The sequence below is a fragment of the Pseudophryne corroboree genome, chromosome 8 (genome assembly GCF_028390025.1).
Source record: "Pseudophryne corroboree isolate aPseCor3 chromosome 8, aPseCor3.hap2, whole genome shotgun sequence".
Taxonomy (NCBI): domain Eukaryota; kingdom Metazoa; phylum Chordata; class Amphibia; order Anura; family Myobatrachidae; genus Pseudophryne; species Pseudophryne corroboree.
This window is the reverse complement of record NC_086451.1, coordinates 453776957-453849045: the sequence shown is the minus strand read 5'-3', so window position 1 is coordinate 453849045 and position 72089 is coordinate 453776957. Positions and strand designations below refer to the sequence as shown.

The 72089-nt window shown below is 49.4% G+C and overlaps 1 long non-coding RNA gene across 1 annotated transcript; it reads left to right on the top strand.

Annotated features, from left to right (window-relative positions):
- The first annotated feature begins 30177 nt into the window (after positions 1-30177).
- Positions 30178-33042, top strand: LOC134947958 (uncharacterized). Its single transcript, XR_010182882.1, has 4 exons — positions 30178-30390; positions 31919-32000; positions 32689-32787; positions 32882-33042. It is a non-coding gene; the product is annotated as an uncharacterized LOC134947958 (long non-coding RNA).
- The last annotated feature ends 39047 nt before the right edge of the window (positions 33043-72089 follow it).

The window sequence follows — 72089 nt, the reverse complement described above, 5'->3', positions numbered from 1 at the left end:
TCTCTTACGTCCTAGAGGATGCTGGGGACTCCGTAAGGACCATGGGGTTTATACCAAAGCTCCAGACCGGGCGGGAGAGTGCGGACGACTCTGCAGCACCGACTGAGCAAACGCAAGGTCCTCATCAGCCAGGGTATCAAACTTATAGAACCTTGCAAAAGTGTTTGAACCCGACCAGGTAGCTGCTTGGCAAAGCTGTAAAGCCGAGACGCCTCGGGCAGCCGCCCAAGAAGAGCCCACCTTCCTAGTGGAATGGGCTTTTACCGAATTTGGTAACGGCAAGCCTGCCGTAGAATGAGCCTGCTGAATCGTGTTACAGATCCAGCGAGCAATAGTCTGTTTAGAAGCAGGAGCGCCAACTTTGTTGGCTGCATACAGGACAAACAGTGCTTCTGTTTTCCTAACCCGAGCCGTCCTGGCTACATAGATTTTTAAGGCCCTGACTACATCCAGGGACTTGGAATCCTCCAAGACACCCGTAGCCACAGGCACCACAATAGGTTGGTTCATATGAAATGAAGAAACCACCTTAGGCAAAAATTGAGGATGAGTCCTCAACTCTGCTCTATCCGCATGGAAAATCAAATAGGGGCTCTTGTGAGAAAAGGCCGCCAATTCGGACACCCGCCTTGCAGATGCCAAGGCCAACAACATGACCACCTTCCAAATGAGAAATTTTAATTCAACCGTTTGAAGAGGTTCAAACCAGTGAGACTTCAGGAACCGTAACACCACGTTAAGGTCCCATGGTTCCACTGGGGGCACAAAAGGAGGCTGGATGTGCAGCACTCCCTTTACAAAAGTCTGGACTTCTGGGAGAGAAGCCAACTCCCTCTGAAAGAAAATAGACAGGGCCGAAATCTGTACCTTAATGGAGCCCAATTTTAGGCCCATATCCACTCCTGTCTGTAGAAACTGGAGAAAACGGCCCAGATGGAAATCTTCTGTAGGAGCATTCATGGCTTCACACCAAGATACATACTTCCTCCAGATACGGTGATAATGTTTCGCCGTCACCTCCTTCCTAGCCTTTATCAGAGTAGGGATGACTTCCTACGGAATACCTTTCCCAGCTAGGATTCGGCGTTCAACCGCCATGCCGTCAAACGTAACCGCGGTAAGTCTTGGAACACGCAGGGCCCCTGTTGCAACAGGTCCTCCCTGAGAGGAAGAGGCCACGGATCTTCTGTGAGCATCTCCTGAAAATCTGAATACCAGGCCCTTCGAGGCCAATCTGGAACAATGAGTATTGTTTTCACTCTTTTTTGTCTTATGATTCTCAATATTTTTGAGATGAGAGGAAGAGGGGGGAATACATAGACCGACTGAAACACCCATGGTGTCACCAGGGCATCCACCGCTACTGTCTGAGGGTCCCTTGACCTGGCACAATACCTCCGAAGCTTCCTGTTGAGGCGGGATGCCATCATGTCTATGTGAGGAATTCCCCAAAGACTTGTTATCTCTGTAAAAACTGGATGGAGATCGTGTCTGCTGAGGAAATCTGCTTCCCAGTTGTCCACTCCCGGAATGAAGACCGCTGACAGAGCGCTTACGTGACTTTCCGCCCAGCGAAGAATCCTAGTGGCTTCCGCCATTGCCACTCTGCTCCTTGTCCCGCTTTGGCGGTTTACATGAGCCACGGCTGTGACGTTGTCCGATTGAATCAGAACCGGTAGGTCGCGAAGAAGATTCTCCGCTTGTCGTAGACCGTTGTATATGGCCCTCAACTCCAGGACATTGATGTGTAGACAAGCCTCCTGGCTTGACCATAGCCCCTGAAAATTTCTTCCTTGTGTGACTGCTCCCCATCCTCGGAGGCTCGCGTCCGTGGTCACCAGAACCAAGTCTTGAATGCCGAACCTGCGACCCTCTAGAAGGTGAGCACTTTGCAGCCACCACAGGAGAGAGACACCCTGGCCCTGGGGGACAGGCTTATCTTCCGATGTATTTGTAGATGGGACCCGGACCACTTGTCCAGGAGGTCCCACTGAAACGTCCTTGCATGAAACCTGCCGAAGCGGATGGCCTCGTAGGCTGCCACCATTTTCCCCAGAACACGAGTGCATTGATGAACAGACACTCTTTTTGGTTTTAGCAGGTCTCTGACCATGTTCTGGAGGTCCCAGGCTTTTTCCATCGGGAGAAAAACCCTCTTCTGATCCGTGTCCAGAATCATGCCTAGGAATGATAGTCGAGTTGTTGGAATCAATTGTGACTTTGGCAGATTGAGAATCCAACCGTGGTGTTGTAGCACTCTAAGGGAGAGCGACACGCTCCTCTGCAATTGATCTCTCGATCTCACTTTTATCAGGAGATCGTCCAAGTATGGGACAATTGTGACTCCCTGCCTGCGCAGGAGCACCATCATCTCCGCCATCACCTTGGTGAAAATCCTCGGGCCGTTGAAAGCCCAAACGGCAATGTCTGAAACTGGTAATGACAGTCCTGTACAGCGAATCTCAGGTACGCCTGATGAGGAGGATATATGGGGACATGAAGGTATGCATCCTTTATGTCGAGTGACACCATAAAATCCCCCCCTTCCAGACTGGAGATCACTGCCCGGAGCCATTCCATCTTAAATTTGAACTTTTTCAAGTACAGGTTTAGGGATTTTAGATTTAAAATGGGCCTGACCGAACCATCCGGCTTCGGGACCACGAACAGGGCTGAATAGTACCCTTTCCCCTGTTGGACTAGGGGAACCCTGACAACCACTTGCTGTTGACACAGCTTTTGAATTGCAGCTAACACTACTTCCCTCTCTGGGGGAGAAGCTGGCAAGGCCGACTTGAAAAATCGTCGAGGGGGCACCTCTTCGAATTCCAGTTTGTAGCCCTGGGATACAATACCCATCGCCCAAGGATCCACATCTGACAGAACCCAGACCTGGATGAAGAGTCGAAGACGTGCCCCCCCCCCCGGCGCTGACACCCTCAGTGGAGCCCCAGCGTCATGCGGTGGATTTAGTAGAAGCCGGGGAGGACTTCTGCTCCTGGGAACTAGCCGGAGCAGGGGTTCTCTTCCCTCTACCCTTACCTCTGGTGAGGAAAGATGAGCCCCGACCTCTTCTGGACTTATGCGACCGAAAGTACTGCATCTGATATTGTGGAGTTTTCTTTTGCTGTGGGGGAACAAAAGGCAAAAAGGTAGATTTACCCGCGGTAGCTGTGGAAACCAGGTCCGCGAGACCCTCCCCAAATAAAACTTCACCTTTGTATGGCAAAACCTCCATATGCTTCTTTGAGTCGCTATCACCCGTCCATTGGCGGGTCCACAGGGCTCGCCTAGCAGAAATCGCCATGGCGTTGGCTCTCGAACCTAGCAGCCCAACGTCTCTTTGAGCGTCCCTCATATATAAGACTGCGTCTTTAATGTGACCTAAGGTCAATAAAATGGTATCCCTGTCTAGGGTATCAATGTCAGCTGACAAGGTATCTGTCCAAGCTGCAACTGCGCTACATACCCATGCAGTGGCAAACGCAGGATTTGCATGGGGGGGTTTTCAGAACTGGGCGGAGCCAATCACGGGGGTGGGGACTGAGGTGACCCAGTATATGCTGGGTCCGTAAAACTAGTGTGTCTGTGTGTGTGTGTGTGTGTGTGTGTGTGTGTGTATATATGCATATATCTACACATATATATATATATATACATACACACACATACATATACACATATACATAGCATATTAAACATACATATATATATATATATATATGTGTGTACACACACATACAGTACATATATATATATATATATATATATATATATACACACACACACACATGTATATATATATATATATATCATGTGTGTGTGTGTGTGTGTGTGTGTGTGTGTGTGTGTGTGTGTGTGTGTGTGTGTGTGTGTGTGTGTTTATATGTATGTATATACATGTGTATATATGTTTGCACATAGATATATATATGTACTATAATTAAAATAAAGTAAACTTTTATTGCACTTACAAGTGCCCCCAGGAAGACAGCAGGCTGCAGAGGACGCTAGACAGCCATTAATAATACTCCTGCAGCTAATAAAAAAAAAAAAAAAATTTTTTTTTTTTAGTGGAGGGGGGTTTCTGGGTGCTCGGAACCCCCCCCCCCCCCCTGGGTGCGCCACTGCCATGCCGATGCTATTGCCGGTCTGAGTAAAGCACCCGTATGCGCATAAATAGATTTTAAAGTAGTTTCCTGTCTGCGATCAGCAGGATCCTTGAGGGCTGCCGTGTCTGGAGACGGTAGCGCCACCTTCTTGGACAAGCGCGTTAAAGCCTTGTCCACCCTGGGCGAGGATTCCCACCATACCCTGTCCTGTGCAGGGAAAGGATACGCCATACGAATCCCCTTGGGAAACTGCAGCTTTTTGTCTGGAGTTTCCCAAGCTTTTTCAAATAACTCGTTCAGCTCATGAGATGGGGGAAAGGTTACCTCAGGTTTCCTTTCCTTATACATGCGCACAGGGGCGTCAGAACGTTTTTCAGTTGGGGGGGGCAAGATAAAATCTCAATTTGGCGCCCCTAATTTATGGCCACCTTAGACAGGTCACTAGTACCTGTACGAAACTTTATGGAGTAGCAGTGAGTGAGTGACCCCTTATATACGTTATGTCTGGTAGCTCCCTTACAATATGCCTGGTAAAGGGCCTAATTCAGATCTGATCGTAGATGTGCTAAATTTAGCACAGCTATGATCAGTTTCTCAGACATGTGGGGGGACGTCCAGCACGTCTGGCTCCCCCCACCCCCCCGCACGGGTATGAAAGCATCACATAGCGTGATGATTTTGCACCTGGCTAGCATCTCCCTTCCAATGCAGCCGCCGCGGCCCGCCCCCGCAACGGACCGTACACACCTGCGTTGTCTGGATAGCACCCAGCCAACGGTGTTCTTACGCCATTGGCGCGCCCTCTCCTGCCCCGCAACCACCTCTGCCTGTCAATCAGGCAGAGGCGATCGCAGCCCAGAGATGCTGTCAGCATGTCACTGGGCTACCGGGGTGCGTGCGCACTCCACAAAAAGGATTCAGACTGTGATCACTGCCACTGCAGCAATCCAGTCTGAATTACCCCCAAAGCCCCTTATATACATTATGTCTGGTAGAGCCTCTTACACACATTATGCCTGACAGAGCCCATTCTATACACTGTAGAGCAGGGGTGGCCAGACTTTTGGAGTCGGCGATCTACTTTGAAAGCTAAAAAGCTTTTGTGATCTACCTAGGAGGAATAATTAGCGTGCGGCGCAGGCGCGCGCGCAAAAAAAGGGGAGTGGTATAACAAAAAGTGGGTGTGGTATAACAAAAAGTGGGTGTGGTATAACAAAAAGTGGGCGTGGTATAACAAAAAAAGGGACGTAGCCTTGCTGCACAGAGTGTAATGACTGTCTCGCACGAAATAACACATTGGCCCCCACAGGTAAAAACCTCAAACAAATATGCCCCCACAGTGCCAGATACACATATGCCCCCACAGTGCCAGATACACATGCCCCCACAGTGCCATGTGCCCACAGTGCCAGATATGCCCCCACAGTGCCAGATACAGATATGACCCCACAGTGCCAGATATAACCCCACAGTGCCAGATACAGATATGCCCCCACAGTGCCATGTGCCCACACTGCTAGATATGCCCCCACAGTGCCAGATTGCAGATATGCCCCCATAGTGCCAGATATGCCCCCACAGTGCCAGATTACAGATATACCCCCACAGTGCCATGTGGCCGCAGTTCCAGATATGCCCCCAGTGCCAGATATGCCCCCACAGTACCAGATATGCCCCCACAGTGCCAGATTACAGATATGCCCCCACAGTGCCATGTGCCCGCAGTTCCAGATATGCCCCCAGTGCCAGATATGCCCCCACAGTGCCAGATATGCCCCCACAGTGCCAGATATGACCCCACAGTGCCAGATATGCCCCCACAGTGCCAGATATGCCCATGCAGTGCCAGATATGCCCACACAGTGCCAGATATGCCCACACAGTGCCACATATGCCCCACATTGCCACATATGCCGCCACTGTGCCATGTGCCCGCAGTGCCAGATATGCCCCCACAGTGCCAGATATGACCCCACAGTGCCAGATATGCCCCCACAGTGCCAGATATGACCCCACAGTGCCAGATATGCCCCCACAGTGCCAGATATGCCCCCACAGTGCCACATATGCCACCATTGTGCCATGTGCCTGCAGTGCCAGATATGCCCCCACAGTGCCAGATATGACCCCACAGTGCCACATATGCCGCCACTGTGCCATGTGCCCGCAGTGCCAGATATGCCCCCACGGTGCCAGATATGCCCCCACAGTGCTCACAGTGCTGTGTGGAGAGCGCAGCGCGCGCTTCTCCTGCCTGCCGTCCTGCCCCTCAGTCTGATCTCCGGCGGTGACGGCAGCGTGTATAGCTCAAATCAGGCGCCGGTTCGCGAGCTCTGATTGGCTAACGAACCGGCGCCTGATTTGAGCCATACACTCCGCCGTCACTGCCGGAGACCAGACAGAGGGGCAGGGCGGCAGGCAGGAGAGGTGCGGCTTCGGGTGGCTGGGCAGCGGATCGCGATCGACTGGTCGCATGTCCGCGATCGACCAGTCGATCGCGATCGACTGTTTGCCCACCCCTGCTGTAGAGTGTCCCCAGTGCCAGATATACATATGCCCCCATAGCCAGTTATACATATGCCCCCAGAGCCAGATATACATATATGACCCCAGTGCCAGATATACATATATGCCCCCAGAGCCAGATATACATATATGACCCCAGTGCCAGATATACATATATGACCCCAGTGCCAGATATACATATATGCCCCCAGTGCCAGATATACATATATGCCCCCAGTGCCAGATATACATATATGCCCCCAGTGCCAGTTATACATATATGCCCCCAGTGCCAGTTATACATATATGCCCTTAGTGCCAGTTATACATATATACCCCCAGAGCCAGATATACATATATGCCCCCAGAGCTAGCTATACATATGTCCCCAGAGCCAGATATACATATATGCGCCCAGTGCCAGTTATACATATTTCCCCAGTGCCAGATATACATATATACCCCAAAGCTAGATATACATACAGTATATGCCCCCAGAGTAGAGATGAGCGCCTGAAATTTTTCGGGTTTTGTGTTTTGGTTTTGGGTTCGGTTCCGCGGCCGTGTTTTGGGTTCGAACGCGTTTTGGCAAAACCTCACCGAATTTTTTTTGTCGGATTCGGGTGTGTTTTGGATTCGGGTGTTTTTTTCAAAAAACACTAAAAAACAGCTTAAATCATAGAATTTGGGGGTCATTTTGATCCCAAAGTATTATTAACCTCAAAAACCATAATTTACACTCATTTTCAGTCTATTCTGAATACCTCACACCTCACAATATAATTTTTAGTCCTAAAATTTGCACCGAGGTCGCTGTGTGAGTAAGATAAGCGACCCTAGTGGCCGACACAAACACCGGGCCCATCTAGGAGTGGCACTGCAGTGTCACGCAGGATGTCCCTTCCAAAAAACCCTCCCCAAACAGCACATGACGCAAAGAAAAAAAGAGGCGCAATGAGGTAGCTGTGTGAGTAAGATTAGCGACCCTAGTGGCCGACACAAACACCGGGCCCATCTAGGAGTGGCACTGCAGTGTCACGCAGGATGGCCCTTCCAAAAAACCCTCCCCAAACAGCACATGACGCAAAGAAAAAAAGAGGCGCAATGAGGTAGCTGTGTGAGTAAGATTAGCGACCCTAGTGGCCGACACAAACACCGGGCCCATCTAGGAGTGGCACTGCAGTGTCACGCAGGATGTCCCTTCCAAAAAACCCTCCCCAAACAGCACATGACGCAAAGAAAAAAAGAGGCGCAATGAGGTAGCTGTGTGAGTAAGATTAGCGACCCTAGTGGCCGACACAAACACCGGGCCCATCTAGGAGTGGCACTGCAGTGTCACGCAGGATGTCCCTTCCAAAAAACCCTCCCCAAACAGCACATGACGCAAAGAAAAAAAGAGGCGCAATGAGGTAGCTGACTGTGTGAGTAAGATTAGCGACCCTAGTGGCCGACACAAACACCGGGCCCATTTAGGAGTGGCACTGCAGTGTCACGCAGGATGTCCCTTCCAAAAAACCCTCCCCAATCAGCACATGATGCAAAGAAAAAGAAAAGAAAAAAGAGGTGCAAGATGGAATTGTCCTTGGGCCCTCCCACCCACCCTTATGTTGTATAAACAAAACAGGACATGCACACTTTAACCAACCCATCATTTCAGTGACAGGGTCTGCCACACGACTGTGACTGATATGACGGGTTGGTTTGGACCCCCCCCAAAAAAGAAGCAATTAATCTCTCCTTGCACAAACTGGCTCTACAGAGGCAAGATGTCCACCTCATCATCACCCTCCGATATATCACCGTGTACATCCCCCTCCTCACAGATTATCAATTCGTCCCCACTGGAATCCACCATCTCAGCTCCCTGTGTACTTTGTGGAGGCAATTGCTGCTGGTCAATGTCTCCGCGGAGGAATTGATTATAATTCATTTTAATGAACATCATCTTCTCCACATTTTCTGGATGTAACCTCGTACGCCGATTGCTGACAAGGTGAGCGGCGGCACTAAACACTCTTTCGGAGTACACACTTGTGGGAGGGCAACTTAGGTAGAATAAAGCCAGTTTGTGCAAGGGCCTCCAAATTGCCTCTTTTTCCTGCCAGTATAAGTACGGACTGTGTGACGTGCCTACTTGGATGCGGTCACTCATATAATCCTCCACCATTCTATCAATGTTGAGAGAATCATATGCAGTGACAGTAGACGACATGTCCGTAATCGTTGTCAGGTCCTTCAGTCCGGACCAGATGTCAGCATCAGCAGTCGCTCCAGACTGCCCTGCATCACCGCCAGCGGGTGGGCTCGGAATTCTGAGCCTTTTCCTCGCACCCCCAGTTGCGGGAGAATGTGAAGGAGGAGATGTTGACAGGTCGCGTTCCGCTTGACTTGACAATTTTGTCACCAGCAGGTCTTTCAACCCCAGCAGACTTGTGTCTGCCGGAAAGAGAGATCCAAGGTAGGCTTTAAATCTAGGATCGAGCACGGTGGCCAAAATGTAGTGCTCTGATTTCAACAGATTGACCACCCGTGAATCCTTGTTAAGCGAATTAAGGGCTCCATCCACAAGTCCCACATGCCTAGCGGAATCGCTCCGTGTTAGCTCCTCCTTCAATGTCTCCAGCTTCTTCTGCAAAAGCCTGATGAGGGGAATGACCTGACTCAGGCTGGCAGTGTCTGAACTGACTTCACGTGTGGCAAGTTCAAAGGGCATCAGAACCTTGCACAACGTTGAAATCATTCTCCACTGCGCTTGAGACAGGTGCATTCCACCTACTATATCGTGCTCAATTGTATAGGCTTGAATGGCCTTTTGCTGCTCCTCCAACCTCTGAAGCATATAGAGGGTTGAATTCCACCTCGTTACCACTTCTTGCTTCAGATGATGGCAGGGCAGGTTCAGTAGTTTTTGGTGGTGCTCCAGTCTTCTGTACGTGGTGCCTGTACGCCGAAAGTGTCCCGCAATTCTTCTGGCCACCGACAGCATCTCTTGCACGCCCCTGTCGTTTTTTAAAAAATTCTGCACCACCAAATTCAAGGTATGTGCAAAACATGGGACGTGCTGGAATTTGCCCATATTTAATGCACACACAATATTGCTGGCGTTGTCCAATGCCACAAATCCACAGGAGAGTCCAATTGGGGTAAGCCATTCCGCGATGATCTTCCTCAGTTGCCGTAAGAGGTTTTCAGCTGTGTGCGTATTCTGGAAAGCGGTGATACAAAGCGTAGCCTGCCTAGGAAAGAGTTGGCGTTTGCGAGATGCTGCTACTGGTGCCGCCGCTGCTGTTCTTGCGGCGGGAGTCCATACATCTACCCAGTGGGCTGTCACAGTCATATAGTCCTGACCCTGCCCTGCTCCACTTGTCCACATGTCCGTGGTTAAGTGGACATTGGGTACAACTGCATTTTTTAGGACACTGGTGAGTCTTTTTCTGAGGTCTGTGTACATTTTCGGTATCGCCTGCCTAGAGAAATGGAACCTAGATGGTATTTGGTACCGGGGACACAGTACCTCCAACAAGTCTCTAGTTGGCTCTGCAGTAATGATGGATACCGTAACCACGTTTCTCACCACCCAGGATGCCAAGGCCTCAGTTATCCGCTTTGCTGTAGGATGACTGCTGTGATATTTCATCTTCCTCGCAAAGGACTGTTGGACAGTCAATTGCTTGGTGGAAGTAGTAAAAGTGGTCTTACGACTTCCCCTCTGGGATGACCATCGACTCCCAGCAGCAACAACAGCAGCGCCAGCAGCAGTAGGCGTTACACGCAAGGATGCATCGGAGGAATCCCAGGCAGGAGAGGAATCGTCAGAATTGCCAGTGACATGGCCTGCAGGACTATTGGCATTCCTGGGGAAGGAGGAAATTGACACTGAGGGAGTTGGTGGGGTGGTTTGTGTGAGCTTGGTTACAAGAGGAAGGGATTTACTGGTCAGTGGACTGCTTCCGCTGTCACCCAAAGTTTTTGAACTTGTCACTGACTTATTATGAATGCGCTGCAGGTGACGTATAAGGGAGGATGTTCCGAGGTGGTTAACGTCCTTACCCCTACTTATTACAGCTTGACAAAGGGAACACACGGCTTGACACCTGTTGTCCGCATTTCTGGTGAAATACCTCCACACCGAAGAGCTGATTTTTTTGGTATTTTCACCTGGCATGTCAACGGCCATATTCCTCCCACGGACAACAGGTGTCTCCCCGGGTGCCTGACTTAAACAAACCACCTCACCATCAGAATCCTCCTGGTCAATTTCCTCCCCAGCGCCAGCAACACCCATATCCTCCTCATCCTGGTGTACTTCAACACTGACATCTTCAATCTGACTATCAGGAACTGGACTGCGGGTGCTCCTTCCAGCACTTGCAGGGGGCGTGCAAATGGTGGAAGGCGCATGCTCTTCACGTCCAGTGTTGGGAAGGTCAGGCATCGCAACCGACACAATTGGACTCTCCTTGTGGATTTGGGATTTCGAAGAATGCACAGTTCTTTGCTGTGCTGCTTTTGCCAGCTTGAGTCTTTTCATTTTTCTAGCGAGAGGCTGAGTGCTTCCATCCTCATGTGAAGCTGAACCACTAGCCATGAACATAGGCCAGGGCCTCAGCCGTTCCTTGCCACTCCGTGTCGTAAATGGCATATTGGCAAGTTTACGCTTCTCCTCCGACAATTTTATTTTAGGTTTTGGAGTCCTTTTTTTTCTGATATTTGGTGTTTTGGATTTGACATGCTCTGTACTATGACATTGGGCATCGGCCTTGGCAGACGACGTTGCTGGCATTTCATCGTCTCGGCCATGACTAGTGGCAGCAGCTTCAGCACTAGGTGGAAGTGGATCTTGATCTTTCCCTAATTTTGGAACCTCAACATTTTTGTTCTCCATATTTTAATAGGCACAACTAAAAGGCACCTCAGGTAAACAATGGAGATGGATACTAGTATACAATTATGGACTGCCTGCCGAGTGCAGACACAGAGGTAGCCACAGCCGTGAACTACCGTACTGTACTGTGTCTGCTGCTAATATAGACTGGTTGATAAAGAGATGTCTATGTAACTATGTATGTATAAAGAAGAAAGAAAAAAAAACCACGGTTAGGTGGTATACAATTATGGACGGACTGCCTGCCGAGTGCAGACACAGAGGTAGCCACAGCCGTGAACTACCGTACTGTACTGTGTCTGCTGCTAATATAGACTGGTTGATAAAGAGATGTCGTAGTAGTATGTATGTATAAAGAAGAAAAAAAAACCACGGTTAGGTGGTATACAATTATGGACGGACTGCCTGCCGAGTGCAGACACAGAGGTAGCCACAGCCGTGAACTACCGTACTGTGTCTGCTGCGACTGGATGATAAATGATATAAAAAATATATATATATCACTACTGCAGCCGGACAGGTATATATTATATATTATATAATGACGGACCTGCTGGACACTGTCTGTCAGCAGAATAAGTTTTATTTTTATAGAATAAAAAAAAAAAACAACACACAAGTGAAGTCACACGACGAGTGTTTAACTTTTTCAGGCAATCACAATATAAGTATACTACTAACTATACTGGTGGTCAGTGTGGTCAGGTCACTGGTCAGTCACACTGGCAGTGGCACTCCTGCAGCAAAAGTGTGCACTGTTTAATTTTAATATAATATTATGTACTCCTGGCTCCTGCTGTAACCTATAACTGGCACTGCAGTGCTCCCCAGTCTCCCCCACAATTATAAGCTGTGTGAGCTGAGCAGTCAGACAGATATATAATATATATATAGATGATGCAGCACACTGGGCTGAGCCTGAGCAGTGCACACAGATATGGTATGTGACTGAGTCACTGTGTGTATCGCTTTTTTCAGGCAGAGAACGGATATATTAAATAAACTGCACTGTCTGGTGGTCACTCACTATATAATATTATGTACTCCTGGCTCCTGCTATAACCTATAACTGGCACTGCAGTGCTCCCCAGTCTCCCCCACAATTATAAGCTGTGTGAGCTGAGCAGTCAGACAGATATATAATATATATAGATGATGCAGCACACTGGGCTGAGCCTGAGCAGTGCACACAGATATGGTATGTGACTGAGTCACTGTGTGTATCGCTTTTTTCAGGCAGAGAACGGATATATTAAATAAACTGCACTGTCTGGTGGTCACTCACTAGTAAACTCTCTGCACTCTCTACACTTCTACAGTACTCCTCCTAGTCCTAAGCTCCAGTAAATCTCTCTCTCTTATAATCTAAATGGAGAGGACGCCAGCCACGTCCTCTCCCTATCAATCTCAATGCACGTGTGAAAATGGCGGCGACGCGCGGCTCCTTATATAGAATCCGAGTCTCGCGATAGAATCCGAGCCTCGCGAGAATCCGACAGCGTCATGATGACGTTCGGGCGCGCTCGGGTTAACCGAGCAGGGCGGGAAGATCCGAGTCGCTCGGACCCGTGAAAAAAAACATGAAGTTCGGGCGGGTTCGGATTCAGAGAAACCGAACCCGCTCATCTCTACCCCAGAGCCAGTTATACATACATGCCCACTGCACATATCACTGATATATGCCTATATATATATACAAACAAAGAACCCAGCACTCACCAAAGTAAACTCACTTATCCTCAACAATTCAATAAATAAATGATGGGGGTTTAGTTGGTGGATTGGCCAATGCACGGAAGCCTGCATACCGATTTTCAAGGTACCCCACCTTCATGCAGGTCCTACACTATCACAGAGTCTTAAAACCTGACTACCTCACTGCTGTTACACAACTCATCTGCCTGCTAGATTTAATGTGTACCTGCCACAGACTTTATGGCTTTTAAAGGCACACTAGTCACCTATTGCACTGGCTCAAAGATGATTGCTAAGAAACAGCTGAGACAGGTTCAGGATAATAAAGTCCACACAGGGGTGCATGAGAAAGCTAGTGGCCACGGTTAATAAGAGCTAACCATAGATTGACCCCATTGTATACACACAGAGAAAAAACCACAGCACTCACCACACCAGAAGCGGGGCACAGCTATGCACTTACCACTCACAGGGTGGGGTGCATGTAACACAGCACTCTCCACCACAAAAGCGGGGTACGCAGCTGTACTTACCACTCACAGGGCGGGGTGCATGTAGCCCATGACCACATCGCTCTAATAAATACAAACAAAGAACCCAGCACTCACCAAAGTAAACTCACTTATCCTCAACAATTCAATAAATAAATGATGGGGGTTTAGTTGGTGGATTGGCCAATGCACGGAAGCCTGCATACCGATTTTCAAGGTACCCCACCTTCATGCAGGTCCTACACTATCACAGAGTCTTAAAACCTGACTACCTCACTGCTGTTACACACATCATCTGCCTGCTAGATTTAATGTGTACCTGCCACAGACTTTATGGCTTTTAAAGGCACACTAGTCACCTATTGCACTGGCTCAATACAATACAAAAATATCCTTATCTTGCGCTCGCAGAACCAGCAGCACTACAGGCGAGACCTCCGTTGCCGGATCTCAGACAAACATAAGATAGAAAACACAAATCCTGAGCGCGCTCTGTTTGATGTATAGATATAGCGGAAGTCCTTCCAAGTAGGTGTATCTTATACTATGGATAATTGGATTTCTTGGGTTCCTGCAGTGGATAACCCCTCACCAGAAAGTCACCCAAACAAATGGCCCACTTGTAGTACTGCATTTGTAGTTTATATCATAGTTTGCCCATGTGGGCTTTACTATGTGGGTCAAACTATTCGCAAATTTAGTGAGCGCATGGCGGCACATCGCTCTGCCATACGTCTCACTCTGGAGGGGAGATTTATTGATCAACCTGTTGCTAAGCATTTTAGGGAAAAGGGCCATCCCCTGTCATCTTTTTTTTTTTTTTTTAATAAATTTCTTTATTAGACAACCATATAGTCATAACATAAGTTTCCAGGAGACAGTTTACAAGATTATTCAGCAATGACAGATATTCTAATCCAATAGTGAATAGCATGCAGAAAATTGAAGGTTGTACATCTTTTCTATTTTTTAATAAGAAAGGAAAAAGAGGCAAAAGAGAAGAAGATAGTAACAGTTTACACAGGGTAATATAAGTCCAGCTGTCCAGCAGCAAGCGCAGAGGAGACGATCCACCTAGGTGTCCCACTCTCCCCGACCGCCCACCACATACACAGGGCATAAACCAAATATCACCTCTGCTAGAGAGAAGGAAGGACAAAAAAGAAATAGGATAGGGATAGAAAGTAAAGAAAGGAAAATAATACAGAAATACTATGGTTGGGTGATGTTTATTGCCGGGGGGGGGGGGGTGATCAAATATACATTCTGGATGAGGGGAGTAAATCTCGATTTTGGGGTGACCGTTTCAATGTGGAGGGCCATCCTTTTGGAGGGTCGGTATTATAAGTGGGATTTACCCATTAACCTTGCTTTTTAAAATACAGATAATCACGTAATAATTCCCGCTATCCGACCAGTCCAGTACCACGTTGTGTCTCGGAATACCCTCCAAATACCTTCGCGTCTAGCAGGGGGTAAACTCTCAATATACAGTCCCCATTTTTTATGGAAGAGTACAACTCCATTCTCAATTTGGAAAGTGGCCATTCGTCTCTCACTAAACAGCACATCTAATAAAGCGGATTCCCATTCTCCTACTGATGGGGCAGTTTTATATATCCAATGCCTCATTATCACCTGTTTTGCCACCGTGACCATCACAGTCAGAAGAGGGATCGCAGGGGCAAGGTCAAATCGCGACAGCCAGGGTGAGAAGTCAGCAAACAACAGCGGGGCCACTAGTCCAGGAAGATTTATCTTGAATAGTCGGGATAAATACTGGAGAATCTTACACCAGAAGCGTCTAATCTTCCCACATGACCAAAGGTTGTGTGTAAGGGTTGCTCCATTTACTCCACATTTAGGGCATTTGCCCGACTCACCCTGGCGGAAGTGTTGTCTTTGGGAGGGGGATATATACATCCTGTTTACAATCCTTAGATGTACTTCTTGTAATTTAGCTGATTTTAGAGCTTTTAGGACCGCATCAGTGTTCTTTGAAACCCCGCCCATCTCAGGTGTCTCTGGAAGTTCTCGCTTCCAAGAATCAGTGAGAGGGGACCAAGAGGGGGTTAACGCTTCAATCAGGTCATTGTAGAGATAACGAATTTTGAATGGATTATGTCTGCAGAACAGGAGAGTGTCAAGAATCGTTCGAGTGGAGGTCACTTTGCCCAAGGGGTCTTTAAGGGAGTTAATATAATGGCGTGCTTGGAGAAACATGAAGAAGTTGGAGTGGGGTAAAGAAAATTTGTCACGTAGTTGCAGAAAAGAGAACATCTGTCCACCAGGATCAAAGACATCTCTAATAGTGTATATCCCTTTACATTTCCATGTGTAAAAATTACTATTATCTAAAGAAGAGGGGAAATTGGGGTTACCCCATAAGGGTAAGTATGGTGATTCAAAGGGGTCAGTACGAAATAGTTTATGTATGGAGGTCCAGGCCCTATAAGTGTCCCAAAATAAAATATTAGCCTTAACCCCCTTGGGCAGTTTAGACCTCGGTGTGTGGAGCAATGCTGCTGGGGAGTACGGGGAAAACAGTGCTTCTTCCAGTTCCAAGTTCGTGAATATATCTGATCGAAGTAGCCAATCTGAGGCAAATTTAAATAGTGCCGATCTGGCAAACATCGTCACATTGGGCATACTCAAGCCGCCTTTTCGTTTACTAACATAAGTTCGGGTCTTGGGCATGCGGGGTTTTGAGTTTTTCCAGATGAATTTTGAAAACATTTGAGAGCAGAATAAGGAGTCTTGTTTAGTGATCGTGATGGGGAGCATTTGAAGCAAGTAAGCCAGTTTCGGGAAAATGACAGCCTTTATCACCACTATCCTACCCAACAGAGAAAGTTTAAGATCTTTCCAGGATTCTAATCTTGTTTTGATTTGCTGGATAGTGGGTATATAGTTGAATTGATATAATCGGGAAAGTTCTGAGGGAACATAAATACCTAAGTATTTTAGTTTGGTAGGAGTCAGCGTGAATTGGGAAGAGAAGTCGGCATAGAGAAGAGGGTTCTGCATGTTGGTCAGAGGGAGTAGTTCCGATTTATGGGTGTTTATGCGATAACCTGCAAAGGTACTAAAACATTGTATAGTGTCAAAAATGGCAGGAATTGAGATATGGGGGTTAGAGACGAATAAGATCATATCATCCGCAAATAGTCCGAGTTTAACCTCTCTCTTTCCCACCGATATCCCCGAGAAGGTCGGTAATTGTCTCAGTGCTATAGCCAGGGGTTCTAAAGCTGCCGCAAAAAGTAAAGGGGATAAGGGGCAGCCCTGCCTGGTCCCCCTATGAATCGTTAAGGGTTGAGACATATATCGGTTAGTGAAAACTTGTGTAGATGCATTATGGTATATGGTATGTAAAATGGCCACAAATCTGTCAGAAAATCCGAAGCGTCGGAGTGTCTCAAACAGGTGGTCCCACGTCACCAAATCAAACGCTTTCTCAGCATCCAATGATAATAGAAAAGTGGGACCGCCCGTCTCCACCTCCCTCAGGGATTGGAGAACCGTTAGAACTTTGCGGATATTGGTCACCGAGTGTCTGCCCGAGATAAAACCGGTTTGATCACTGTGGATTATTTCAGGCAGAATAAATTTTAGTCGGTTCGCTAACAGTTTAGTAAACAGTTTGTAGTCTACATTAAGTAGGGAGATAGGGCGGTAGGAAGACGGGAGGAGCGGGTCTTTGCCTGCTTTAGGTATAACCCGGATCAGGGCCGAGTTAAAATGGTGTGGGATAGTGAGGTTGGAGAATATAGTATTAAAGAAGGCCACTAGTGAATCTACAATCTTAGGAGAGAGTAGTTTAAAGAATTCTCCTGATAAGCCATCAGGGCCTGGGGTCTTCAGTGGTTTAAGGGTTTTAATAGCCTCCGTCACTTCAGTGGCAGTAATAGGGGTCGTAAGGGAATCTGATTGATCTTGGGAAATCTGAGGTAATTGTATAGTTTCCCAGAAGGAGGTTTTGGTATGTTGGTCAACAGTGTTGTGAGAGTAGAGATCAGTAAAAAAGGAGTGGAAGATGTCAGCTATTGCCTTCCCTTCGGATTGTACAGCTGAGGTCGAATCCCTCAAAGCTGTTACATGATGGGGTCCCTTATCAGATTTAAGTAGATTGGAAAGCATTCGACTCGGCTTATCCCCATATTGGAAGAAGTTATATTTGCCTGCAATGAGGAATCTATTATCCATCTGTGTTAGAGTATGATCAAATTGGGTTTTGGCGTCTCTATATTTCTGTTTGTTGGCTAACGTAGGTGTGGTTTTAAAATTTTGAAATGAGGAAGTGAGTACAGCTTGTGCTGCTCTATATGCGGCGTCTTGATCTCGTCTATATTTCGCCATGAATGCGATTATATCTCCTCGCAGAACAGCTTTAGCGGTCTGCCAAAATAAGGCAGGGTCAGACATATGGTCAGCATTGTTAAGAGCATAAGAGTCCCAGGAAGTCAGCAACATGGTTTTAAATTCCGGAGAAGCCGCCATCTTGGCAGGGAATCTCCAATGGGAATTGGTACCCAAAGTGAGTCTACCTTGAAGGACAAGTGATATAGGGGCATGGTCTGAAATAGTTATAGGGTTAATAGCTGCCTCAGTGATCCTGGGGGACAGATCAGTGGAAACAAGAAAGTAGTCAATACGTGAGAAAGAATTATGGGATGAAGAATAATAAGTATATTCCAACTCTACCGGGTTACGGAGTCGCCACACGTCGACCAGTCCCAATTGTGCAGACATGTATTCCAGGTTGATCTTGGGCAGTCGGGCCCCCTGCGACGAGGCACCCTTCCTGTCCAAAACCAAAGAGGACACCATATTCATATCCCCGCCAACAATGAGAGAGGTATGCGAATATGGACGGAGAATATTAGTTATTTCTAGATAGAATGCTTTTTCATAGACAGCCGGGGCATAAATATTGCACAAGGTTAATCTGGTGCCCTCCAAGGTGATATCTAACACAACATATCTGCCTAGAGGGTCGATAATCTGATGATGTATGTCAAACTTCACCCCCTTACGGATAAGGATAGCAACTCCCCTTGCCTTTGAAGAAAATGAAGAGAACACCACAACCTCTTGTCTAAGCATGGTAAGTTTAGCATGTTCAGGGGGGGTCAGGTGTGTCTCTTGGAGCATAGAGACATCAGCTTTTATCTTATTTAAGTAGGTAAGGATACGTCTCCGTTTAATAGGAGAATTAATACCCCTAACATTCCATGATATTATATTAAGTTGTGACATTTATACCAACAACGGGGGAGTAGAGAAAGGTAGCAGTCGGTCTCATGAAGAAAGACAGCGTCCCGTCATTAATCCAGAATATCATAAACATAAATAATCCCCACCACAGCCAGGCAAACATCTGTAGGTAAAAAGTAGCAGATAAGAGAATAGAAGAAGTTGGAAAGAAGAGAGAAAGGTAAAGACAAATGTTAAGACAAATATAACACATGAGTGCGTCCACATCAACATGCATCAATATGGAGTTTCAGCGTGAACCCGCTGCAATGTAGAACAATAGAAGTAACAAAATAACCAACAGGCAATATTATAATAAGCAACTCAAGAGATCGCCCTAATGATCTTAAAACAGGGAAAAGGAGACGTTTTCGAAATGGTCGTGGTAGGAGCTAAACTCAATCCACCTCGTATAAGAGGAGAGTTATTAACTATAACAACCAGTAAAAGAACATGGATAAAGTCCCGGTGTCAGGTTTCAGTCGGTAACTGCAGCTCCGTTTGGGGAGGATGGATGTGAGGCCAAGGATAATCTCGCAGATTCTCCAAGTTCCGTTACATATTCCTTGGCTGAGTCTGCTGAGGTGAAATCTTTCGGGCCTTGTGGGGTGAAGATGCGTAGCCTCGCAGGGTAGAGAAGAGCAAATCGAACACCATTTTTCACCAGCTGAGAACAGATTGGAGACATTTCCCTTCTAGCCCTAGAGACTTCCGCAGAGTAGTCCTGAAAGAGGAACAGTCGCTGACCATCCCATTGAAGTGGGCCTTTGTTTCGGGCCGCAGACCATATCAATTCTTTGTGTCTGAAATTTAAGCATTTAAAAATGACCGGTCGGGGTCTAGATTGGTTTGAGTCACGCGGGGGACCCAATCTATGAGCTCGTTCGATTTCCATCGAGGAAAGTTCTTCAGGAATACCTAGAAGGTCTGGTAAGTCGGAGATGAGGAACTTCAGCAGGTCCGGGCCTTTCAGTGATTCTTTAAGGCCCACAATCCTCAGGTTATTGCGTCTCGAACGATTTTCCAAATCATCCATCTTCATCATCATATGTTGACGCGAGGTCGTTAAAGATACGACTTGTTCTTTAAGATCCTCTATTTCTTTAAAGTTAGCTCCAATTCTATTTTCGTTCACCGAGATTCTGCGGGTCATCGACCCAAGTTCAGATTTCAAGTCTGATACTGCGGTCATAAATTTATCAGCCTGTGCTTGTAGTAAAGGTTCTACGGTTTCTTTAATCGCTTTCACTATTTCCGAATAGGAAGGTGGAGCGGGGGGAGCTTTTGGGGCCATGGTAGGTGGTGTTTCAACCGCGATGTCTAGGCAGACAGGGTGGGAGGTTAGTGGTGGAGAGGTGGTGCTTGGTTCTCCGCGTTTACTACCACTTCTATATCGTTGGGGTTTTGGTGTAGAGGAACTTAAGAACTTGTCCATAGTAAAAATTACGAGCTCATGAAGGTCGGACAGATGACATAATTTGCCGTTGGTCAGAAAGGTGGGGATAGGTCTACATCACAGTTACGGGTGATGCGGTTTCACATATCGCCGCGATATGTATCCAATTATGGGAAGCTGAGAGTGGGTGTAGTTCTCCAAGTCGTCGGAGGGATGGAATTGTGTTTACCAGGTATAAAATTGTTATCACCACTATATGGGAGAGTAGACAGTGAGACTTAGAGAGCGTGGATATAATATCTGTAATTTCAATTACAACGGCAATCCGGCCCGCGGCATCACCGTATAAACACGCCAACTGAGAGCTGATTAGTAGGTATGAAGATAGTCTCACTCACCTCCCACACACGTGGCGACGGGGAGGGGGGGTAAATAGGAGTTGTAATTCACTTTGTGGCAGCAGACTGGAGAAATAGTGACCGTTTCAGTAATCAACCATGGTGGCAATGAGGGTAGTCAGCTTCACTATGATGGGATCCAGGGAACAGCTAACCGGATGTCAAATTATAAGCGGTAAAGGGTATGGGGAGGGGGAGGTGGTGCCCCTATAGTTGTAATATTAGACAGAGCTTCCCCAGCATGAGTATTTCAGCTGCAGTCTTCCTCACCCTCACAGCCCCCCTCCTGTCTCTCCTGACTCTCCCTATTACAGTAGGAGCTATTTCCAGGGGGAGAGGGGTGCAGGGAAGGTACCTCAGTGTCTGTTGTTTTCCACTGCTGGCAGAGGGAGCGTTGCGCTGCCGCAGCACCGGAAGTGCGGGTCCGCGGCTTTCCTCCGTCCACGAGCGCCGGGTCTCAAGCCCGTTATACAGGGCACCGGTGTCTGCTTTGGGGGGGTCCCAGGCACTCCCCAGGTGGTTGCAGGGTCAGCTTGTGTGGTCCGGCGTCCGCGGTCAACTTCGGCGTCGCGCGCCCTTTGGAGCTTCTCGGCGGGTCAGCTGTAGAAATTTAGTCCGCGGCTCCGGCGTCTAGTGCAGGCCACAACCTGCAGAGACCGTGAAAACGATCTCCCGGCTCCGCGACTCGGCACCTAGACACCCCAAGCCACAAGGTGGGTTATGAGGGCAGTATGGGGGTAATTTATGTATAAATAGCTGGCTTATTTTATAAAATGAGCAGGAGCTCTGGATTTTTGCTGCCAGTCTCCTCTCCAGTCAGGCCACGCCCCCCATCCCCTGTCATCTTTGAAATATTTCATGATTGATCATGTTCCAGCATCTTTACGTGGGGGGAATAGATCCAAAAATCTGTTAATTAAAGAATCCCAATGGATCATGCGATTGGGCACTATCTACCCAATGGGGCTTAATGAGAAGATCAATTGGAATACCCTATAAGTTCTGAGAATGCAGTATGGCTTGATAAGTTATTTGTCTTTATCATTATTCATTATTCAATGTTCTTGCAGCAGGTTCTCTCATATATGGTGTTTTTTCTGTTTATGTGAATTAATGTGTTGTTATTAACAGTTTGGTAATTGTCACCAATAGTGCATGTCATTATTTGTAGTGCATGTCATTATTCACATTGTCTGTCATGTTTTGTCTCTCCCTGCCCCTCTTCTCGTAGATCGCGGGCGCTGGAGCATGCGCACTTAGGGCGGCTGTGAGGAACAGGAAGTCCAGTCAGGTGGAACGCAAGCCAGCGTCTGCATGGTAACGGTGCCTGTCTTCACAGGAAGTCCGTCACAGTCGTTTGCCGGCGCAAGCGTTTCTGATGAGCGGACGTGGACAGGTGAGTTACAATAAGGTATTTAAATGTGTGTTTGTGTCTGTTTTAATTGTTATTGTCTTGTGATCCTGACGAAGGGGCTGTGTCCCCGAAAACGTTTACGTTCGATCTAACTTCAATATACCTTTTGCATATATGACAGTCCCTGAGTGCCGTTTATTTTGGATATTTATGGAAGTTTTGTGAACTGGACACCGGGGCATTTATTCTCCATTATGTGAGTGCCGGCTGAGTTGGAGTTTTATATATATATATATATAGACACACACACACACACACACACACACACACACACACACACACACACACACACACACACACACACACACACACACACACACACACACACACACACACACACACACACACACACACACACACACACACACACACACACACACACACATATATATTTATTCCTATAGGCAGTTATACACAAGTTCCCGGTGCCAGATACATAAATGCCCCATGACCCAGTTATACATATGTCCCCAGTGCCAGATAAACATATATGCCCCCAGAGACAGATATACATATGTCCCCTCAGCGTCAGGAACACATAGGACGCTGGCTGGCTGGCCGGGCGGGCGCGCGGGCAAGCAGGAGCGGGCGGCCCCAGCATTTTCAGTCTCTCCCCTGCGACGTCCGCGTCCTGCCCCAGCAAAGCTTGCGCATATGTAATGAGCGGCTTGACATCATGACGCTCAGCCGCTCATTACATATGCGTGATCAGAGCATACGGGAGGAGCAGCAGCAGCACTGACTGTCACTGTCAATGACAGTGACAGTCAATCAATTGCGGTCCGCGGTTGAAGCGCCCTTTATGTGCGGCGCCTATCTCAGCCGCGTACTGTGGCAGCAGTCACCTCTCTCATGTTTGAAAGGAGCGAGCTGCCCCCTTGCCCCCCCCATTGCGACGCCTCTGCATGCGCACCCTCGTGTCAGGGACAGAGGGGTCATCTGTGATATGCAAAACATCTTTTATTGCAATAATCATATAATGAATACTTTTGGCCACCCTTGGGTGTAACCTCGCATCATCGTAGTCGACACTGGAGTCAGAATCCGTGTCGGTATCAGTGTCTGCTATTTGGGATAGGGGACGTTTTTGAGACCCAGAAGGGCCCTGTGACCCAGTCGAAGCCGTGGATTGACTCCCTGCTTTTCCCTGGACTCTGCTTTGTCCATTCTCTTATGTAATAAGGTCACATTTGTATTTAAAACATTCCACATGTCCAACCAATCATGAGTCGGCGTTGCCGACGGAGACACCACAATCATCTGCTCCACCTCCTCCTTAGATGAGCCTTCCGCATCAGACATGCCGACACACTCGTACCGACACCCCCACACACACAGGGATATAGTTATAAGGAGACAGTTCCCCAATAAGGCCCTTTGGAGAGACAGAGAGAGAGTATGCCAGCACACACCCAGCGCCACTTGGCACTGGAAACAAATTCCCAGATAATATAGCGCTTTTATATATATAATTAACTGTGTAATACACTCACTGCGCCTTACAAGTGCCCCCCCCCCCTCTTTTCAGCCCTGTTTTACCGTGTTCAGCAGGGGAGAGACCAGGGAGACAGCCTCTCTGCAGTTCTCTGTGGAGAAAATGGCGCTGGTTAGTGCTGAGGGATCAAGCTCCGCCCCCTCCAGCGGCGGGCTTTGGTCCCGCTCAAATGTATAAAACTGGCGGGGGATTTTTATAATTACTGCCTCCGCAGCTTATATACTTATAAATGCCAGACTTAGAGGTTATTGCTGCCCAGGGCGCCCCCCCCTACGCCCTGCACCCATCAGTGCCTGCTAGTGTGTGTTGAATGTGGGAGCAATGGCGCGCAGCGTTACCGCTGCGCGCTTACCTCAGGGAATATCTGAAGTCTTCTGCCGCCTAAGAAGTCTTCTTTCTTCTTATACTCACCCGGCTTCTATCTTCCGGCTCTGTGAGGAGGACGGCGGCGCGGCTCTGGGACGAACGGCGAGGGGAGACCTGCGTTCAGACTCCCTCTGGAACTAATGGTGTCCAGTAGCCTAAGAAGCAGAGCCTATCATTTAAGTAGGTCTGCTTCTCTCTCCTCAGTCCCACGATGCAGGGAGCCTGTTGCCAGCAGTGCTCCCTGAAAATAAAAAACCTAACAAAAGTCTTTTTATCAGAGAAACTCAGGAGAGCTCCCCTGTAATGCACCCAGTCTCCTCTGGGCACAGGATCTAACTGAGGTCTGGAGGAGGGGCATAGAGGGAGGAGCCAGTGCACACCCATTCTAAAGTTCTTTATAGTGCCCATGTCTCCTGCGGAGCCCGTCTATACCCCATGGTCCTTACGGAGTCCCCAGCATCCTCTAGGACGTAAGAGAAAATTATAATAGAAAATTCTGCCCAGACACCCACGTCAATAGATGATGCAGGTGGCGCTAGTGTCACTGATGAGCTGCAGCCACCTCCCCCTTCCCCTGGTCCTGACAGCTCCATGGTCCTCCATGAGGCCAGTCATTCCCTCCTCAGGTTCCAGCAGCTCCCTTTCCCGGCACTGCGTATGCCATGTCATGCTATCACTGCCGCTGAAGTGAAGAGCCACAAAGAGAAGCAGGCTCTTTGCATGGTGAAGACAAGGTGAGAGGAGGCTGGAGGGACACAGAGAGGTGGGGAAGCTGCTGGAGGGACACAGGGCATGGAGCTGCTGGAGTGCCAGAGGCATTATGTGTAAGAGGCACTACTACTGTGGGAATGGTGCATAAGGGGCGCTCCTGTGGGCATTGTGTATAATGGGCACAGTGTGTATAAGCAGTACCACTATGCAGCATAACGTGAATAAAGGGCACTACTGAGGTGACATAACTTGAATACGGGTCATTACTGTGTGTTGTAATATGAATAAGGGGCCCTAATGCAGTGTAATGGGAATAAGGTTGTGCTACTCTGTGGCGTAATTTGAATTGGGGGTACTACTGCATGACCACGTCCCTTCCTCGTGAGACCACAGTCCCTTTATAAAGTATGGGAGGTAAGGCACAAATTTATAGTTTGCAGGGGGGGGGTGAAAACCCGAGCACTGTGCCTGGCTCCACCTAAAGGGGGTGGGGTCGGGGGTAGGTGGTGAGCAAAAAATGAGTTCCTCCACCTCTCCAGGACCACTTTCAGCTCTGTGGTGTAGTATACCAGATGATAATGATGTCTGTCAGAGAGAGGAGAGGAGCAGGAGTGGCTGCGGCCTGACAGACTGCGCTGCACAATTATTACTAGATAACGTTATGTGTAATGTCCCTCAGAGTTGCAGATATCATTACCTGTATGAGTACCACAATGACACTATTTCTTTTCATAAAAGACCAGTGACAAGAAACACACATCTCCCTCAGTCACATAACCGTGGCCCAATCAGACACTGAGGTAGCCAGAATTCTGAGGGATGGACATCGGAAGCCTACAATTAGGCATCAAAAGAATTTGATGGAAAAAAACGACTCCTATGATATGCGCAAACCTGTCCATCGTGGCTAGCGCTGGCGAGTGAGTGACGGGCCGGCAGTGACACAAGTGTCTATGGGGGGTAATTCAGACCTGATCGCAGCAACAAATTTGTTAGCAGTTGGGCAAAACCATGTGCACTGCAGGGGAGGCAGATGTAACATGTGCAGAGAGAGTAGGGTAAATACTGGCTGCTTTATTATTACACTGCAATTTAGATTTCAGTTTGAACACACCCCACCCAAATCTAACTCTCTCTGCACGTTATATCTGCCCCACCTGCAGTGCACATGAGGGGTCATTCCGACTTGATAGCACACTAGGATTTTTCGCTGCGGTGCGTTCAGGTCAAAATTTGGCAAAACTGCACATGCGTATGCACCGCAATGCGCAGGCACGTAGCCCGGGTACAAAGCGGATCGTTGCTGAGCGATGGATTTAACGAAGATTCCATTCGCACAGCCGATCGCAAGGAGATTGACAGGAAGAAGGCGTTTGTGGGTGTCAACTGACCGTTTTCTGGGAGTGGTTGGGAATACGCAGGCGTGTCCAAGCGTTTGCAGGGCGGATGTCTGACGACAATTCCGGGACCGGACAGGCTGAAGTGATCGCAGCGGCTGAGTAATTTCTGGGCTACTCAGAAACTGCACAAACTGTTTTTGTCCCACTCGGCTGCAAAAGGATTCGCACACTTGCAAAGCAAAAATACACTCCCCCATAGGCGGCGACTATCTGATCGCAGCGCTGCAAAAAGTAGCTAGCGAGCGATCAACTCGGAATGACCACCATGGTTTTGCCCAACTGCTAACAAATGTGCTGCTGTGATCAACTCTGAATTAGGCCCTATATGTTCTGCTGTTAAAGCACTGACTGATCTGAACAATCCGACTGAGGCACTCATTGGTAGGGATGGCCATCGACCATCAATGATTCCAAATCATACTGGGAGTACCTGCAGTGTGTGTGTGTGTGTGTGTGTGTGTGTGTGTGTGTGTGTGTGTGTGTGTGTGTGTGTGTGTGTGTGTGTGTGTGTGTGTGTGTATATATATACTGCACCATCGCTGGGAGTACCTGCATTGTGTGTGTGTGTGTGTGTGTGTGTGTGTGTGTGTGTATACTGCTCCATCACTAGGAGTACCTGCATTGTCTGTGTATATATACTGCTCTATCACTAGGAGTACCTGCATTGCGTGTGTACATATACTGCACCATCACTAGGAGTACCTGCATTGTGTGTGTGTGTGTGTGTGTGTGTGTGTGTGTGTACTGCACCATCACTAGGAGTACCTGCATTGTGTGTGTGTGTGTGTGTGTGTGTGTGTGTGTGTGTGTGTGTGTGTACTGCTCCATCACTAGGAGTACCTGCATTGTGTGTGTATATATACTGCTCCATCACTAGGTGTACCTGCATTGTGTGTGTGTGTGTGTGTGTGTGTGTGTGTGTGTGTGTGTGTATATATACTGCACCATCACTAGGAGTATCTGCAGTGTGTGTGTGTGTGTGTGTGTGTGTGTGTGTGTGTGTGTGTGTGTGTGTGTGTATATATACTGCACCATCACTGGGAGTACCTGCATTTTGTGTGTGTGTGTGTGTGTGTGTGTGTGTACTGCTCCATCACTAGGAGTACCTGCATTGTCTGTGTATATATACTGCTCCATCACTAGGAGTACCTGCATTGTGTGTGTGTGTGTGTGTGTGTGTGTGTGTGTGTGTGTGTGTGTGTACCGCACCATCACTGGGAGTACCTGCACTGTGTGTGTGTGTATACTGCACCATCACTGGGAGTACCTGCATTGTGTGTGTGTGTGTGTGTGTGTGTGTGTGTGTGTGTGTGTATACTGCACCATCACTGGGAGTACCTGCATTGTGTGTGTGTGTGTGTGTGTGTGTGTGTGTGTGTGTACTGTGCCATCACTAGGAGTACCTGCATTGTCTGTGTATATATACTGCTACATCACTAGGAGTACCTGCATTGCGTGTGTACATATACTGCACCATAACTAGGAGTACCTGCATTGTGTGTGTGTGTGTACTGCTCCTTCACTAGGAGTACCTGCATTGCGTGTGTACATATACTGCACCATAACTAGGAGAACCTGCATTGTGTGTGTGTGTGTGTGTGTGTGTGTGTGTGTGTGTTTGTACTGCTCCTTCACTAGGAGTACCTGCATTGTGTGTGTATATATACTGCACCATCACTAGGAGTACCTGCATTGTGTGTGTGTATATATACTGCTCCATCACAGGGAGTACCTGCATTGCATGTGTATATATACTGCTCCATCACTGGGAGTACCTGCATTGTGTGTGTGTATACTGCTCCGTCACTAGGAGTACCTGCATTGCGTGTGTACATATACTGCACCATCACTAGGAGTACCTGCATTGTGTGTGTGTGTGTGTGTGTGTGTGTGTGTATACTGCTCCTTCACTAGGAGTACCTGCATTGTGTGTGTATATATACTACTCCATCACTAGGAGTACCTGCATTGTGTGTGTGTGTGTATATATATACTGCTCCATCACAAGGAGTACCTGCATTGCATGTGTATATATACTGCTCCATCACTGGGAGTACCTGCATTGTGTGTGTATATATACTACTCCATCACTAGGAGTACCTGCATTGTGTGTGTATATATATATACTGCTCCATCACAGGGAGTACCTGCATTGTAAGTGTACATATATTGCTCCATCACAAGGAGTACCTGCATTGCATGTGTATATGTGATAGCCGGGCAGCGGCAGGTCCATCAGTGATTTTAAAAGCATTGTCACGCCAGGCCATCTGTATCACATAAGCAGTTTATTCACAGTTCAGACAGAGTTATCACGACAATAACATTTAACTCCTTGTTCTTCTCTCCAGCACAATATTCATATGGGTTACATCAGGTAACATCTCCTTTTATTTGCTTCACTGGCAATAACAGGTTTACAGTGATTGGACAGCATTACAGTACAGTACATATCAGCGCAGTCTCTGGGAATCAGTAGTGCGGCATCCGCAAACTGAGATTCATTTCAGTGTGCTCTCCCCCATTCGCTAGGGGCTCTATCTAAACGGGATCTCTCATGGACACGTCACTGGGGGCCTTCCGCCAAACGTGGTTTCCTACCACTCACCCTGCTCGTCCTCTCCCGCAGACTCACACCTCCCGTCCTGCTTCTTGGGTACCCCTGAAGGTGAGGATCCCCTTTATTTCTTCCACTGATTGTTCATGCTGTAGCTGCTCTCACACTGCAAATCTGGATATCTCTTGCTCTTCCTAGCAGTACCTACATGCTGTTCCATAATGCCAGGGACTGTGGAGTACCATGCTTGTTCCACAGTCCCCAGACTGCGTTTCTCCTGGACACTAGCCTGTGCCCTGCATCTCAGTCCTCAGCTCACACTGAATTCTAGCCTGTGCTTTGTTCCTTGTCATAAAAACCCCCTACACTTCCTGTTGTAACCTCTTACATGTCACAGGGTCTGGACAAACTGGTTTTGGGGCCATAAACTCCCCCACTCACTGATAAGAATTAAATGGCTTTTGGAACTTTCCAATATCTGCTAACATTCCAGTATGCCACATATATATACTGCTCTATTACTGCTGGATTGCGGGGGTACATTTTGGGTCCCATGTTCTGGCCTTGCTCCTCCCACTGGTGAGGTCAGAGGTCCTTTAGCCAACTTGGTTTTAGTCATGGGGCATATTTACTAAGGTAGATGCTAGAATCAAGTGGGCTAAGGGACCTTTTCCGTAAGGGGGAGGAGTTACGACGCAAGGGGGAGGAGCTAGGCCAGCGGGATAGTTCCTTTACTATCCACGCCACCAACTATTACCTTTAGTAATTAGGTGGTGAGCGAAGCGGAGCGAGCCACCGTGCCCGAAGCGTGGCGAGCGGAGCGAGCCTGCGAGGGTACTTTTCGGGTACCCTGTTCGCCCGTAGCTCCTCCCCCTGGTGACGTAGCTCCTCCCCTCAATACGTCACAAGGTCCCTTCAGCCACTCCGATATAGAACCAACCCTCATACTTGCCTACTTGACCCTCTCCATGAGGGAGAAAATGCTCTGTTCCTGGACTTTCCTGGTAATGTATGATTGCCATCACCTGTGGTGAAACACCTTTCTTATCAATTACCTAGCTCACCACAGGTGATGGCAATCATACATTACCAGGTAAGTCCAGGAACAGAGCATTTTCTCCCTCATGGAGAGGGTCAGGTAGGCAAGTATGATCTAGCTGCTTCTAGAAGATTAGAATTAGAATCTGCTTGTAAAAAGTAACAACCTCACACCTTAGTAAATATACCCCCATAGAGTCCGCTGCTCTGTTGTACCCAGGGCAGGGGGGTGTACTCCTCTGCTTCCTCTCCTCTCTCCCCCCCGATTATTGAAGCGCCATACACAGCACACTATCCCACGTGATACAGCAGTGTAAGTAACCACTGTGGTCTCTGCAGCATGACACCCATCCACAGCGCCGCCATATTGGGGCTGGCAGGGCAGGCTGTCCATCCCCCCTCTCACGTCGTGACGTCAGACGCCGGCGATTGGGTATAAAAGCCGCCTCCCGCCGTCCCTTCGGTCTCTCTCTCGCTCTCTGTACCCCGGCTCGCAGCATCCAGTGTCATCCTCTCCAGGAGGCCTCTGTTTGGTGGATGTCCGCTGTGGCGGTGCTGGTGACCCTCCGGGGCGGCTCCTGCGGGAGCAGTGCCCTAGTAACAACCTCTGTGAGCCGCCCTGTAGCGCCCGGCGGATAATCCGGTCCCACGCGCGGGTGTGGAATGTGCAGGTGAGTCACGTGCGGTGTGTGTGGGTGATGTGTATAGTGCGTGTATATAGCCTACAGCCTCACTGTAGGTGCATGTGTACTGCATACCCTCTGTGCTGATGTGGGGTGTGTATGATGCCTGTATACTGTATGTGTTGTATAATGCTGCATACCCTCTGTGCTGCTGTGGGGTGTATGATGTCTGTATACTGCATGTGTTGTGTAATGCTGCATACCCTCTGTGCTGCTGTGGATGTACTCTGGGGTGTGTATAATGCGTCTGTGTACTGCTGCATACCCTCTGTGCTGGTGTGGATGTACTGTGGGGTGTGGATGGCTGTGTAGTGTAGTGTAATGCTGCATACCCTATGTGCTGTATTGGGGTTGTGGAGTGAGTGGACTGGGGGTAGGTGGGTGTATTGGGGTTGTGGAGTGAGTGGACTGGGGGTAGGTGGGTGTATTGGGGTTGTGGAGTGAGTGGACTGGGGGTAGGTGGGTGTATTGGGGTTGTGGAGTGAGTGGACTGGGGGTAGGTGGGTGTATTGGGGTTGTGGAGTGAGTGGACTGGGGGTAGGTGGGTGTATTGGGGTTGTGGAGTGAGTGGACTGGGGGTAGGTGGGTGTATTGGGGTTGTGGAGTGAGTGGACTGGGGGTAGGTGGGTGTATTGGGGTTGTGGAGTGAGTGGACTGGGGGTAGGTGGGTGTATTGGGGTTGTGGAGTGAGTGGACTGGGGGTAGGTGGGTGTATTGGGGTTGTGGAGTGAGTGGACTGGGGGTAGGTGGGTGTATTGGGGTTGTGGAGTGAGTGGACTGGGGGTAGGTGGGTGTATTGGGGCTGTGGAGTGAGTGGACTGGGGGTAGGTGGGTGTATTGGGGCTGTGGAGTGAGTGGACTGGGGGTAGGTGGGTGTATTGGGGCTGTGGACTGGGGGTAGGTGGGTGTATTGGGGCTGTGGACTGGGGGTAGGTGGGTGTATTGGGGCTGTGGACTGGGGGTAGGTGGGTGTATTGGGGCTGTGGACTGGGGGTAGGTGGGTGTATTGGGGCTGTGGAGTGAGTGGACTGGGGGTAGGTGGGTGTATTGGGGCTGTGGACTGGGGGTAGGTGGGTGTATTGGGGCTGTGGACTGGGGGTAGGTGGGTGTATTGGGGCTGGGGGTAGGGGGGTGTATTGGGGCTGTGGACTGGGGGTAGGGGGGTGTATTGGGGCTGTGGACTGGGGGTAGGTGGGTGTATTGGGGCTGTGGAGTGAGTGGACTGGGGGTAGGTCTCTGGATGCTCAACACAGTCACTAGCTGGGTGTGGGGTGTTCCGGCATTTCTTGGGAGTAGAAGTCCCCTTGACTCGGTCTTTGTCCCTATGATTAGACATCACTTCTGAGTGTCTCTCGGAGACTGTCTCAATAAGCTGACACCCCTGCAATTATGATGGGACTGAAGAACCGAGTCCTTATTTCCCCCGGGTGTAGCATGGGCTGCGCCTGTGTCCGTTGTGTCCCGCTTACATGCTCCTCAAACATCTCTTGTTCACTTGTTCCCTTTGTATTCCCAGACCGAGGCCGTGGGATCCGAAGGAGGGTTCAGAATATGGAGTCTGCATCTGTGCAGCCACAGGACCATGTGTCAGTGTTGGGGTGAGTGTCTCCTGCCTCAGATGGTGGTGGGGGTATTAAGTGGATCTCTGCAATGATGTGATATCTGATTGCCATCTGATGCTCCATGCTGAATCTCAGAGGCTGTTACTGAGCAAAGATGCACATTAGCTACAGCTGGTGGCGTTCTGGTGGGGGTGGAACATGACCCCTTACTCACTGTCCTTGTGGTTCGTAGCAAACGCCACTGTCTTGGACATTGGACAGCTGCTGCTCCTGTTAACATGCCCCCTCCCCACAGAACCACCTCTTATAGCCTGCTCTCCTGTAACGGAAAGGGGGCTCTCTGTGGGGTCACTGGTGGTGGGGGTGCTTCATAGACAACGCATTGCTTTCCTGACTACTTTGGCTTTGTATGGCATAAGCACACGTTTGGGGCTATTATCGGGGATTAACTTTCTCTGGTGTCTAACCAGTTTCTCAAACCTGGTCTCTATGGCACCCTAACAGTGCATGTTTTCCAGATTATCTAGCCGGAGCACAGGTGTTAATGATCGTGGTACAACTATTTCCTAGGATACCTTAAAAACCTGTGCCATGTTCCCCAGTTCTGAGTCTTCTGGATTCTATGTAACTGGCTGTTTATAGTCCTTTTTTTGCGTCTTTCATGTCAAAATATACTTGTGCGGATGCTTTATTTGTAATTACAACTTTAGTTGTTTTTATTTAGTGTTTGGAAGAGATGACGACATGCATTAACTGAAGCCGGAAATGATGGTACTGGAAGTGTGTTGGAGTACCCACAATGCATATGGCGGCTGATCAGCAGGTAATTGGCTGCAGGTGGCTGTGTACAGTTTGTCTATGGCTGGTGTGGGCCCCAGTGCCTCATATCCTGTATTAACTGTTTCTCCCCATTTCAGACTCCTCGGCATCCAGCTAATGTGTTCAGTCGGTGCAGTCATTCGTGTGACCCAGATGCTGCTGCTGGTCTCCAGGTGGAGTTCTTGGTTTGTCCAGCAGGTGGCAGTGTATAGATACAGCCTGCAACTTTTACCAAATAAAGCTTTATCAGAACACACAACCTGGTGCGTTATTGCAGTGCAGAGACTGTATTATGATGGGGTGTAAATCTGGTCCTGTGTCAATGCTCATCCGTGGTAACCTAGGTCACGGAATCTCTCCCATCTGTGCCCAAGCTGGATTGTTCCCTTCATGTCTGGGTACAGTACGGGGCTTAATGTATGTAAAGGGGCAGGATAAACTAGCAGCTGTCAAGGTTTATGTAATCCCAGTGTGAATTATTGTGCTGTAATGTCACCTACTGTGGGCATGTGCGCTCCTACATAACGCACAGTCTCATTGGAAAAGGCTTATCCTGGCGTTCTCGCTATAATTCTGTCTAGTAATCGCGTTATGTGGGCTAAATATAGGAAAATATTAGTGGCCCAAAGCCATTCAGTTAGGGCTCTGTCATGGTGCATGTAAAATAAAGCAAGTGTTTCACTAAGTAATACTTGAGGTAAATGTAGAGATGAGTGGGTTCGGTTTTACTCTGATTTACCCAAACCTCCTTATTGGCTCACGGACGTCACATGTTTTGGTTAGCCAATAAGAAAAATAAAGAAAAAAAAACTTGCAATAATTCTGGTGTAAAGAACTGAGTAAATCCAAACCCGCTCATCCCAAGATAAACGTGGAGTGCAAAAACATGTTTCCATGGTTATATTGTCAGTTTTCCCATCAATACAACACATCTACCTGTCCCACATCTAACACACTCCAGCGTATTGCTGCAATAATAATCCCAATCCATTTTATAGGCCAGGTATACACATGTATACTAGGAATTTGTTTTCAGTTTCCAGAGCATCAGCCAGGTATTCACATAGAAGGGGTTAAGGAGTATGACTTACAGTAATACTGTAAGCTACAATACAGGTTGAGTCTCCCTTATCCTAAATGCTTGGGACTAGGAAGTATTTTGGATATGGGATTTTTCTGTATTTTGGAATAATTGCATACCATAATGCAGGGGTGGGGAACCTTTTTTCTACCAAGGGCCATTTGAATATTTATAAAATCCTTCGGGGTCCATACAAAAATGATCAACTTAAAAATGAGCCTTTCCCCAGTAGTTATGCCCCCAGTAGATATAGCCCCAGTCAGTTGTTATGACACGCATACACGCGCGCACACACATATGCGCGCGCACACATATGCGCGCGCACACATATGCGCGCACACACATATGCGCGCACACACATATGCGCGCACACACATATGCGCGCACACACATATGCGCGCACACACATATGCGCGCACACACATATGCGCGCACACACATATGCGCGCACACACATATGCGCGCACACACATATGCGCGCACACACATATGCGCGCACACACATATGCGCGCACACACATGCGCGCACACACATATACACACACATATACACACACATATACACACACATATACACACACACATATATACACACACACATATATACACACACACATATACACACACACACATATACAGACACACACATATACACACACACACACACATATACAGACACACACATATACACATATATATACACACACATATACACATATATATACACACACATATATACACACACATATATATATACATACATACATACATACACACACACACACACATACATACATACATACATACATACATACATACATACACACACACACATATATATTAAAAGAAGAAAAAAAACACCACTATACTCACCAGCCCCGTTCCTGCTTCTGGACCGTTGCCCTGCACCTGGCCACTCGCTCCTCAGAACTATGGGTGAGAAGTCATGACATCTCTCCCATAACACCGCTCAGCAGCACACGCACACTGGCAGAGCCGGAACTCAGGAGTGAGCTCCTACCTCCGGCTGCTACTGGGGGTAAGAAGCCAGGCGCCCACTAGTAACAAAATGTCAGCGGGCGCCCGGCTAGGTGAGCCTGGCTGGGCCGGATCAAGTGGCTTTGCGGGCTGTATACGGCCCTTGGGCCTGAGGTTCCCCACCCCTGCCATAACACATCTGTCCCTGACACGAGAGTACACATGTTTAAGGGGAAGAATGCTGAGGTAAATTTCCCTCCTCTCATGAGGAAAAAGAGCGGGAATCTCCAGACAAGAGACGGCAGCTTCCCACAAGAGAATTGTCAGGCTGTATCCTTTCCCCACTAGGGCCAGGATGTGTTGAGACTCTTCCCCTTGGGTATCCTGCTTGCACTAGCTGTTCTCAGGGATCCTGCAGATAGTGTGCACATTCTAGTATACTACCCAGACCGGCTATTGTGTCGGCATGGGTTTATAGCGCTGTGGCAGCGTGGACAGGTATCTTATCAGCAGAGATTGAGACCCTAGTAAATATATTAAAGATGCTGTCTTAAGTGATAGATATATAGTTATAAAGCATGCCCAAAGAGACATGAGTATACTGGGTCCTAGAGTCAAAGCTATGTCGATCTCTGCTTGACGTGTCCTGTAAAATGTGCATTGGACAGATGATGCCGACTTAAGAGGCATATGGAAGGCTGAGGATTGTGTGGAGAAGGGTTCTCGGGCCTGGTCTCGACAGCTATAGCTGGTAATTCTGCTAGTTTGCCTTATATTCCTGCACAGCCTAAGAAAGCACAACATTATTAAATGAAGCCTTTCGAATAAAGAAACAAAGTCTGAGGTGCGTCCTTTCTTGTCAGAGCCGGGATCAACACAGCTAGTTCCCAGGACCAGAAGTCCTCCCCGGCCCCTATAAAAATCCACCTATGCCGCTGGGGCTCCACAGGCGGAGCTAGGCCCGGTGGGGACACGCCTTCGTAAGTTCAGCCACAAGTGGGTTCACTCCCGTCCCTGGGCAATAGATATTGTGTCTCAGGGATACAAGCTGGACTGTGAGAAGATGCCCCCTCACCCATGGCCCTGCGGGCTTCCCCCCAAGAGGGGGAGCCAGTGTTAACTGCAATTCACAAATTGTATCTTTAACAGGTGGTGGTCAAGGGTCCCCTCCTTCAACAAGAGGGTGTTATTATTCGACCATGTTGTAATCCCGAAACCAGACGGTTCAGTCAGACCCATATTGAATAAAAAATCCCTGAACATATACCTGAGAAGGTTCAAGTTCAAGATGGAATCGCTATGAGCGGTCAGGGCAAGCCTAAAAAGAGGGAGACTTTATCGTGAATCGGGTCATAAGGGATGCATACCTTCATGTCCCCATTTATACACCTCATTAGGCGTACCTCAGAATTGCGGTACGGGATTGTCATAACCAAGGTAATGGCGGATATGATTGTGCTCCTGCGGAAGCAAGGTGTCACTATTATCACGTACTTGGACGATCTCATAAAAGCGAGATCAAGAGAGCAGTTGCTGAACAGCGTATCACTTTCTCTGGAAGGGTAACTGCAACACGGCTGGATTCTATATATTCCAAAGTCGCAGTTGGTTCCTACAGCTCATCTGCCTCTCCTAGGCACGATCCTAGACACAGACCAGAAAAGGGTTTATCTCCCGATAGAGAGAGCTCAGGAGCTCATGACATTGGTCAGGAATCTATTAAAACCAAAACAGGTGTCAGTGCATCACTGCACTCGAGTCCTGGGAAGGATGGTGGCATCATACGAGGCCATCCACTTAGGCAGGTTCCATGCGAGTACCTTCCAATGGGACTTACTGGACAAGTGGTCCGCATCACCTCTTCAGATGCATCGGTTAATCACCCTATCCCCCAGGACCAGGGTGTCTCTCCTGTGGTGGCTGCAGAGTGCTCACCCTCTCGAGGGCCGCAGATTCGGCATTCAGGACTGGATCCTGGTGACCACGGATGCAAGCCTCCGAGGGTGGGGGCAGTTACATAGGGAAGAAATTTCCAAGGTCTGTGGTCAAGTCAACAGACTTGCCTTCACATCAATATCCTGGAACTAAGGGCCATATACAACGCCCTAAGTCAAGCGGAGATCCTGCTTCGCGACCAACCGGTTCTGATCCAGTCAGACCGCAGGGGTTCGTGTAAACCGCCAAGGCGGCACAAAGAGCAGGGTGGCGAGGGTAGAAGCCACCAGAATTCTTCGCTGGGCGGAGAATCAAGTAAGCGCACTGTCATTCTGGGAGTGGACAACTGGGAAGCAGACTTCCTCAGCAGGCACGACCTCCACCCGGGAAAGTGGGGACTTCATCAGGAAGTCTTCACACAGTTTGCAAATTGATGGGAACTGCCTCAGGTGGACTAGATGGCGTCCCACCTCAATAAAAAGCTAAAAAAGGTTTTAAGCCGGGTCAAGGGACCCTCAGGTGATAGCTGTGGTCGCACTAGTAACACCGTGGGTGTTCCAGTCGGTCTATGTATTCCCTCCTCTTCCTCTCATACCCAAGGGCTGAGAATTGTAATAAAAGGAGGAGTGAGAACAATATTCTTTGCTCCGAATGGGCCAAGAAGGACTCTGTACCCGAACCTGCAAGAAATGCTCTCAGAGGACTCAGGGCTTCTGCCTCTCAGACAGGACATGTTGCAACAGGGGCCCTGTCTGTTCCAAGACTTACCGCGGCTGCATTTGACGGCATGGCGGTTGAACGCCGGATCATAGCGGAAAAGGGCATTCCGGATGCAGTTATTCCTACGCTGATAAAGGCTAGGAAAGACGTGACAGCAAGACTTTTTCACTGTATATAGCGAAAATAGGTTGCTTGGTGTGAGGCCGGGAAGGCCCTACAGAGGAATTCCAGCGGGGTCGATTCCTGCACTTCCTACAGTCAGGAGTGACTATGGGCCTAAAATTAGGATCCATAAAGGTCAAGATTTCGGCCCTATCCATTTTCTCTCAAAAAGAACTGGCTTCACTGCCTGAAGTTCAGACGTTGTTCCGGGGGTGCTGCATATTCAGCCTCCATTTTGTGCCACCGGTGGCACCTTGGGATCTTAACGTTGTGTTGGATTTCCTGAAATCCCACTGGTTTGAGCCACTTAAGACCATGGAGCTAAAATATCTCACGTGGAAAGTGGTCATGCTATTGGCTTTAGCTTCGGCTAGGCGTGTGTCAGAATTGGCGGTTTTGTCATGTAAAAGCCCTTATCTGATATTCCATATGGACAGGGCAGAGTTGAGGACTCGTCCCCAATTTCTCCCTAGGGTGGTATCATCATTTCATTTGAACCAGCCTATTGTGGTGCCTGCGGCTACTAGGGACTTGGAGGATTCCAAGTTGCTGGACGTAGTCCGGGCTTTGAAAATGTATGTTTCCAGAACGGCGGGAGTCAGAAAGTCTGACTCGCTATTTACTCTGTATGCAGCCAACAAGGTTGGCGCTCCTGCTTCGAAGCAGACTATTGCTCGCTGGATCTATAGCACGATTCAGCGGGTTCACTCTGCGGCTGGATTGCCGCATCCAAAATCGGTGAAAACCCATTCCACAAGGAAGGTGGGCTCTTCTTGGGCGGCTGCCCGAGGGGGTCTCGGCTTTACACTGGTTTGAGCCACTTAAGACCATGGAGCTAAAATATCTCACGTGGAAAGTGGTCATGCTATTGGCTTTAGCTTCGGCTAGGCGTGTGTCAGAATTGGCGGTTTTGTCATGTAAAAGCCCTTATCTGATATTCCATATGGACAGGGCAGAGTTGAGGACTCGTCCCCAATTTCTCCCTAGGGTGGTATCATCATTTCATTTGAACCAGCCTATTGTGGTGCCTGCGGCTACTAGGGACTTGGAGGATTCCAAGTTGCTGGACGTAGTCCGGGCTTTGAAAATTTATGTTTCCAGAACGGCGGGAGTCAGAAAGTCTGACTCGCTATTTACTCTGTATGCAGCCAACAAGGTTGGCGCTCCTGCTTCGAAGCAGACTATTGCTCGCTGGATCTATAGCACGAGTCAGCGGGTTCACTCTGCGGCTGGATTGCCGCATCCAAAATCGGTGAAAACCCATTCCACAAGGAAGGTGGGCTCTTCTAGGGCGGCTGCCCGAGGGGGTCTCGGCTTTACAGCTTTGCCGAGCTGCTACTTGGTCGGGGTCAAACAAGTTTGCTATGTTGTACAAGTTTGATACCCTGGCTGAGGAGGACCTTGAGTTTGCTCATGCGGTGCTGCAGAGTCATCCGCACTCTCCCGCCTGTTTGGGAACTTTGGTATAATCCCCATGGTCCTTACGGAGTTCCCAGCATCCACTAGGACGTCAGAGAAAATAAGAATTTACTCACCGGTAATTCTATTTCTCGTAGTGGATGCTGGGCGCCCGTCCCAAGTGCGGACTCTCTGCAATACATGTATATAGTTATTGCTTAACTAAAGGGTTATTGTTATGAGCCATCCGTTAAATGAGGCTCAGTTGTTGTTCATACTGTTAACTGGGTATGGTTATCACAAGTTGTACAGTGTGATTGGTGTGGCTGGTATGAGTCTTACCCTGGATTCCAAATCCTTTCCTTGTTGTGTCAGCTCTTCCGGGCACAGTTTCCCTAACTGAGGTCTGGAGGAGGGGCATAGAGGGAGGAGCCAGTGCACACCAGATAGTACCTAATCTTTCTTTTACAGAGCCCAGTCTCCTGCGGAGCCCGTCTATTCCCCATGGTCCTTACTGAGTTCCCAGCATCCACTACGGACTACGAGAAATAGAATTACCGGTGAGTATATTCTTATTTTCTCTGACGTCCTAGTGGATGCTGGTGACTCCGTAAGGACCATGGGGAATAGACTGGCTCCGCAGGAGACTGGGCACTCTAAAAGAAAGATTAGGTACTATCTGGTGTGCACTGGCTCCTCCCTCTATGCCCCTCCTCCAGACCTCAGTTAGAATCTGTGCCCGGCCAGAGCTGGATGCACCTAGTGGGCTCTCCTGAGCCTGCTAGTAAAGAAAGTAATGTTAGGTTTTTTATTTTCAGTGAGATCTGCTGGCAACAGACTCACTGCTACGTGGGATCGAGGGGAGAGAAGCAAACGTACCTGTTCACAGCTAGGTTGCGCTTCTTAGGCTACTGGACACCATTAGCTCCAGAGGGTTCGAACACAGGCAAAGGTCCTCGGTCGTCCGTTCCCGGAGCCGCGCCGCCGTCCCCCTCGCAGAGCCAGATCAGAAGTTGGTGATGAAATCGGCGGCTGAAGACTCCTGTCTTCATTAAGGTAGCGCACAGCACCGCAGCTGTGCGCCATTGCTCCCACTGCACACCACACACTCCGGGGGGGGGGGGGGCGGCGCCCTGGGCAGCAATAAGAATACCTTTGGCATAAAAAAGACACATAAAACAGTCTGTGACTGTATATGTGTAAAACCCCCGCCATTTTTTTAGTCAGAAACCGCTGAGGGGGCGGGGCCTTCTTCCTCAGCACACCAGCGCCATTTCTCTTCACAGCTCCGCTGGAAGGACGCTCCCCAGGCTCTCCCCTGCAGTCTCCTGGCACTAAGAGGATAAAAAGAGAGGGGGGGCACATAAATTTAGGCAAAAGGTGTATTGATACAGCAGCTATTGGGAAAAATTCACTTCTGGTAGTGTGTATCCCTGTGTATATAGCGCTGTGGTGTGTGCTGGCATACTCTTTCTCTGTCTCCCCATAGACCTTGTGGGGTCCTGTCCTCAGTCAGAGCATTCCCTGTGTGTGTGCTGTGTGTCGGTACGGCTGTGTCGACATGTTTGATGAGGAGCGTTACGTGGAGGCGGAGCAAGTGCAGATAAATGTGGTGTCGCCCCCGACACCTGATTCGATGGATATGTGGAAGGTCTTAAATGACAATGTAAACTCATTACATAAGAGATTTGATTATGTTGCTGCCGGGGGACAGCCGGGCTCTCAACCTGGGCCTGCCCAGGCGCCTCAGAGGCCGCCAGCGTCTCAAAAACGCCCACTATCTCAGTTGGTTGACAGATGTCGACACGGAGTCCGACTCCAGCGTCGACGAGGATGAGGCACTATTACAGCCCAAAATGATTAAGGCCATCCGATACATGATTATTGCAATGAAAAATGTATTACACATTTCAGAGGCTGACCCTGTCCCTGACAAGAGGGTAAATATGTTTGGGGAGAAAAAGCAGCCAGTGACTTTTCCCCCGTCACATGAATTAAATGAGTTATGCGAAGAAGCGTGGTCTTCCCCTGATAAGAAAGTTGTAATTCCCAAGAGAATACTAATGGCGTACCCTTTCCCGCCAACGGATAGGTTACGCTGGGAATCCTCCCCTAGGGTTGACAAGGCCCTGGCGCGCTTATCTAAAAGAGTGGCCCTGCCGTCTCAGGATACGGCCGCCCTAAAGGAACCTGCGGATAGGAAGCAGGAAGGTATCTTGAAGTCTGTGTATACACACTCTGGTACTCTACTGAGACCGGCTATTGCTTCAGCTTGGATGTGCAGTGCTGTTGAAGCATGGACAGATACTCTGTCAGAGGGGTTGGATACCCTGGACAGGGATACCGTATTGCTAACACTTAGCCATATTAAAGACGTCGTCTTATATATGCGGGATGCCCAGAGGGACATTTGCCTGCTGGGCTCTCGAATAAATGCAATGTCCATTTCTGCCAGGAGGGTCTTATGGACTCGGCAATGGACAGGGGATGCCGACTCTAAAAAACACATGGAGGTTTTGCCCTATAAGGGTGAGGAATTGTTTGGGGACGGTCTCTCGGACCTCGTATCCACAGCGACAGCTGGAAAGTCGACTTTCTTGCCACAGGTTTCCTCACAGCCTAAGAAAGCACCGTATTACCAAATGCAGTCCTTTCATTCTCAAAAAAGCAAGAGAGTCAGAGGTGCATCCTTTCTTGCCAGAGGCAGGGGTAGAGGAAAGAAGCTGCACCATACAGCCAGTTCTCAGGAACAAAAGTCCTCCCCTGCTTCCACTAAGTCCAACGCATGACGCTGGGGCTCCACAGGCGGAGCCAGGAGCGGTGGGGGCGCGTCTCCGAAATTTCTACAACCAGTGGGTTCGCTCACAAGTGGATCCTTGGGCTATACAAATTGTATCTCAGGGATACAAGCTGGAATTCGAAGTGACGCCCCCTCACCGTTACCTAAAATCCGCCTTGCCAGCTTCTCCCACGGGGAGGGAGATAGTCCTGACGGCTATTCACAAGCTGTACCTCCAGCAAGTGATAATAATGGTACCCCCCCTTCAGCAGGGAAGGGGTTACTATTCCACACTGTTTGTGGTACCGAATCCGGACGGTTCGGTAAGACCCATTCTAAATTTACAATCCTTGAACATTTACATGAAAAAGTTCAGGTTCAAAATGGAATCGCTCAGAGCGGTCATTGCCAGCCTGGAAGAGGGGGATTTTATGGTATCTCTGGACATCAAGGATGCGTACTTGCATGTCCCCATTTATCCGCCTCACCAGGAGTACCTCAGGTTTGTGGTACAGGACTGTCATTACCAATTCCAGACGTTGCCGTTTGGTCTATCCACGGCACCGAGAGTCTTTACCAAGGTAATGGCGGAGATGATGGTACTTCTCCGGAAGCAAGGAGTTACAGTTATCCCGTACTTGGACGATCTCCTCATAAAGGCGAGATCCAGAGAGCAGTTGTTGGTCAGCGTAGCGCACTCTCAGGAAGTGTTGCTATGGCACGGCTGGATTCTGAATATTCCAAAGTCGCAGCTGATTCCTACAACGCGTCTGCCCTTCCTGGGCATGATTCTGGACACAGAACAGAAGAAGGTATTTCTCCCGGAGGAGAAGGCTCAGGAGTTAGTGACCATGGTCAGGGATCTCCTGAAACCAAAGCAGGTGTCGGTGCATCACTGCACGCGAGTCCTGGGAAAGATGGTAGCGTCATACGAAGCCATTCCTTTCGGCAGGTTCCATGCCATGATCTTTCAGTGGGATCTGTTGGACAAGTGGTCAGGATCGCATCTTCAGATGCATCGGCTGATCGCCCTGTCCCCGAGGGCCAGGGTGTCTCTTCTGTGGTGGCTGCTGAGTGCTCATCTTCTCGAGGGCCGCAGGTTCGGCATACAGGACTGGGTCCTGGTGACCACGGATGCAAGCCTCCGCGGATGGGGGGCAGTCACTCAGGGAAGAAACTTCCAGGGGCTGTGGTCAAGTCAGGATACTCGTCTGCACATAAACATACTGGAATTAAGGGCCATACACAACGCCCTGAGTCAAGCGGAGCCCCTGCTTCGAGACCAACCAGTGCTGATTCAGTCAGACAACATCACGGCAGTCGCCCATGTAAACCAACAGGGCGGCACAAGAAGCAGGGTGGCGATGGCGGAAGCCACAAGGATTCTTCGTTGGGCGGAGAATCACGTACAAGCACTGTCAGCAGTGTTCATTCCGGGAGTGGACAACTGGGAAGCAGACTTCCTCAGCAGGCACGACCTCCACCCGGGAGAGTGGGGACTTCATCAAGAAGTCTTCGAGCAGATTGCAAATCGGTGGGAACGGCCACAGGTGGACATGATGGCGTCCCGCCTAAACAAAAAGCTAAAAAAATATTGCGCCAGGTCAAGGGACCCTCAGGCGATAGCTGTGGACACACTGGTAACTCCGTGGGTGTTCCAGTCGGTATATGTGTTTCCTCCTCTTCCTCTCGTACACAAGGTACTGAGAATAGTAAGAAAAAGAGGAGTGAGAACAATACTCATTGTTCCGGATTGGCCAAGAAGGACTTGGTAGCCAGAACTTCAAGAGATGGTCACGGAGGACCCATGGCCTCTGCCTCTCAGACAGGACTTGTTGCAGCAGGGGCCCTGTCTGTTCCAAGACTTACCGCGGCTGCGTTTGACGGCATGGCGGTTGAACGCCGGATCCTAGCGGAAAAGGGTATACCGGATGAAGTAATTCCTACGCTGATAAGAGCTAGGAAGGATGTGACAGCAAAGCATTATCACCGCATATGGCGGAAATATGTTGCTTGGTGTGAGGCCAGGAAGGCCCCTACAGAGGACTTCCAGTTGGGTCGTTTTCTGCATTTCCTACAGTCAGGTGTGACTATGGGCCTCAAATTAGGGTCCATAAAGGTTCAGATCTCGGCCCTATCCATTTTCTTTCAAAAAGAACTGGCTTCACTGCCTGAGGTTCAGACGTTTGTAAAGGGAGTGCTGCATATTCAGCCTCCTTTTGTGCCACCAGTGGCACCTTGGGATCTTAACGTTGTGTTGGACTTCCTGAAATCCCACTGGTTTGAGCCACTAAAGACCGTGGAGCTAAAATATCTCACGTGGAAAGTGGTCATGCTATTGGCCTTAGCTTCGGCTAGGCGTGTGTCAGAATTGGCGGCTTTGTCATGTAAAAGCCCCTATCTGATCTTCCATATGGACAGGGCAGAATTGAGGACTCGTCCCCAATTTCTCCCTAAGGTGGTATCATCGTTTCATTTGAACCAACCTATTGTGGTGCCTGCGGCTACTAGGGACTTGGAGGATTCCAAGTTGCTGGACGTAGTCCGGGCTTTGAAAATTTATGTTTCCAGAACGGCGGGAGTCAGAAAGTCTGACTCGCTGTTTATTCTGTATGCACCCAACAAGCTGGGTGCTCCTGCTTCTAAGCAGACTATTGCTCGCTGGCTCTGTAGCACGATTCAGCTGGCTCACGCTGCGGCTGGATTGCCGCATCCAAAATCAGTAAAAGCCCATTCCACAAGGAAGGTGGGCTCTTCTTGGGCGGCTGCCCAAGGGGTCTCGGCTTTACAGCTTTGCCGAGCTGCTACTTGGTCGGGTTCAAACACATTTGCTAAGTTCTACAAGTTTGATACCCTGGCTGAGGAGGACCTTGAGTTTGCTCATTCGGTGCTGCAGAGTCGTCCGCACTCTCCCGCCCGTTTGGGAGCTTTGGTATAATCCCCATGGTCCTTACGGAGTCCCCAGCATCCACTAGGACGTCAGAGAAAATAAGAATTTACTCACCAGTAATTCTATTTCTCGTAGTCCGTAGTGGATGCTGGGCGCCCGTCCCAAGTGCGGACTTCTTCTGCAATACGTGTATATAGTTATTGCTTACTAAAGGGTTATTGTTATGAGCCATCCGTTGATTGAGGCTCAGTTGTTGTTCATACTGTTAACTGGGTATGGTTATCACAAGTTATACGGTGTGATTGGTGTGGCTGGTATGAGTCTTACCCTGGATTCCAAATCCTTTCCTTGTAGTGTCAGCTCTTCCGGGCACAGTTTCCCTAACTGAGGTCTGGAGGAGGGGCATAGAGGGAGGAGCCAGTGCACACCAGATAGTACCTAATCTTTCTTTCAGAGTGCCCAGTCTCCTGCGGAGCCCGTCTATTCCCCATGGTCCTTACGGAGTCCCCAGCATCCACTACGGACTACGAGAAATAGAATTACCGGTGAGTAAATTCTTATTTTCTCTGACGTCCTAGTGGATGCTGGGAACTCCGTAAGGACCATGGGGAATAGACGGGCTCCGCAGGAGACTGGGCACTCTAAAGAAAAGATTAGGTACTATCTGGTGTGCACTGGCTCCTCCCTCTATGCCCCTCCTCCAGACCTCAGTTAGAATCTGTGCGCGGCCAGAGCTGGGTGCTCCTAGTGGGCTCTCCTGAGCTTACTAGTAAAGAAAGTTTCTCTGACGTCCTAGTGGATGCTGGGAACTCCGTAAGGACCATGGGGAATAGACGGGCTCCGCAGGAGACTGGGCACTCTTAAAAGAAAGATTAGGTACTATATCTGGTGTGCACTGGCTCCTCCCTCTATGCCCCTCCTCCAGACCTCAGTTAGAATCTGTGCCCGGCTCGAGCTGGTTGCACACTAGGGGCTCTCCTGAGCTCCTAGAAAAGAAAGTATTTATTAGGTTTTTTATTTTCAGTGAGATCTGCTGGCAACAGACTCACTGCTACGAGGGACTTAGGGGAGAGAAGCGAACCTACCTGCTTGCAGCTAGCTTGGGCTTCTAGGCTACTGGACACCATTAGCTCCAGAGGGATCGAACACAGGCCCAGCCTCGGTCGTCCGGTCCCGGAGCCGCGCCGCCGTCCCCCTTGCAGAACCAGAAGCAAGAAGAACGTCCTGGAAATCGGCGGCTGAAGACTCCGGTCTTCATTAAGGTAGCGCACAGCACTGCAGCTGTGCGCCATTGCTCCCCATGCACACCACATACTCCGGTCACTGATGGGTGCAGGGCGCTGGGCGGGGGGGCGCCCTGGGCTGCAATTAGATTACCTTAAAATGGCAAAAAAACACATAATATAGTCTAATAAACTATATATGTGTAAAAATCCCCTGCCATAATATTAATATAAAGAGCGGGAGAAGCCCGCCGAAAAAGGGGCGGGGCTATCTCCCTCAGCACACTGGCGCCATTTTCTCTTCACAGCTCCGCTGGAAGGACGCTCCCCAGGCTCTCCCCTGCAGTTTCCAGGCTCAATAGGGTAAAAAAGAGAGGTGGGGCACTAAATTTAGGCGCAAAACTGTGTATTATAGCTGCTATAGGGAAAATCACTTTGTGTAGTGTAAATCCCTGTTTATATAGCGCTGTGGTGTGTGCTGGCATACTCTCTCTGTCTCCACAAAGGACTTTGTGGGGTCCTGTCCTCAGTCAGAGCATTCCCTGTGTGTGTGTGCGGTGTGTCGGTACGGCTGTGTCGACATGTTTAATGAGGCTTATGTGGAGGCAGAGCAGGTGCCGATAAATGTGATGTCACCCCCTGCGGGGTCGACACCAGAGTGGATGGATATGTGGAAGGTATTAACCGACAGTGTCAACTCCTTACATAAAAGGCTGGATGACGTGACAGCCGGCTTCTCAGCCAGTGCCTGCCCAGGCGTCTCAAAGGCCATCAGGGGCTCAAAAACGCCCGCTACCTCAGATGGCAGACACAGATGTCGACACGGAGTCTGACTCCAGTGTCGACGAGGATGAGACATATACACAATCCACAGGGGGCATCCGTTGCATGATTACGGCAATAAAAAATGTGTTGCACATTTCTGACATTAACTCAGGTACCACTAAAAAGGGTATTATGTTTGGGGAGAAAAAGCAACCAGTGGTTTTTCCCCCATCAGATGAGTTGAATGAAGTGTGTGAAGAAGCGTGGGCTTCCCCCGATAAGAAACTAGTGATTTCTAAAAAGTTACTGATGGCGTACCCTTTCCCGCCAGAGGACAGGTTACGCTGGGAGACATCCCCGAGGGTGGATAAAGCGCTCACACGCTTGTCAAAAAAGGTGGCACTGCCGTCTCAGGATACGGCCGCCTTAAAGGAGCCTGCGGATAGAAAGCAGGAGGCTATCCTGAAGTCTGTATATACACACTCAGGTACTATACTGAGACCTGCTATTGCTTCAGCATGGATGTGCAGTGCTGCAGCAGCGTGGTCTGATTCCCTGTATGATAACATTGATTCCCTTGACAGGGACACTATATTGCTAACCATAGAGCATACTAATGACGTAGTCTTATCTATGAGAGATGCACAGAGGGATATTTGCCGGCTGGCATCTAGAATAAATGCAATGTCCATCTCTGCCAGGAGAGTATTATGGACTCGGCAGTGGACAGGTGATGCGGATTCTAAAAGGCACATGGAGGTTTTGCCTTACAAGGGTGAGGAATTGTTTGGGGATGGTCTCTCGGACCTCGTTTCCACAGCAACAGCTGGGAAGTCGACATTTTTACCTCAGGTTCCCTCACAGCCTAAGAAAGCACCGTATTATCAGGTACAGTCCTTTCGGCCCCAGAAAGGCAAGCGGGTTAAAGGCGCGTCCTTTCTGCCCAGAGGCAGGGGTAGAGGGAAAAAGCTGCACCATACAGCCAGTTCCCAAGAACAAAAATCCTCTCCTGCTTCCACTAAATCCACCGCATGACGCTGGGGCTCCACTGGTGGAGCCAGGTGCGGTGGGGGCCCGTCTCCGGAACTTCAGCGACCGCTGGGTTCGCTCACAGGTGGATCCCTGGGTTCTACAAGTGGTATCTCAGGGATACAAGCTGGAATTCGAGACGTCTCCCCCTCGCCGTTACCTCAAATTAGCCTTGCCAGCCACTCCCCCGGACAGAGAGGTAGTGCTGGCGGCAATTCACAAGCTGTACCTCCAGCAGGTGATAATAAAAGTTCCCCTCCTTCAACAGGGACGGGGTTACTATTCCACAATGTTTGTGGTACCGAAACCAGACGGTTCGGTGAGACCCATTCTAAATTTAAAATCCCTGAACACTTATATAAGGAGGTTCAAGTTCAAAATGGAATCGCTCAGGGTGGTTATTGCAAGCCTGGAAGAAGGGGATTACATGGTATCACTGGACATCAAGGATGCTTACCTGCATGTCCCCATTTACCCACCTCACCAGGTGTACCTCCGTTTTGTGGTACAAGACTGCCATTACCAATTCCAGACGTTGCCGTTTGGTCTGTCCACGGCACCGAGGGTACTTACCAAAGTAATGGCCGAAATGATGATACTCCTTCGAAAGAAGGGAGTTATAATTATCCCATACTTGGACGATCTCCTTATAAAGGCGAGGTCCAGGGAGCAGTTGTTGGTCGGAGTAGCACTATCTCAGGAAGTGCTACAACAGCACGGCTGGATTCTGAATATTCCAAAGTCGCAGCTGGTTCCTACGACGCGTCTGCTGTTCCTGGGTATGATTCTGGACACAGAACAAAATAAGGTGTTTCTCCCGGAGGAGAAGGCCAAGGAGTTGTCATCTCTGGTCAGAGACCTCCTGAAACCAAAACAGGTGTCGGTGCATCACTGCACGCGAGTCCTGGGAAAGATGGTAGCTTCTTACGAGGCAATTCCATTCGGCAGGTTCCATGCAAGGATCTTTCAGTGGGATCTGTTAGACAAGTGGTCCGGATCGCATCTTCAGATGCATCGGCTGATCACCCTGCCCCCGAGGGCCAGGGTGTCTCTGCTGTGGTGGCTGCAGAGTGCTCATCTTCTAGAGGGCCGCAGATTCGGCATACAGGACTGGGTCCTGGTGACCACAGATGCAAGCCTCCGAGGTTGGGGGGCAGTCACTCAGGGAAGAAACTTCCAAGGACAATGGTCGAGTCAGGAGGCTTCCCTACGCATAAATATTCTGGAACTAAGGGCCATTTACAATGCCCTAAGTCAGGCAAGACCCCTGCTTCAAAACCAGCCGGTGCTGATTCAGTCAGACAACATCACGGCGGTCGCCCATGTAAACCGACAGGGCGGCACAAGAAGCAGGATGGCGATGGCGGAAGCCACAAAGATTCTTCGGTGGGCGGAGAATCACGTGCAAGCACTGTCAGCAGTGTTCATTCCGGGAGTGGACAACTGGGAAGCAGACTTCCTCAGCAGACATGACCTCCACCCGGGAGAGTGGGGACTTCATCAAGAAGTCTTCACACAGATTGCAAAGCGATGGGAACTGCCACAGGTGGACATGATGGCGTCCCGCCTCAACAAAAAGCTAAAAAATTGCGCCAGGTCAAGGGACCCTCAGGCAATAGCTGTGGACGCTCTAGTGACACCGTGGGTGTACCAGTCGGTTTACGTGTTCCCTCCTCTTCCTCTCATACCAAAGGTGCTGAGGATAATAAGAAAGAGAGGAGTAAGAACTATACTCATCGTTCCGGATTGGCCAAGACGGACTTGGTACCCGGAACTGCAAGAAATTATCTCAGAGGACCCTTTGCCTCTGCCTCTCAGACAGGACCTGCTACAGCAGGGGCCCTGTCTGTTCCAAGACTTACCGCGGCTGCGTTTGACGGCATGGCGGTTGAACGCCGGATCCTAGCGGAAAAAGGCATTCCGGATGAAGTTATTCCTACGCTGATAAAGGCTAGGAAGGACGTGACAGCAAAGCATTATCATCGTATATGGCGAAAATATGTTGCTTGGTGTGAGGCCAGGACGGCCCCTACAGATGAATTCCAGCTGGGTCGATTCCTGCACTTCCTACAGTCAGGGGTGACTATGGGACTAAAATTGGGGTCCATAAAGGTCCAGATTACGGCCCTATCCATTTTCTTTCAAAAAGAACTGGCTTCACTGCCTGAGGTTCAGACGTTTGTTAAAGGAGTGCTGCATATTCAGCCCCCTTTTTTGCCACCAGTGGCACCCTGGGATCTTAACGTTGTGTTGGATTTCCTGAAATCCCACTGGTTTGAGCCACTTAAGACCGTGGAACTAAAGTATCTCACGTGGAAAGTGGTCATGCTGTTGGCCTTAGCATCGGCTAGGCGTGTGTCGGAATTGGCGGCTTTGTCATGTAAAAGCCCATATCTGATCTTCCATATGGACAGGGCAGAATTGAGGACCCGTCCCCAATTTCTCCCAAAGGTGGTATCATCGTTTCATTTGAACCAACTTATTGTGGTGCCTGCGGCTTCTCGGGACTTGGAGGACTCCAAGTTGCTGGACGTAGTCAGGGCTTTGAAAATATATGTTTCCAGAACGGCTGGAGTCAGGAAGACTGACTCGCTATTTATCCTGCATGCACCCAACAAGCTGGGTGCTCCTGCTTCAAAGCAAACTATTGCGCGCTGGATCTGTAGCACGATTCAACTGGCTCGTTCTGCAATACGTGTATATAGTTATTGCTTAAATAAGGGTTATTGTTATGAGCCATCCGTTGAGTGAGGCTCAGTTGTTGTTCATACTGTTAACTGGGTATAGTTATCACGAGTTGTACGGTGTGATTGGTGTGGCTGGTATGAGTCTTACCCTGGATTCCAAAATTCCTTTCCTAGTAATGTCAGCTCTTCCGGGCACAGTTTCCCTAACTGAGGTCTGGAGGAGGGGCATAGAGGGAGGAGCCAGTGCACACCAGATAGTACCTAATCTTTTCTTTAGAGTGCCCAGTCTCCTGCGGAGCCCGTCTATTCCCCATGGTCCTTACGGAGTTCCCAGCATCCACTACGGACTACGAGAAATAGAATTACCGGTGAGTAAATTCTTATTTTTAATTTATTCAATCCAATCTAAAATGTTATACCAATGCAGAAAACAATTACATGAACCGCACACTTCCGCTAATTGTTATCCGGTGTATTTCTGGCTAAGAGACCAATTTATCAATACTACGTTTATTAGTAGGATCTTTATGTATCCTGTTTGTCTCCAGCTCAGAAGCTCAGAGAGCAATTATAGTTACTACCATGTTTCTTTATATATCATCTGTATATCTCTTGGTCTCTGAACCAGAACAAAACCCTTTTATATTATGAGTTTAGATACAGTCCTTCTAATATTGCTACAATTATACCTGAAAGCAACTAAGACTGACTGTATTTTAAGCTCATAATAGAAAAAAGGGGGGGGGGGGGGGGGGGCTCTGGATCTCGGAGACCAAGAGATACATAGAGGCTATATAAAGAAACATAGTAGTAAATGTAATTTATCTCTGTGAACTGGAGACAAATAGGATACATAAAGATCCTAGAGCCCCATACACTACCTCAGTCTGTCTGAGGCTGAAGTCGGAGGTGATTTCCTTTGAAGTTTTCTGGGAGTGGTTCCATATGATTCGGTACATTTTGCTTGCGATATATCATGTGATCCCAGCCATGTCTGCGGGAGCCGACAGTCGAACAGACGCTCATGGGGTCGTGGATTGGATACAAAGCCAAAATGCCAGATTTAATCCAATATATTGGCCCAAATTGGGCATAATCGTTCTAGTGTATGGGGCCCTTAAACATAATATTGAGAGAAATTGGTCTCTGAGCCAGAAATACACTGGATAACCATTATTAGCTGAAGTGATTCATGTTAATGTCATTGTATTCTGCATTGGGATAATTGATGTTACTTTGTATAAGTTAAAACATAACTTTAATAAATAAAAAAGTTCAATATATACAGCTTTTTTTTTTTCTTTCGGTAAGGGGTTGAGTATTCCCTGTTGTTGGAAAGCTGCTGCAATCCTGTTAGGAATTCTGGGTATTTGGCACCAGAGAAATTTCTTTTGTCTGATGTCCTAGAGGATGCTGGGTACTCCGTAAGGACCATGGGGTATAGATTGGCTCCGCAGGAGATAGGGCACCTAAAAAGAACTTTTACTATGGGTGTGCACTGGCTCCTCCCTCTATGCCCCTCCTCCAGACCTCAGTTAGATCTTGTGCCCAGAGGAGAAAGGGTGCACTGCAGAGAGCTCTCCAGAGTTTTCTGTTGAAAAATAATTTTGTTAGGTTTTTTATTATCAGGGAGTCCTGTTGGCAACAGGCTCCCTGCATCGTGGAACTGAGGAGAGAGAAGCAGGGTTGGCTTTACGGTTGGGCTCTGTTTCTAGGCTACTGGACACCATTAGCTCCAGATGGAGTCGGAACACAGGTCTCACCTGGGGTTCATCCTGGAGCCGCGCCACCGTCCTCACAGATGCCGAAGATAGAAGCCGGGTGAGTATGAGAAGGCAGAAGACATCAAATATACATGAGGTAAGGCTGCGCGTCATTGCTCCCATTCACACACAGAGCAGCACTGAAGGGTGCAGGGGGGGCGCCCTGGGCAGCAATAAACCTCACATTTGGGCACTGACAAGGTAGATTAGGCTGCTGGGCAGTAATTCTACGATCCCCCGCCATTTTCTATAAAAAAAAAATCACTGGGACCGAAGCCCGCCATTGGGTGGAGCTTGATCCCCAGCACTAACCAGCGCCATTTTCTCCACAGAAGCTGCATGAGGAAAACGTTGGCTCCCTGGTCTCTCCCCTGCTGCACATTCAGGCTGGAAAAAAGAGGAGGGGGGCATTGAGTGGGAATCTGGTCATTTTATATATAAAAGCGCTATCTGGTCATATTTTTCCAGTGTTATTAAGCGCTGGGTGTGTGCTGGCATACTCTCTATCTCTCCTAAGGGCCTGGTTGGGGTTTTGTCCCCTTATAGGTTAATCCCTGTGTGTGTGTGGTGTCGACATGTCTGAAGCGGAAGGCTTTTACAAGGAGGAGGTGGAGCAAATGAGTGGTGTGTCCCCGTCGGTTGTGCTGACTCAGGAATGGATGGACATGTGGCATATGTTGAATGCAAGTGTGGTATCCTTACATAAAGGCTTGATAAGGCTGGTTTAGGGGGGACATCAGGCGGTCAATCCTCAGATTGGACCGACTCACAGGGCCCGTCGGTGTCTCAAAAGCGTCCCTTAACACAAGACACTACTACCGACACGGACTCTGATTCCAGTGTCGACTATGATGAAGTGAAATTGCACCCTAGGGTGACAAAAAGCATTCAGTGTATGATTGTGGCAATAAGGGATGTGTTGCATATTGCGGATGAACCCTCGGTCCCCGACACAAGGGTACACATGTTTAAGGGAAAGAAACAGATTATAAATTTTCCCACATCTCATGAACTAAATGATTTCTTTGAAAAAGCTTGGGAAAAGAGACCGCAGATACCCAAAAGAATTTATATGGCATACCCCTTCCCTAAACAGGACAGGGAGCGTTGGGAATCACCTCCCACTGTGGACAAGGCCCTGACGCGCTTGTCCAAGAAAGTGGCGCTACCGTCTCCTGACACAGCTGCCCTTAGGGACCCTACAGATCGCAGGCAAGAGACTACCTTAAAGTGTATTTATTCTCATACTGGAGCAGTCCTTAGACCGACAATTGCATCGGCATGGGTGTGTAGCGCAATTTCAGCTTGGACAGAGGAGCTGATTTTGATAAGATTGATAAGGATACTATATTCTTAACTCTAGCCCATATTAAAGATGCAGTCTTATTTATGAGGGATGCTCAAAGGGACATTGGTTTGCTGACTTCTAGGGCCATTGCCATGTCTATCTCTGCGAGAAGATCCTTATGGACTCGCCAATGGACGGGTGATGCAGATTCCAAAAAACATGGAAGTTCTACCCTATAAGGGAGATGTATTGTTTGGGAATGGGCTGACTGACCTGGTTTCCACAGCTACAGCAGGTAAATCAAACTTTTTACCATTTATTCCCCAACAGCAAAAGAAAGTACCACCCTATCAGATGCAGTCCTTTCGGTCACACAAGTCCAGAAGAGGTCGGGGATCCTCCTTCCTCGCCAGAGGTAAGGGCAGAGGCAAAAGAGCACCTGCTTCGGCAGGTGCCCAGGAACAAAAGTCCTCCCCGGCTACTCCAAAGCCCACAGCATGACGCTGGGGCTCCCCTGAGGGAGTCCGCACCGGTGGGGGCACGTCTTCGACTTTTCAGCCAGGTCTGGGTCAGCTCAGGCCTGAATCCTTGGGTGTTGGATATAGTTTCCCAGGGTTACAAACTGGAATTCGAGGAGGTGCCCCCGCGCCGATTTTTCAAATCGGCCCTACCAGCTTCCACATCGGAACGGGATGTAGTCTTAGCTACAATTCAAACTCTGTGTCTACAGCAAGTAATAATCAGGGTTCCCGGTTAAACCTACCGGTAAATCTATTTCTCCTAGTCCGTAGAGGATGCTGGGGACTCCGTAAGGACCATGGGGTATAGACGGGCTCCGCAGGAGACATGGGCACCTATAAAGAACTTTGAGTATGGGTGTGCACTGGCTCCTCCCTCTATGCCCCTCCTCCAGACCTCAGTTAGAGAACTGTGCCCAGAGGAGATGGACAATACGAGGAAAGGATTTTGTAAATCTAAGGGCAAGATTCATACCAGCCCACACCAATCATACCATATAACCTGGAATACACATAACCAGTTAACAGTATGAACAAACTACAGTAACGGTCCACGACCGATTCCAACTGTAACATAACCCTTATGTAAGCAATAACTATATACAAGTCTTGCAGATATTTCGCACTGGGATGGGCGCCCAGCATCCTCTACGAACTAGGAGAAATAGATTTACCGGTAGGTTTAAAATCTTATTTTCTCTTATGTCCTAGAGGATGCTGGGGACTCCGTAAGAACCATGGGGTTTATACCAAAGCTCCCAATCGGGCGGGAGAGTGTGGATGACTCTGCAACACCGACTGAGCAAACGCTAGGTCCTCATCAGCCAGGGTATCAAACTTGTAGAATTTAGCAAAAGTGTTTGAACCCGACCAAGTCGCTGCTCGGCAAAGCTGTAATGCCGAGACGCCTCGGCAGCCGCCCAAGAAGAGCCCACCTTCCTAGTGGAATGGGCCTTTACCGAATTTGGTAACGGCAATCCAGCCGTAACGTAAGCCTGCTGAATCGTGTTACAGATCCAGCGAGCAATAGTCTGCTTCGAAGCAGGCGCGCCAATCTTGTTGGCTGCAAAAAGGACAAACAGAGCCTCTGTTTTCCTAACCCTAGCCGTCCTGGCTACATAAATCTTTAAGGCCCTGACTACATCCAGGGACTTGGAATCCTCCAAGTCACTCGTAGCCACAGGCACCACAATAGGTTGGTTCATATGGAATGAAGAAACCACCTTAGGTAAAAATTGAGGACGAGTCCTCAATTCCGCCCTATCAACATGAAAAATCAAGTAGGGGCTCTTGTGAGACAAGGCCGCCAATTCTGACACACGCCTTGCAGATGCCAAGGCCAATAATATGACCACCTTCCAGGTGAGAAATTTCAATTCAACCGTTTAAGTGATTCAAACCAGTGTGATTTTAGGAACTGCAACACCACGTTCAGGTCCCACGGTGCCACTGGGGGCACAAAAAGAGGCTGGATGTGCAGCACTCCCTTTACAAAAGTTTGGACTTCCGGAAGAGAAGCCAATTCTTTCTGAAAGAATATCGACAGGGCCGAAATCTGTACTTTAACAGAGCCTGATTTCAGGCCCATATCCACTCCTGTCTGTAGGAAGTGGAGAAAATGTCCCAAATGGAAATCTTCCGTAGGAGCATTCTTGGTTTCACACCAAGAGACATATTTTCGCCAGATACGGTGATGATGTTTCGCCGTCACTTCCTTCCTAGCTTTTATTAGAGTAGGTATGACCTCCTCTGGAATACCTTTCTCAGCTAGGAGCCGGCGTTCAACCGCCATGCCGTCAAACGTAACCGCGGTAAGTCTTGGAACATGCAGGGTCCCTGCTGCAACAGGTCCTCCCTTAGAGGAAGAGGCCAAGGATCTTCTTTGAGCATCTCCCGAAGATCTGAGTACCAGGCCCTTCGAGGTCAGTCTGGAACAATGAGTATTGTCTGTACTCTTTTTCGGCTTATGATCCTCAACACCTTTGAGATGAGCGGAAGAGGAGGAAACACGTAGACTGATTGGAACACCCATGGCGTTACCAGAGGGTCTACTGCTATTGCCTGAGGGTCCCGGCACTTGGCACAATACCTCCGAAGCTTCTTGTTGAGGCGTGACGCCATCATGTCTATTTGAGGAACTCCCCAAAGACCCGTTATCTCTGTAAAGTCTTCTTGATTAAGTCCCCACTCTCCCGGATGGAGATCGTGTCTGCTGAGGAAGTCTGCTTCCCAGTTGTCAACTCCCGGAATGAATACAGCTGACAGAGCGCTTACGTGATTTTCCGCCCAGCGAAGAATCCTGGTGGCTTATGCCATTGCGACTCTGCTCCTTGTCCCGCCTTGGCGGTTCACATGAGCCACTGCTGTGACATTGTCTGATTGAATCAGCATCGGTAGGTTGCGAAGAAAACTCTCCGCTTGTCGAAGGCCGTTGTATATGGCCCTCAATTCCAACACGTTGATGTGTAGGCAGGACTCCTGGCTTGTCCATAGTCCTTGAAAATTTCTTCCCTGGGTGACTGCTCCCCATCCTCGGAGGCTCGCGTCCGTGGTTACCAGAACCCAGTCCTGAATGCCGAACTTGCGACCCTCTAGGAGGGGAGCACTTTGTAGCCACCATAGAAGAGACACCCTGGCCCTGGGGGACAGTGTTATCTTTTGATTTAATTGCAGATGGGACCCGGACCATTTGTCCAGAAGGTCCCATTGAAACGTCCTCGCATGGAACCTGCCGAAGGGGATGGCCTCGTAGGCCACCACCATTTTTCCCAGAACTCGAGTGCAGTGATGAACGGACACTCTTTTTGGCTTTAACAGGTCTCTGACCATGTTCTGGATGTCCTGGGCTTTTTCCATCGGGAGAAAAACCTTCTTTTGTTCCGTGTCTAGTATCATACCTAGGAACGCTAGTCGAGTTGTTGGAACCAACTGTGACTTCGGTAGATTTAGAATCCAACCGTGTTGCTGGAGCACTCTCAGAGAGAGTGACACGTTTTCCAGCAATTGCTCTTTTGATCTCGCCTTTATCAGGAGATCGTCCAAGTATGGGATAATTGTGACTCCTTGCTTGCTCAGGACCACCATCATTTCCGCCATTACCTTGGTGAAAATCCTCGGGGCCGTGGAAAGCCCAAACGGTAACGTCTGAAACTGGTAATGACAATCCTGTACAGCGAATCCTCAGGTACTCCTGATGAGAGGGATATATGGGGACATGAAGGTAAGCGTCCTTTATGTCCAATGACACCATAAAATCCCCCCCCCCCCCTTCCAGGCTGGCTAATACCGCTCGGAGTGATTCCATCTTGAATTTGAAACTTTTCAAGTACAGGTTTAGGGATTTTAGATTTAAGATAGGCCTGACCGAACCATCTGGCTTCGGGATCACAAAGAGGGTCGAATAGTACCCTTTTCCCTGTTGGCTCAGGGGAACCCTGATAATCACTTGCTGTTGACACAGCGTTTGAATTGCAGCTAACACTACCTCCCGCTCTGGGGTAGAAACTGGTAAGGCCGACTTGAAGAATCGACGTGGGGGCACCTCTTCGAATTCCAGTTTGTAGCCTTGGGAAACTTTCCAACGTCCAAGGATCCACGTCTGACCTGACCCAGACCTGGCTGAAGAGTCGAAGGCGTGCCCCCACTGGTGCGGACTCCCGCAGGGGAGCCCCAGCGTCATGCAGTGGATTTTGTAGAAGCCGAGGAGGACTTCTGTTCCTGGGCACCAGCCGAAGCCGGTGTTCTCTTTCCTCTACCCTTCCCTCTGGCAAGGAAGGAGGATCCCCGATCTCTTCTGGACTTTTGCGACCGAAAGGACTGCATCTGATATTGTGGAGTTTTCTTTTGCTGTTGGGGAACAAAAGGTAAAAAGGTAGATTTACCCGCGGTAGCTGTGGAAACCAGGTCCGCAAGCCCATCCCCAAACAACACGTCACCCTTATAGGGTAAAACCTCCATATGCTTTTTTGAATCCGCATCACCCGTCCATTGGTGGGTCCATAAGGATCTTCTCGCTGAAACAGCCATGGCATTGGCTCTGGAACTCCGCAACCCAATGTCCCTTTGAGCGTCTCTCATATACAAGACTGCGTCTTTAATATGAGCTAGAGTTAACAAAATAGTATCCCTATCTAGGGTATCAAAATCAGCCGACAGGGTATCTGTCCAGGCTGCAACTGCGCTACATACCCATGCCGACGCAATTGTCGGTCTGAGTAAAGCACCAGTATGTGAATAAATAGACTTTAATGTAGTCTCCTGCCTGCGGTCCGCAGGGTCCTTGAGGGCGCTGTATCTGGAGACGGCAGCGCTACCTTCTTGGACAGGCGCGTTAAAGCCTTGTCCACAGTGGGAGAGTTTTCCCAACGTACCCTATCCTGTGTAGGGAAGGGGTATGCCATATTAATTCTTTTGGGAATCTGCAGTTTCTTATCTGGAGTCTCCCAAGCTTTTTCAAATAAATCGTTAAGTTCATGAGATGGGGGAAAGTTTACTATCTGTTTCTTTCCCTTAAACATGTGTACCCTCATGTCGGGAACAGAGGGTTCATCAGTGATATGTAACACATCTTTTATTGCAATAATCATACACTGAATACTCTGTCACCCTAGGGTGCAATCTAGCTTCATCATGGTCGACACTGGAATCGAAGTCCGTGTCAGTATTTGTGACAAGGGACGTTTTTGAGACCCCGACGGGGCCTGTGAGTCGGTCCAATCCGAGGATTGACCCCCTGATGCCACCCTGGATTCAGCTTTATCCAGCCTCTTATGTAAAGATGTCACACTTGCATTTAACATATGAAGGGGACAGTACATGGGGGGTGTGACACGGTGACAGAACACGGGGAGGGGGGATGACAGTGACAACATGGGTGTGTGACACGGTGACAGAACACGGTGGGGGTGACACAGTACAGAACACGGGGAGGGGGGGTGACAGTGACAGAACACGGATGTGTGACTCGGTGACAGAACACGGGGGTGTGACACAGTGAAAGAACACAGGGAGGGGGGGGTGACACGGTGACAGAACACGGGGAGGGGGGTGACAGTGACAGAGCACAGGGGGGTGTGACACAGTGACAGAACACGGTGGGGGTGACAGTGACAGAACACGGATGTGTGACACGGTGACAGAACACGGGGGGGGGGGGTGACACAGTGAAAGAACACGGGGAGGGGGGGGGGTGACAGAACACGGTGGGGGTGACAGTGACAGAACACGGGGGGGGGGGGGTGACATGGTGACAGAACATGGTGGGGTGGACAGCGACAGAACACGGGGAGGTGACACAGTGACAGATCACGGGGGTGTGACACAGTGACAGAACATGGGGAGGTGACACAGTGACAGAACACGGGGGGGTGACACAGTGACAGAACACGGGGAGGTGACACAGTAACAGAACACGGGGGGGTGTGCCATAGTGACAGAACACGGGGGGCTGACATAGTGACAGAACACGGGGGGGGGGGTGACATAGTGACCGAACACGGGGGTGTGTGACATAGTGACAGAGCACGGGGGGGTGACACAGTGACAGAACACGGGGGGGGGTGACACAGTGACAGAACACGGGGGTGTGTGACACAGTGACAGAACACGGGGGGTGTGACACAGTGACAGAACACGGGGGGGGGGTGACACAGTGACAGAACACGGGGGGTGTGACACAGTGACAGAACACGGGGTGGTGTGACACAGTGACAAAACACGGGGGGGGCGTGACACAGTGACAAAACACGGGGGGGGCGTGACACAGTGGCAGAACACGGGGGGTGTGACACAGTGACAGAATACGGGGGTGTGTGACACAGTGACAGAACACAGGGGTGTGTGACATAGTGACAGAACACGGGGGGGTGACAGTGACAGAACACTGGGGGGGTGACATAGTGACAGAACACGGGGAGGTGACACAGTGACAGAACACGGGGAGGGGGGGTGACAGTGACAGAACACGGGGTGTGTGACACTGTGACAGAACACGGGGTGTGTGACACGGTGACAGAACACGGGGGGGTGACACGGTGACAGAACACGGGGAGGTGACACGGTGACAGAACACGGGGAGGTGACACGGTGACAGAACACGGGGGGGGTGACACAGTGACAGAACACGGGGGGCGTGACACAGTGACAGAACACGGGGGGGTGACACAGTGACAGAACACGGGTGTGACACAGTGACAGAACACGGGGAGGTGACACAGTGACAGAACACGGGAGGGGTGACACAGTGACAGAACACAGGGGGTGTGACACAGTGACAGAACACGGGGGGTGTGACACAGTGACAGAACACGGGGGGGGGGGTGACACAGTGACAGAACACGGGGGGTGTGACACAGTGACAGAACACGGGGAGGTGACACAGTGACAGAACACGGGGGTGTGTGACATAGTGACAGAACACGGGGGGGTGATATAGTGACAGAACACGGGGGGTGTGACACAGTGACAGAACACGGGGGGGGGGGGGGTGACAGTGGCAGAACACGGGGGGGGGGGTGACACAGTGACAGAACACAGGGGGGTGACAGTGACAGAACACGGGGGGGTGACAGTGACAGAACACGGGGGGTGACAGTGACAGAACACGGGGGGTTGTGACACAGTGACAGAACACGGGGGGTTGTGACACAGTGACAGAACACGGGGTGTGACATAGTGACAGAACATGGGGGTGTGACATAGTGACAGAACATGGGGGTGTGACATAGTGACAGAACATGGGGGGGGTGACATACTGACAGAACACGGGGGGTGACAGTGACAGAACACGGGGGGATGACACAGTGACAGAACATGGGGGGGGGGGGTGACATAGTGACAGAACATGGGGGTGACATGGTGACAGAACACGGGAGGGGTTGGTACAGCGAGAGCTAAAGATCTCTCCCCCAAACCTAAAAACAGTCTGACGCCACTGCCTGCACACACAAATATACGCACACTATCACACGCACACACACACACACACACACACACACACGCACACACACACACACACACTTTCTTTCACTTTTCCCATTAACTTACTGATCTGGCTGGCAGTGGCAGGAAGGATGGATCTGTAGCAGTCTGGCTCTTGTCCCGTGTAGCTCCGCCCCCTGAGGTCACGTGTAGCCCCGCCCCCTCATCGGCACATAGCCCCGCCCTTTTCTTGGCTGAACACAGCCGTTGTCACTGGGGACTCTGGAGGAGGCTGCTACAACGCAGCAGCAGGAGCAGCAGGGGAGAGAGGCGCCGCCGGCAGCTTGGAGGTACTGCAGTGCAGAGTAATGACAAGCAGCTCAGCCGGTCGGGCCGCTTGTTATTGCTCGCTGGTGGGAGGCAGTGGGCCGGGCAGGATCGGTTTGCGGGCCGCATTTTGCCCACCCCTAGCCTATACTCTCCTTCTTTAATCTCTTGCTATTAATGTATTTAAAGAATTTTTTTGGATTCGCTTTGCTTTCCTTTGCTACTAGTTTTTCAGTTTCTACTTTAGCCGCTCTTATTTCCTTTTTGCATATTTTGTTACATTCCTTATAGTGCTGAAATGACTCTGCTTCCCCGTCAGATTTGTATTTTTTAAATGCTTGCCTTTTCTTGCCCATAAGTTCCTTTATCTTTTTGTTAAGCCACATCGGTTTATGATTTTTATTCCTTTTTTTGCTGATCGTAGGAATAAATTTGAGTGTATTTTTAGCTAGCAGGAATTTTAGTACCTCCCATTTCTCCGCAGTATTTTTTCCTAAAAACAAACCTTCCCATTCAATATCCCTGAAAAATACCCTCATCTTGTCACAATTCGCTTTGCTAAAGTTTAGAGTCCTAGTTGAGCCAGTATAGGGCTGTTTATGGAAACTGATATTGAATGTGACCATATTGTGGTCGCTGTTTCCTATGGGTTCCCCTACTATAATACCTGATACCAAATCCCCATTGTTTGTTAATACCAGGTCTAAGATTGCATTGTACCTAGTTGGTTCCTCAATTAGTTGGACTAAGTAGTTATCATTAAGTGTGTTTAAAAACATATTGCCCCTAGCAGTATCACATGAATTGTTTTTCCAGTTTATCTCTGGATAGTTAAAATCTCCCATCACTACTATGTCTCCTACTCCTGCTGCTCTTTCAATTTGCTTTAGTAACAATTCCTCATCAGATACGTTGATACCAGGCGGCCTATAGCATACACCCAATACTAACTTTTTTATTCCTTTTTCCCTGCATGCAATTTCTACCCATAATGTCTCAACAGTGGCCCTCATTCCGAGTTGTTCGCTCGGTAAAAATCTTCGCATCGCAGCGATTTTCCGCTTAATGCGCATGCGCAATGTTCGCACTGCGACTGCGCCAAGTAAATTTGCTATGCACTTAGTAATTTTACTCACGGCTTTTTCATCATTCTGGCGATCGTAATGTGATTGACAGGAAATGGGTGTTACTGGGCGGAAACAGGCCGTTTTATGGGCGTGTGGGAAAAAACGCTACCGTTTCCGGAAAAAACGCAGGAGTGGCCGGAGAAACGGAGGAGTGTCTGGGCGAACGCTGGGTGTGTTTGTGACGTCAAACCAGGAACGACAAGCAGTGAACTGATCGCAGATGCCGAGTAAGTCTGAAGCTACTCAGAAACTGCTACGAGGTGTGTAATCGCAATATTGCGATTACTTCGTTCTCAATTTTAAGATGCTAAGATTCACTCCCAGTAGGCGGCGGCTTAGCGTGAGCAACTCTGCTAAAATCGCCTTGCGAGCGAACAACTCGGAATGACCTCCAGTGTCTACAGTCCCCTCCTGAATATCTTCCCGTATATCAGGTTTTAAAAACGGCTTTACATAAAGACACACCCCTCCACCCTTTTTATTTAGTCTGTCTCTCCTAAACAGTGTATAGCCCTCTAGATTGACTATCCAATCATGAGATTCATCCCACCAAGTTTCAGTAATGCCTATAATATCATACTGTTTGCTTGCTGCAAGTATTTCTAGTTCACCCTTTTTACCAGTAATGCTTCTGGCGTTTACATACATACAACTTAGATAAGTATTTTCCCTTGCGTTAGGGACATCTTTCACTTTATGTAGCAATGATGACCTGTAATCGTCATTGGTTAGTGCTTTGGTAAAATCTCTTTTAGTACCCATGTTAGTAACCTTACCGCCTGCTCTTACCCTCCCCCCAACTTCTCCCCCATTTCGTTTACTACCGCCATCCCCACTATTCTCACTGCATGACCTGTAGTTTCTAGCTAAACCCTCCCCCTAGGCTCCTAGTTTAAATCTCCTCCAACCTTCTAACCATCCTCCCCCCCAGCACCGCTGCCCCCTCCTCAGTCAGGTGCAATCCGTCACGACAAAAGAGATGGCGCCTGACTGAGAAGTCCACCCAGTGTTCCAGGAACACAAACCCCTCTTTCCTGCACCAATCCCTAAGCCACACATTTACCTCCCTAATCTCCTTCTGCCTCCCTGGACTAGCGCGTGGCACGGGTAATAATTCCGAGAATATTACCTTAGATGTCCTTGCCTTAAGTTTCTTTCCTAAGTCCCTATAGTCTTTCTTAAGGACATCCCACCTTCCGCTAACTTTGTCATTGGTGCCAACGTGCACCAAGACCGCCGGGTCTTTCCCAGCCCCTCCCAACAATCTATCTACCCGGTCCGCGATGTGCCGTACCCGAGAACCCGGGAGACAACAGACTGTACGGCGATCACGGTGCCGGTAGCAGATTGCCCTATCTGCCTTCCTGATGATAGTCGAGGTCTGCCGGTCTTGATTCAGTCAGACAACGTGACAACAGTGGCGTACATAAACCACCAAGGCGGAACAAAAAGCAGAGCGGCGATGGCCGAGGCCACGAAGATTCTTCGCTGGGCAGAAAGACATGCCAGCGCTCTGTCAGCGGTCTTCATTCCAGGAGTGGACAACTGGGAAGCAAACTTCCTCAGCAGACACGATCTCCATCCAGGAGAGTGGGGTCTTCATCAAGAGGTCTTTGCAGAAGTGACAAGTCGTTGGGGTGTTCCTCAAGTGGACATGGCGTCCCGCCTCAACAAGAAACTTCAGAGATATTGTTCCAGGTCAAGGGACCCTCAAGCGATAGCGGTGGACGCCCTAGTAACACCGTGGGTGTTTCAGTCAGTCTATGTGTTCCCTCCACTTCCACTCATTCCGAAGGTGATAAAAATTATACGGAGAACAAGAGTTCAGGCGATCCTCATTGTTCCGGATTGGCTGAAAACGGCCTGGTATCCAGATCTTCGGGAGTTGCTCATAGAAGATCCCTGGCCTCTTCCTCTTTGGGAAGACCTGTTACAACAGGGGCCGTGCGTGTATCAGGACTTACCGCGGCTGCGTTTGACGGCGTGGCGGTTGAACGCACAATCCTAGCCCGAAAGGGTATTCCCAGTGAAGTGAAGTCATTCCTACGCTTCTTCAGGCTAGAAAAGAAGTAACGGCAAAGCATGACCACCGTATTTGGAGGAAATATGTGTCTTGGTGTGAATCCAAGAAGGCTTCTACGGAAGAATTCCACCTGGGGCGTTTGCTCCATTTCCTACAAGCAGGTCTGGATGCGGGCCTAAAGTTAGGCTCTATTAAAGTACAGATTTCAGCCTTGTCGATCTTTTTTCAAAAAAGAATTGGCCTCCCTTCCAGAAGTTCAGACCTTCGTGAAAGGCGTGCTGCTAGTGTTCACTCTAGGATTTTTTTAGGGCAGGGTGCTGGTCACGGGGAGGGCACATTTTTCATTCGGGAGGGCACATTTTTAAGTTAGAAGGGCAAAATTAGGTACATACTATAATGCTTGGTGCTCTCATTCCAATAGGCCAAGCAAAAATTTAGGGGCGTTGTTTTGTGGGGAAGGGGCGTGGCCACATAATAGTGGCAATTCACATTACACCACACAGTAGTGCACCTAATACACATTGCACCAGGTAGAACCTCCTATACACACTGCGACAGGTAGAGAACGTTATACATATTGCGCCAGATAGAGCACGTTATACACATTGCACCAGGGAGAGAACACTGAGACACATTGCACCAGGGAGAGAGCTCTGAGGCACACTGCACCAGGGAGAGAGCACTGAGACACACTGCACCAGGGAGAGAGCACTGAGGCACATTGCACCAGGTAGAGAGCACTGAGACACATTGCACCAGGTAGAGAGCCCTGAGACACATTGCACCAGGGAGAGAGCACTGAGGCACACTGCACCAGGGAGAGAGCACTGAGGCACACTGCACCAGGGAGAGAGCACTGAGGCACACTGCACCAGGGAGAGAGCACTGAGGCACACTGCACCAGGGAGAGAGCACTGAGGCACACTGCACCAGGGAGAGAGCACTGAGGCACACTGCATCAGGGAGAGAGCACTGAGACACATTGCACCAGGGAGAGAGCACTGGGAGGGAGGGGAGGACGGGCAGATGCAGAGCAGCACTCACCGTTGCAGCGGGTCCAGTCTCTTGATGCTGACGGCGGAGCCCAGGTCGCCGTGGTGAGGGGGAATGGCCGTGCAGCGCCGTGGTGAGGGTGAATTTCAAACCATGCCGGAGGACTGGCGGGCGGGAGACACCGCAGGCTCTGATTGGCTGCTCCTCCACGCTGCACGCTGACCCTGTCTCCACCTTCAACTGAGAGCTATCAGCGCGGCGGGGGGAGAAATGACAGCACTGGCGCGGGGAGAAGATACAGCGCTGGCGCGGGGAGAAGGCAGTCCTTTGGTGATTAGCAGGGCGGGCACAAACGGGCAGGGCGCTTTATGTCACTCAGAAAAGGGGCAGGGCACTTTCTGTCACTCAGAAAAGGGGTAGGGCGCAGCGCCCTGCGAAAGAAGCTTAGAGTGAACACTGCGTGCTGCACATCCAACCTCCCTTTGTGCCCCCAGTGGCACCGTGGGATCTTAATGTGGTGTTACAATTCTTGCAATCACATTGGTTTGAACCTTTACGTAAGGTTGAGTTAAAATTCCTTACTTGGAAAGTAGTCATGTTGTTGGCCTTGGCGTCTGCAAGGCGAGTGTCTGAGTTGGCGGCTTTGTCTCACAAAAGCCCCTATTTGATTTTCCATGCTGATAGAGCGGAGTTGAGAACTCGTCAGCAGTTTCTGCCAAAAGTGGTTTCTTCGTTTCATGTTAACCAGCCGATTGTGGTACCAGTGGCTACTGACGCATTGGCGGAGTCAAAATCTCTCGATGTGGTCAGAGCTTTGAAGGTCTATGTCGCCAGAACGGCTCAGATTAGGGAAACAGAGGCTCTGTTTGTCCTGTGGGCTCCCAACAAGATTGGGGCTCCTGCTTCTAAGCAGACTATTGCGCGCTGGATCTGTAACACGATTCAGCAGGCTCATTCTACGGCAGGCTTGCCGTTACCGAAATCGGTGAAAGCCCATTCTACCAGAAAGGTGGGCTCATCCTGGGCGGCTGCCCGAGGGGTCTCGGCATTACAGCTTTGCCGAGCCGCTACTTGGTCGGGTTCAAACACCTTTGCAAAGTTTTACAAGTTTGATACCCTGGCTGAGGAGGACCTCTTGTTTGGTCAATCGGTGCTGCAGAGTCATCCGCACTCTCCCGCCCAGTCTAGAGCTTTGGTATAAACCCCATGGTTCTTCCAGCATCCTCTAGGACGTATGAGAAAATAGGATTTTAATACCTACCGGTAAATCCTTTTCTCTTAGTCCGTAGAGGATGCTGGGCGCCCGTCCCAGTGCGGGCTGTTCTTGCAGTTTGGTTATAGTTACGCTCAGGTTGCGTTGAGTTCAGTCATTCTGTGACTGTTGTTGGTCATGCCGTTGCATGCGTTGTTGTTGAATGCCATGTTGTACGGCATGTTAGTGGTGTGAGCTGGTATGTATCTCACCTTAGTTTAAAATAATTAAATAAATCCTTTTCCTCAAAATGTCCGTCTCCCTGGGCACAGTTCCTATAACCGGGGTCTGGAGGAGGGGCATAGAGGGAGGAGCCAGTTCACACCCATTCAAAGTCTTATAGTGTGCCCATGTCTCCTGCAGATCCCGTCTATACCCCATGGTTCTGCAATCTGTTGCGCAGTGAGTTTTTTTTTGTCCTTAATTGATTAGCAATATCGATTCTTGTCCACAAGATGGCTGCCTCCTGCTTCTATAATACAGCCGTCTTCCCAGTGCTTTGATCGATTACGGCATCGGATTGGTCTAACACAAAATGGCTGCATCCTGCAGGATATTTACTAAGCAGGTTCAGATATGAATTCCTGTCGCTCGTGGCTTATGCCCAGTTTGTACAGGATATTTACAGGCCTCCTATGTCTAATAGGATATATGCAAGGTGACTGCCTGGCAAACATTTGCACATGTTTGTTTGCACTGTAACCGGTTTCTACAAATGTCACAGGTGCACCTGCAAAATGAAAAGACAACTGAACTGAGTGGTGTAACGGCATGCAGTTACACCTGTCTGCCTCTGAGTGGTGCTAGTGGGCCATGCGTAAAACAATTGAGCAGTTGTTAGGATTATATATAATGGTTTGTATTCCGTCTTATTTCCCCAGTTTTGATGTGGCTGCAGACATTGGTTATAATGCACACAGCAGGCGTATATACACAGCACTTATGAAATACCGGCTTTCGTAGTAACTCCGTTTCTAATGCTGGGAAAACAAGACTGTACAGTACATTGGCTGTACTATTAGACCGGAGTCGGCGATAGACGATAACAGCTGCTGGGTTACTGCGTAAAAGCGGCAGGAGGTGTTTTTAGTAGAGCCCACCGCAGGCTTTTTTGTGTTACTGCTGGATATGAAGACACTGGATCAACTGCGTGACCATCCGTCATATTAGTAACCCTCAGGTTACCCAGTATGGCCATGTAACTAAGGGGTTTATTCATGAAGCAATGAAAATTGTAGTAAAGTTGCCCATGGCAACCAATCGCATTGAAGTAACCATTTATATACTATAAAATTATACAGAGCTGCTGATTGGTTGCCATGGGCAACTTTTCCACTGGCTCACTTCTCTGCACCTTTCACTGCTTCATGAATAGACTCCATAAGGGCCCTACACATTTAGTGATCCACCACTGAGCTGCCCGACGGCGGATACGGGCGACCTGGCGGGGGGGGGGATTTGGTCAGTGACGGGGAAGTGGTTTCTTCACTCCGCCCCCCCTCGTCACCCACTTCGAAAGAAGTGCAGGCAAATATGGACGAGATCGTTCATATTGGCCTGCATGCACAGGCGACGGGGCACCAATGATGAACGAGCGCGGGGCCACGCATCGTTCATCGCTGGTGCCTCCACACTGAAAGATATTAACGTTATCCCGTTCATTAATGAACGAGAGCGTTCATACAGTATCTTTCAGTCAGATCGCCCAGTGTGTTGGGCCTATTACTCTGGACTTCCAGGGCCACAGAAGCTGCGTCCTAAAACTGGAGCCATCGAGCTTAGTACCCCTTCCGGTTTTCTGTAATGCTGGCCGTTGCCGTCCCTGCCTGACATTGCAGACACAGATCTGCGCATTTCAGATGTACTGTAGGTAAACCATTGGGTTTGCGTACATGCCTCCATTAGACCTTATACCAGTGGTTCCCAAACTTTACTGAATCCCTGCGCCCTAGAATATCAGAATTTTTGTCACGGCACACTGAGGCCAAAAGTTTCTTATTGAGAAATTCTGAGAGAAATATTAAATGTAGTAGATCGCGTTTATATGTCATCCTTAGGGTCAGTTGTGTGGTGAGGGACAGGATTTGCTTCTGTTTAGCCACATATTTTATGACTGGCAGCCACCAGCACTGGTTTTGCCTATTACATTGACCATAAATAATTTGAATTGGTCCTGGACCACCAACCCAGGGAACCCCTGCAAGTGTCTTTGAGAACCACTGGCATATACATATAGACTGCACCTTGTCTGATGCTGCCGGGAGACTGTTACATGTGACAATAATGTGCATTCTGTGAGAATGCTGCTTTGGGCTGTTTGAGGAAGTCAACTTTTTTTTATTTTTTATAAATGACCCCTATTGTTGCGTTGCTACCCGGCTTCCACTGCAACCTCGGCAGCTGGGTTACAGTTTGGATTTATGTTTCCTTTTTTATTATTGTGTAACTAGTCAAGTTTTTATTAGCGTAAGTTTTATTTTTTTATTGACCCATGAAGGTTATAAACTGCCTTTACACAGTACTAGTAACTAGGAATTGTTATTGCATTTTGTGGTGTTCGGTAGTCTTACTGGCCGGGTGTACGGGTTCTGCCTATGTCATTGGGCATCTGACTCTCACCATTGCTAAAGTGTCCCAGTCAGTCTGAATATGTTGCACCGAAGATAAGAAGAAAAAAAATATTATTTTTTTGACCACCACGGGCTGCATTTGTTTTACTTCATGTGATGCCACCATATTACAGAGAGCACATATAAACTACACACATATAATACTTTGATCAGAATGGAATACATGTCCCTAGAGCTGCATACCAGCAGTGCCAAGCTGTTACTGAAGTTGTATCCATCCGTCATGTGGTGTCTGGTGCCAGTAACTGGTGTCTCTCACCTCAAGTCACTGACTCCTATCTATAAATGTGCTGCACAATAGGGCAGTCAGGCAGAGGCGATCGCATCCCTGCTACGGCCTTCGGCTGTCTGGCATGCGCCGGCGGGACCCGTTCGCTCTGCTGCGTGAAAAAGCAGCGAACAAACTGGTCAGAATGACCCCCTATATGTGCTATAATGAAGTGTTAGACTGTGTCATGTAACGGGTGTAGTAGGGTATGCTGGCGGCCGGGCTCCCGGCAACCAGCGCTGGAATCCCGACCGCTGGCATACCGACAGCTGGGCGAGCGCATATGAGCCCCTTGCGCTCTCCACGCTGTGGGCATGGTGGCGTGCTACGCGCGCCACGCTATCTATTCTCCCTCCAGGGGCGTTGTGAACCCCCAAGAGGGAGAAAAAGTGACGGTATGCCGGGTGACGGGATTCCGGTGCTGGTATACTGTGCGCCGGGATCCCGATATGCCGGCAAACTGAAGACCACCCCATGTTACACCTGGACTAATTATATTACTGCATTTGCTGCTGCGAACTTGCTACAGCTGCGGATACAATTACACATACACCTCTATTGCTACCTGCTACATTGACTATATAAATCAGCGGTGGCCAACCAGTGGCTCTTTCTTTATTCAAATGTGGCTCCCAACACTCAAAATCATGTGACCAGAACACAGGGCCGGCTCCAGGCCTACTAGCACCCTGAGCGAGAAAATTTAAAAGTGCCCCCCCCCCCCCACCCATGAGCCCGCCGAAGGCGCGCGCTCTCCTGGAAAAGTGGGCGTGGCCTCCTGGAAAAGTGGGCGTGGCCTCGCCCCCCAGCAGTGCCAGCTACACATGACATGCCCTCCAGCAGTGCCAGCTACACATGACATGCCCTCCAGCAGTGCCAGCTACACGTGACATGACTCCCAGCAGTGCCAGCTACACATGATAGTGTTCACTTTTTAGGGCAGGTTGCTGATCACAGGGAGGGTACATTTTTAAGTTAGGTGGGCAAAATGATGTACATATTGTAATGCTTGTTGTTCCCATTTCCACACGCTAAAGCATGGAGAGTGAGCGCAGAAGGCGCGCAGCAAAAATTTAGGGGAGTTACTTCGTGGGGAAGGTGCGTAGCCACATTATAGTGGCAATTCACATTACACCACACAGTAGTGCAGCTAATACACATTGCACCAGGTAGAACCTCCTATAAGAGCACGTTAGACACATTGCGCCAGGTAGAGCACTGAGACACACTGCCCAGCCACAGACGCCTAGCGGGAACACTACATGATATGCCCCCTAGCAGTGCCAGCTACACATGACATGCCCCCCAGCAGTGCCAGCTACAGGTGACATGCCCCCCAGCAGTGCCAGCTACATAAATGGCCACACAGTTCCAGATGGATAAATGCCCCCACAGCGCAGATATGCACTCACAGTGCCAGATACATTAATGCCCTCACAGTGCAAGATATGCCCCCACAGTGCAAGAAATGCCCCCACAGTGCCAGATACATAAATGCCCCCACGGTGCCAGATACATAAATGCCCCCACGGTGCCAGATACATAAATGCCCCCACGGTGCCAGATACATAAATGCCCCCACGGTGCCTGATACATAAATGCCCCCACGGTGCCTGATATATAAATGCCCCCACGGTGCCTGATACATAAATGCCCCCACGGTGCCTGATACATAAATGCCCCCACAGTGCCTGATACATAAATGCCCCCACAGTGCCAGATATGCCCCCACAGAGCCAGATAAATGCCCCCACAGTGCCAGATAAATGCCCCCACAGTGCCAGATAAATGCCCCCACAGAGCCAGATAAATGCCCCCACAGAGCCAGATAAATGCCCCCACAGAGCCAGATAAATGCCCCCACAGTGCCAGATAAATGCCCCCACAGTGCCAGATAAATGCCCCCACAGTGCAAGATAAATGCCCCCACAGTGCCAGATATGCCCCCACAGTGCCAGATAAATGCCCCCACAGAGCCAGATAAATGCCCCCACAGTGCCAGATATGCCCCCACAGTGCCAGATATGCCCCCCACAGAGCCAGAAATGCCCCCACAGTGCCAGAAATGCCCCCACAGTGCCAGATAAATGGCCCCACAGTGCCAGATAAATGCCCCCACAGTGCCAGAAATGCCCCCCACAGAGCCAAAAATGCCCCCTGTGTGCCAGAAATGCCCCCACAGTGCGGATCCCCCCCCAAAATACCTGCGGCGATGGGGAGGAGTACTGGTGTCCGCCTGTCCGAGTGCTGGCGGACGGCCGGGCGAGTGAGCCTGGGTCCGGGCGGGCGGGCGGCCACTTGCGTGCGCTATGCACGTTGCGCGGCGCCGGCGTCTGACGTTAGACACCGGCGCCGCGCAGCGCGCATAGCGCACACACGGCGGGACGGGCCAATGCTATGCTGCACACACAGGGCCGGCTCCAGCATCGAATATGGCGGCGCCAGCGCGGCGCCCATTAAGGGTGGCGCCCTGCGCGGCCGCTCTATTCGAACATGCCTAGAGCCGGCCCTGCCAGAACAGATACAGAAACCGCTGCACTCCAGCCAGACAC